This window comes from Elaeis guineensis, chromosome 16, assembly GCF_000442705.2.
Source record: "Elaeis guineensis isolate ETL-2024a chromosome 16, EG11, whole genome shotgun sequence".
NCBI classification, from domain to species: Eukaryota; Viridiplantae; Streptophyta; class Magnoliopsida; order Arecales; family Arecaceae; genus Elaeis; species Elaeis guineensis.
The window spans coordinates 36,599,678-36,671,766 of record NC_026008.2 but is presented as its reverse complement, the minus strand read 5'-3'; the positions used below and the strand labels follow the sequence as shown (position 1 = coordinate 36,671,766).

The following is a 72,089-nucleotide window of genomic DNA, read 5'->3' as shown; positions in this document are numbered from 1 at the left end:
GAATCCTAATTAAATTAGAACTTGACAATAAATCTCAACAATATATAACCTTCATAAAATTTATTAAATTCAATATTTTAATTGCTACTCACACAAAAGGGTAATGGTTATTTCTTCTTTTTTTTTTTTTATCACATGCATGCATGTGTGCTTTGTTCTAATAATTAAATAAGAACAAGAAAAATTTAGTATCAGGGGATAAAGGCGTGACTAATTAAATCTTGATTTGTACCGTTTATTTGCTATGGTTTTCATTCATCTTAGGGCAGCCTTGCCATTCCATTCTAGCTTCGGGCATTGTGGAATCTTTTAACAAAGTGGGGTCCAACAGTAACACCGCATCGAGCTGATAAAACCGTCCCAACGGTCATGTATACAAAATTACTATTACAAGTGATTCAAGTTGGCAAGAGAGGAAGCCTCACAACTCACCAATCAACGCATAAACTATGAAGGAGAAATGCCACCTACCACTATTGTTCTTCTCATCCTCTCTATTCCTTGGACTACAACAAGAAGAAGGATATCCTCATGAAAATACTGTGCACCTTATGGCCCTATGAGTCGCAATATTTATGGTCACCCGTGCATTACATGCAAGATCAAATGCGGTTGCTAAAGTTAGAAGCTAGCATTATTCTATTGCAAAACTCTAGCATGATTCTAATGACACCCTTAAGATCATATATCATGTGTAGCCCAAAATTGTTTTTGATTAGAAAAGAACATGTGATTACAAAACATTTGTAAAACTCTTCCTTTTGTGACCCAAAATTTTATGGACTACTAAATTTTTGTAACTAACTATCATTAGGCTAGAAGATTTGGTAATATTAATTGCTTCGTTGATTCACTATAATAGATATAAAATAAGCGACATCATCTATTTTGATATGAAAATTAAAATATATATATTTTTTATTTTAATATATGTAAGATTAAGTAAACTTTTATATATAGGTTAAAAGATGATATTTAATTATAAGCATGGATTGTGTTTATTAGTTGTTGCTCTTGTTGTTATATAAAATATTGATGAGTTGTTGTTGAAAATACCATGTTATAATGGCCGTAGTACTTTTACAATATATCTTTCATTGTATCTCATTAATTATATGTGTTTACAGCTCGTGGAGATGCATTGAAAGTGTTACAATCGCCAGTGCAACACTAAAACGTTCGTTATCTATAAACATAAATTTTTGTATTGTGTGTAGCAAATAACAACTCTCTTTTTATTATAGATAATGCCTAAGTTGGGCAGAGCCCTGAATTCAATTCTAGATAAGTTCCTCCTTTGGTTGTATCTCATCTTAAAGGAGTCTTGAAGGAAATATGGTGCATCATTGTCACTAACTCAAAACTAGAGTAAAATATATTTGCTACTTCAAAACTAGAGTTTTTTTTTGTGTGTAGCTTGGACATGCTATTCCACTTACACACGAGAAGAAGAAGAACCAATCTTACTTAATACCTCATGCTCTGTTGTTGTCCTCCCTTGTAACAAATAATGTTCCCCTTCTTATACAGTGAAAATTTTGTTACCTTTTTGTTTTTTACCAGCTTGCTATATATGATGAATTTGGAGATTTAACAATATTATTATGGTCAAAAACTCATGGCTTGACACATGAGGTATTGTTCACTCTGATCTATGAGTCTCACGATTTTGTTCTTTAAAAAGCATCTCATATAGAAAGAATGGTCTTCTCTTGTATAAAGCAGAGTCCTTTTTGACTCACAATCAATGTGGAACTAATGAAGCTCCCCACTCTACACTACAATAATTATATATATAGCTCCGATATGAATTTCAGAGCACATCATTTAATCAATAATAGTAATCATAGATCTCAAAATTAACAGCGTATAGCGGCAGGAAGAAAACAACTCAACATGAAAGGAATCGGTTCAACCATACGTGAGATACATGTAATTACTTGAGATTAATTCTACTGTCAGGGTGTTCAGTCATTATTACTTGTATAGCTTCTAATAATGAAATAGAAGAGCATCTAAAACTCAATATCTAGTTTCTAGTCCCCGTATCCTTTTCATTTAGAAAGTGGTGAACAGATAGGTAGAAAAAGTATATAGAAGGCTACGACCTAATCTAAAGCGCCATCCTGAGCTTGTCTTTATAGGTGTAACACCCAACTATTATGGCTTGACTCACATTTATCAAATGTGCTTGTGTGATGTGATTATTAGACTTTCTTTCACGATGGAATACATTCCAATGTCGTTGTCTCATTGTCAATTCCCAAGATATTTACTTTTCCAAATTCTTAATCACATAATCATCAGTTCAACAAGTGATAGTGTTCCTTATGATTAACTGATTCAAGCTTTAAAAAAATTAGAGACTTTTTTCTTGGTGATTGCATATTTTTTAAGAGATAAAAACTTATGAAATTAAACAAAACTAGAAATATCAATTTTGTGATTAAGCAGCAATAATCTTTGGAAATGTAGGGATTATGTGAAGTGAATCATAGGAAAATATTAATATATTCATGTACACATAATATAATGTTGGAATCATTGATGAAATTTGTCAAGCATGCATTATGGAGCCTAACAATGGTGGTACCAAATTGGTTTCATAAAAATGAGAATATTCTTCCCTCCTTTTTTCCCTTCTCTTACTTTCATTAGGTGGGCACTTTATTTACAAGCATCAGGTATTGAGGAATCATTGTCATATGAACCAAATTCCTCAGTCTAGAAAAGCAAATAAACAAGTCATAATAGGCAAAATAGGCTGACATACATTACTACCCTACACCATCTACACTATATGGCTGTTGTGTACCACACCAATCACACATATCTTTCCTCAGTGATTAGCATGATGCACGATCATATCGGTGCATGCAGCATAGGATATAATTTTCCGTTAATTAGGCCATGAATGGTTTGATGGCTGATCACATACTCGAATTAATTTAGAAATTGTTCCTCACTTGGATGCTTGTGTGCATGACACTATGTGAAGCGCATGCACATGATTGAATATCCTGAGCATCGGACTGCATGTACATCATGTAATACATGATGGGCCAGACTGCATGCTTATTTTAATGTAGTTTGTAACGTGGTTCACACACACACACATTCATGGCTTCCCAATTATTACTGAACTTTGAGGCTGGGAAATATCTGTGGGTCAGCCATGCGAGGAAAAGAAACGTGGGTTGTACGCAGCATGCGTGAGTGCAGCACACACCAAAATGTCCTCAACCATGAGCTAACGCACACTAAAAGACATGACCTCTATTAACACATTGTCAAGAAATCATTACATCTCCACCAATCACAGCTTTCCTTGTTGTTATATATGGTTATTTTTTCAGGACAATTTTAAGAGCTGAGGTGAGACAAGAGAGGGGACGTAATACTTATGTCAGCCACACGAAATGGAAGGATGTATCCATTCACGAGAAGGTAAAGGGTTGGAGTTCTAATGATGGTGATTAACCTAAAAATGTAAGAATTTGAGATAAAAAGTAATAAAAGATGCTCAGAAGCCAGGGATCATGAGTGCGTGATGGGAAACATTTTCCTTTTTATTTCTAAGATTATTAATAAATTATATAAATAATATAAATAATTTTAAAAATATTAAAAATATATGTATGGATGAATATGATGACCATACCGATCAATCGAAGGTAAGATGTAGCTCATGCTATTCTTAAACAGGCTGTCTGCATGCGTGTATGACTCTTAAATTAGTTTGAATGGTCAAATTAAGAGATTCGATATGATAATTTTATGTTTTCTCTCGATATTTGGCATCACAATCATAAATTGTCAATGAAGGTGATGTTATCATTTAATTACCTTATGAATAATTTGCGACATGTCAATTTTAGACTACTCAGCAACTATCTTCACTGGCCTTTTATTCATTCATATCTTTGCTGAGAAACCTTATGAATTTATATATTTTATAAAACAAAATCTTATAATTTTATTCTGAGAAGTTTTCAAATATAACTGAGAAACAAAAAGATACAGAAAATCTATCATGCAGTGCAAAAGAAAGCCAATAACATCATGGATTACCATGCATGAGAGGACCACTTGCTAAGGGACAAGGTTGATAACAAATAAAAAAAAAAACATGCAGAGTAAAATAATTCTCAAAGGGGGCAGAAAGGCGATAGTAGTTTAAGTGGAAAAAATAAAGGGTGAGGGTGGGGGAGACAGCGGTCCCATGCGGCCTAGTCTCCTTTAATACCCGTTTTAATGGGGATTAGTTGGGAATAGAGGACCACTTGTCTTCCCCCCACCTCGGTCGGCGCCAGCCCCTATATTCAGAATATAATTCTACTGGTAGGAGAGGAGTAGCAGTGATATATACAAATCTCCAAAATCCCAATCCATCTCTGTCCTCTTGTGAAAGAAAGAGGAGGGCCACCAGAAGCCCATCTGAGAAAAGATTTTAAGTGTGGAAGAGAAGAGAGACAGAGGGAGCACGGAGAGAAAGAGAAAGGGAAAGGGAAAAAAGAAAAAGAAAAGAGAGAAAAAAAAAAAACTCATTTTGGAGGAGTTGGGATTCTAGCCAATCCCAGTTCAGCCACCCTTTCCACCAAAGAGAAAGGAAAGAACAATTTATTGAAGTCGGGCAGTGATAAGTGTGAAAGAAGAGAGAAAAGAGGGGGGTAGCCTCCTTAAGTTAGAAGGACCAAGATCTCTTTCCCAGCTTTTTCTTTTTTTCTTTTCTTTTGTTTCTTTTGCTTTCCTTTGGTTCTCCTTTTACTTCCTCGGGAAGTAGAGCTCATCCCAAGGTCTCTCCTTCGCCTTTCTAAAGCCACTACTTATAGGGTTCACTACATGGTTGTTTTTTCGCTTGTAAAGGTGCACTATATGGTTGTTTTTTTTAAATATATATAAGGTTCCCTATACGGTTGCTCTCCTCTCTCTCTCTCTCTCTGGGGAATCCATTGAAAGGAGGCCTTCTTCTATATCTTTGTGGCTGTGATCAATCCTAGAGCTTTTATATGATGGCCCATGAGTCCCACTATGCTGAATTCTACGCCGGCGGCCACCCGGCGATACAAAGCTTCGAGCCCAACCACGACCTCTTCGGCCCCCAAGGAGGGATGGAGATGTTGGGACCCCCTTCCAAGCACCCAAGCTCCAACCTTGGGAGAGGTTTCATCCCCCCAGGCTTCCTTGAGGCATCGAACAAGAACTTTATGTTCTCGACGGAGGCGGCGGCACCGACAAGCCCATGGCAGGTAGATGACTCCTCTTTGAGGTCTCTGTTTCCCTGCCAAGGGGCCGAGCAGCCCGGTGGGAGGCTATTACTCTCTCTCTTCAACCCGAAGCCCTCCGACGCCATCGGTGTTCCCCAGTCCTTCCATCAGAGTGATTCCAGGGATGTATTGCTTTCAAGAGCAGAAAGTTCTCATCAGCAGCAGGTGTTCATGCAGGAAGGGAGGGTTTTTAATTCACAGCAGCCCTTTCAGCTGAAGAATTCCAAGTACTTGATCCCAGCTAAGGAGCTTTTGAATGAATTCTGTAGTTTAGGAGGAGAGATCAGCTCAAAAAAGAGGTCCCAGAAGGCAAGCCAAGGGGAAGAAGGTGGGCCTTCTTCTTCCTCTTCTTCTCTGTGGAACCAGTCCCTAAACTCCATGGACCTCTTGGAGCTCCAGAGGAGGAAGGCTAAGCTGCTTTCCATGCTAGAAGAGGTCAGGAATAATTACATACTGATCATTTTTCTTCTTATTCTTCTTCCATCTTATTGGAGTGTTTTTTTTTTTTATTTTCAAAAAAAAAAAAAATCCTATCAGTGGGAATCCCAATTGATTGGTTTGGAAGCTCGAATCTGGGGCTCAATTATGTAGGACTGCAGAACTACCATTTGTGTGGTTCTGAGCCTGGGGTAGGGACAGATTGGCAGTTTTGGGCTTTACTATTTACTTTTGGAAGCCTCTATTCTCTTACTTTCTCGTAGCCAACTAGCCCCACCATTCTTCCATCTGCCTTTTTTAATGGAACCCACCACCTTTCCCTCTTCTTTTTTCCATTATAATAATAATTACAATTATTCTTGTAACTTCTAATTGCTATTATTATTACCATCATTACTACTATAATTATTGTTGATATTATTTTTTACTACTAATAGTGCCAAACCTAGCATATGCCAAGTCATTTGATGCATAAACCTATGGCTACCATGCAAAGTTAAAAAGGAGAAGAAAAAAGCACATGGCTAATTACATTCCAACCGAGATCATATGCATGGTCTCATCGCAATATTCTAATTACTCCCATATCCTTCTGTTGTTCTTAGATTATTACTATATGTAACATGATACTTATTTGTACAACATATATATCATATATATGTATAGGATAACATATACCATATATCATATATATCATATATAGCAGTAGTGGTTGTAGAATTTGTGATAACATTTTTCAGAAATGCATTCACTCAGGTGGATAGGGGATACAGAAAATACTGCAAGCAGATGAGGGTGGTGGTGTCATCTTTTGAGGCCGTGGCCGGGGAAGGAGCAGCCACAGTCTATTCGAGGTTGGCTTCCAAGGCAATGTCGAGGCACTTTCGATGCCTGAGAGATGGAATTGTCGGTCAGATACGAGCGATGAAGAAGGCGATCGGAGAGAAGGACAGCATCGCACTGGGGACTACAAGAGGTGAGACGCCAAGGCTCAAGCTGCTCGACCAGTGCCTGCGACAGGAGAAGGCGTTTCAGCAGGCAGGGATGATGGAGAGCCACCCTTGGCGACCCCAGAGAGGCCTTCCAGAGCGTTCTGTTACCATTCTTCGAGCTTGGCTCTTCGAGCATTTCCTTCACCCGTAACTCTCTCTATCATGAATTATGAAAAAAAAACTATGCCTGGATTTAGCTTACCATACTGCAGATTATTGAATGATGTGCCTCTTAGGTCCTATTTGCTAACTTTACAGTCAACAATTTTGATTTGGTCTTGGACTAAATCTAGAAAAGAAGTTGAGGCAGGAGGACTACATATGTTAACCTTAGCATTTTGTGGGATGAATTGGTTCAAGCTATAGTTCTTTTTTCGTTTTTTTTTTTTTTCCTTCTGTGCACATGAATAAAACTATAAGACTTCATTTAGTGGAATTGACCGTGAGTAATATGTTGGGTAATTGTGTCAACTAATCAAATCCAGAAATTTGATCAAAACTTTATTTTAACAACATTGGCTGCAATTGCTACGTACTGTGGCTTTATGCAATGTTTTTGAGTATATGGTAAGAAAAATAATGTTTTTGGTATTTAATGTCCCTCAAGATATTGGAATACCAATCTAATTAATTAGGGTTATCCATGGCAGTGGTTTCCAGGCCATCACAATGTTTGAATTTTGTATGGGTGATTTTGTTATAAGAAACGTAGAAACCAATAAGGCTAGCTTCCATGCATGGATGGATGCCAGTGCTGACTATTGCTCCTTCCAGCTGTCTCTGGTCAGCTGCTCTTTGTTTCTTTAGCATGGCATGGTAGTTTCCCTTGTATTGGTTTGTAATAAACAAGGAGAGACCCAGACCATGACACTGAAAAGAGAACAAAAAAAATAAAATAAAAATAAAAATAGAGTTGTTATCATTCAGGTTTACTCATACTTCATCTGATTTCTTCTATTTCCAGTGTTGGATTTAAGAATTGCACTTGATACAGGTATCCCAGCGATGTCGATAAACACATCTTAGCCCGGCAAACCGGACTCTCGAGAAGCCAGGTATTTCAATTTCATTACATCTTTCCTCATACCCATCAGAAATATATCCTTCATTCATTCCCCTGTTTTATATTTTCAAATTAGTTGTATTGATTACCTTTGTCTAATATACAGATATGGCTATGTTTGTATGTTCTTAGTTCATTCAATATCTGGAATCATTCAAATTTATAAATTATCAAACTATATTATCACTATATGGATTGCACCCAGGTCTCCAATTGGTTTATAAATGCAAGGGTGAGGCTTTGGAAGCCAATGATAGAGGAGATGTACTCCCAAGAGATGAATGAACACAACAACCAGTCCTCCCATGCAGCAACTTCACATGAAGATAACACCAACCGTAACCCTAACCATAACTTCAGCCTTAATCAGAAGCCAGCACCAGGGCAGCTGCTCAATGACTCCGATTCGCTCTCATCGATCATCAACAGCAGCCACCACAGCGATGAAAAAGCTACAATAAATGTCAAAACTTCCCAAGATCACAATCCAGAGCATCAGGTTCCCAGGACTGAGAGCTTCGGTGCCGTCGGCCGGGACATCTCCTCCTACAGCAGCTGTGGCAATCAAAACTTGCGCAGCGGCGTGTCCTTAACACTGGGCCTTCAGCAGAACAGTGGGGTAGGCATGAGCCTATCATTCTCACCTGCCTCTCAGCATTCTCTCCTCTTCTCCAGAGAACATATGGACGATGGCCAACAGGTGCAGTTCAGCATTTTAGATGGGGAGGCACGGAGCCTTCCCTACAGGAACATGATGGGAGCTCAGCTGCTGCATGACTTGGCAGGATAGAGGATAAAGAAGGCATGCCATCTGCATGGTTAGAATAGAAACATACTGGCTCTAGTAAGTAGATAAGCTACACCTTTTTGTATATTGTTTTGCCTGGTAGGATAAATAATTTTGTCCTTTGTAATTGTTTCTCCCTGCTATTATATTTGAATCCTATATTAAATAGTGACATTATGCAAATGGTGGGGGAGGTGTCACTTGTAAGTACAAGTAAATATATATTTATGCATATAAAACTTCTTTCAGTCAAAAAATAATCATACAACTACTACATTCAATAATCAAACGCCTCTCTCTCTCTCTATCCCTCTCTCTCTCTCTCTCTCTGTCTATTATCTATCTATCTATCTATCTCTTTATCCAAAATGTTTGTTGCATACGTACACATATGCACTTGTGTATGTGTGCATGCAATAAAACAGGTAAGGTTTATTGAAGTCATTCAAATGACATGGGCCAAAGGCCTTAATTTTGTTGGTATTAGTTATTCTTATTTATTTGATTTTATTCGATATGCATATAATGCACCAAATAAATGACTAATTAAAAGATCATCTTGGCTTAGTTTCTTGGGGACAAAGAATGATATTTGGACAATTTTCCCTTTATGTATAAATACTTCTAATTACTGCACCTAGGATGAGTATTATAGCTCTTCAGTAGGCTAATATAAAATAAGGACAGAGCTGAAAATGAGTTCCTGCACTACAAAGAACTTCACAATTATGTAAATATGCCTCAAAAAAATTATGTAAATACTTCATCATCTGTTTCCAGTAATTTTTTTTGAGGAACGAGATGCACAAAGTTTCTTATATCTCACGTATGCATGTATTGGCCAAATTATATATGCATGTTCTCTTCTTTTATGGCATTTCCTTTGAGGCATTAATATGATTTTTTAAAGGCCTTGTCCATCAGTAGTGAAATGGATATCATTTTGTGAGGAAAAGCACAAGCCCTACTTATGAAATTTCAAAGCAGCAACGTAACTAGGAGGATCAGACTCTGACATATGAGCGTATATGGAATAAATTTGTGACTTGATTAAATTAATCAATATCATGGAATAGTTGATTAATTTCATGGAATTAATTGCTGATGATAAATTGAAGTTATTTTGTGATTCTAGTCATGCATTTTATGGTTGTAAATAATTCTTATGTGGATGCTCAGAGACTGATTGCAATACCATTGATGCTAAAGGGGAAACCCTTACCACATCATACGCTTATCATGCATTTCTGAAGACTATCTTTGAAATTGCTGTTGAATTTAATAATTATAATTATATAAAGATATTTCTATCTGCTGAACATCAATTTAATTCCGGGAATATAACATCTGGAAATTAAAGCTGCGTTAGCTAGTTTGATCAAAATTAATAGGCGATTTAGCTTGCAAGGAAGTCAAGATAGAAATTTAATATCTGGACAATATATCAAGCAACAATGGACTTCGATGAAATGTGTGTCATCAATAAACCATGTTTGTAAATGAAAATTTAGTGAGATTCTACTTGACCTAGAGAAAATAGCATTCCCAGTGGCCTCATTCATGCCTCAGATTTTCTACTAAAATGCATTTTTTGCCGCGCCTATAAATATGGGCATTTGCTATACTTTCAGTGGCATTAGCTCAAAATTCCAGAAATAGACTATTGACATCATATTTAAGTGTGGCTAACACTTTCTACCAAAAAAAAAAAAAAATAGTGTGGCTAACACTATTACCAAGTGCCGCAATTGGAGCTTTAGTGGCACTTGCAAATGCCCATAATAATTAAACTTTTAGTAACATTTGTGTAAATGATACTGATTAATTACTAACAACATCTACGGCTCGCACATACAAAGATATTGTAATTAGTATCTGCAACATTTTTTTTGGATTTTAGCTGCATTGACAAATGCTAAAGGCTATTTTTGTTGTTATGATATAAAATCTCTTGTCATTCCATGTGAATTAACCTTTGATTATTATTCAAATCAAGAAACTTAAAATCAGAATGGTTTGAAGTTTAATTAATTATGAGAATTATGGTGATTTTTATCCAAAAGGTATGGATCGTAGAATATCTCATTTGATTCATCCAATTATCCCATATAAATCATACTTGATGCACCATTGAATCACTCGAGCGAGGTGACATGGACGCTCAATATCTAGCATGCATCAATAAATGCCTAAAATATTAGCTTAAATTCAAGATTTTGTGGGTTCCATTTGATGTTCTCCAGAGATTTCTTCAGCTATATCGTAGTAGCAACAAAAATATATCTCATATGTGCTTATCTGCACAGGAGATTATTTGGATGCTCTAAATCATATATTTAATAAACTTAGCTTCTTTCATCTCCTAATATGTTCATGGGGCAATCAAAAGATGCTTGGCCAGAAAAGCCATTTGTTGGACTTTGTATTACTACTAATACTATAAAATGCTGCCACTTTTATATATATATAAAAAGCAGAAAATAAAAGGTCATAGAGATTTCATGTTTGCCATAAAAGTTTTTTCTCGGGAGAAAAAAGAGAAAAACTTCTTGCCTTGAAAGCAAGGCTAAAACCCAACCAAGTATCTAATTTATGTTGCATTCAGATCTTTCCCATACTAAAAACGCAACTCCTTCACAAAATTTAATATTTATGGCTGTCAAAATACTTTTTGTTCTTCTCAGGAAGAAAATTCTCTTGTTTTAAATCATCTGCAAGTCATAAATGGAATGAAAACTAGGGATGTATGTATACATACCGATTATTGGCACTACTTTCATGACTTACATGGGTAAGATTTTTCATTTCAGGCAATGGACAAATATTTTGTTCCAGTAAGGAGCTACCATGATGATGAAGAATAGTTACAACTCAATTCTTGTCAAGCTTGACTCAATTCAGACTAAGCAGCCAAGTTTGAACAAGGGTATACATGGGTATTTGGGCAGGGTTAGGCCTAAAAGCCTGAAGTTGGAGCTCAGGCCCAACCCGTACAACAAAGACATAGTGTTCCTGGCCTAAGCCCAATCCAAGGTAAGACAGTTCTCAGGACCGGCCAGCCCCAAATCTGGGATTAAAAGAAATTCTTTGTGCACTGCCCGCGGTGTAGAAAATCTGATATGGAGTGCATTGCTTCATCTTATTGGATCATATAGTTGCTATTTTTCAACGCACATTTAATATCCGCAGTTTTACTTTTTCGTTCGAAATTTTGAATGACAAAAATGCCCTTCTTAAAAATTATGACACTCCTTCTTAAAAATTATGACACCCTTTCACAAAATTTATAATACCCCATTCCTTTCAAAAGAATTATGATATCCCTTCATAAAATTATGATACCCCTTTATAAAAATTATAATACCCTCCCTTACAGAATTATGACACCCTTTCACAAAAATTATGATATCCCTTTCCTTTCGAAGGTAGGTATCATAATTTTTAAAAAAGAGTGTCATAATTTTTAAGAAGGGATGTTATAATTTTTTTCAAAAAAAAAAGATGTCATCATTTTTTTTAAGAGGTGTCATAATTTTGGTGAAGAAGTATCGTAACTAAAAGACAGATATTTTTATCATATAAATTTTTAAACAAAAAAGATGATCTATAAATATTAAATATATATTAAAAAGTAATAATTATGTGAACTAATTAGATAAAATAGTGTGCTCTATGTTAGATTTTTTGTACCATCCACGGTGCACAAAAAATTTCTCCCGGGACTAAATCCTGTTTTTAGGCCAGTTTCGTTGTAAGGCCCAGGAATTTACACCAGACATGGTTCTTTGGGCTGCTCAGGTTGAGGCTCACTAACAGGCCTGAGTCAAGGTCATATTGTCTTTGCTAAGTGACCCTCTTTTTTGAGGCGCTAATAAATAATTTAAAAATAATATTTTTTTTTAAGAAAATATTATTCTCCCACATCGGTTAGTTGATATATATTTCTTTGAGATTATAGTTGATATATTTCACTCTCTCTGTCCTTTCGAGAAATATATTGACAATTTTATCAACAGAATGGATTAAAATGCAAAAATCAATTCTGAAAAGCTTATATGAAGTGAATACTTTTCACTAATCAATTTGTTTAACTTGATCCAACCAGTTGTGAGTTGGGGTGGGTTACTTATTTAATAAAATGATTAGATTTTGATTTAAACTTTTGATCTGTTTAATAAATAGTTTGAATTCAGATTAACAAATTTCTAACCTAATCTGTATCCAATCTATTCCATATGGATCTGACCTGACCGAATTGGAACCCTTGCAAACTTTATCCAACAAAACCCCCATTTGGGTGGTTCTGTGGGATTAATATGAATCTAATTTGATATAGTTCATGGTTGGAAAATATCAACTTGAGTTCATATTCCTGAGCGACATTAGAGGAATATTAGGCCCAATCTAATTTTTTATACTCAGGCTTTTCCAACCCTCTCCACCTTTACTATAATATCCATGTATGTATGTGTGCGCACGCGTGCACACACATATACATACGTATGTATGTATACTATATAGTGTGCACGTGTGTGTGTATATATATATATATATATATGTAGCCAGGTTAAAATCAAGTTAATCGGATTTAGATTCCGATCCGATCAGATCAAAACTTTATAATAGAAGACCTACATCAATGATCTAAATCATTAAATGTAATTTACTACTTTAAAATTGTTTACACACAAAAAATCATATGATTTGAAGATCCCTAGCCTATACATCGAGTAGTCAAAAATTGGACAGTCTAAATAAAATTGAATTAAATATATTTTTTGATTATTTGATATATAGATTAGAAATCTTTAAATTATATAATTTTTTGTATGTAAATAATTTTGAGATAATAAATCACATTCTATGATTTGGATCATTGATGTAGGACTCTCATTGTCTAGTTTTGATCTAACTGGATCTGAGCCCAAATCCAATCGACCTTACTCAAATCTGTCCCTATATATATATATATATATATATAAAAGAGAGGACTTTCAATCCAAACCAACATAATCCCGGCCAAACTAATCATGCAAACTAATGGTAGCATGGTATCAAAGTTATGTTTGGAATTAAAAGTTTTTGCTAAACTTGGGTTCAAGTGTGGGTGACATGGAGTTACGTTTATGCATTTTGTTGTTCAGATTGGTCTTCAATTGGCCCTTAACCCAGTCCTATCTTCCCAAGTTCATTTACAAAAGCACTCCTGTACAACATTACCATGCAACTGCTATATTGATCAAACAATCTGGCAAATTGGGACCAGTCATCAATTGGGAGAGGATTTCACACAGGAATAGAGATCTCAAGGCAGGGCTGCTACCGTGGACTCAGGGCTAGGGTGCAATAACGGTCAATTGTGAACCTCTCTAATTTCTATTTCCATTCATTTCATGACACTTTGATGGGTTGGTCTCCATTCAAGTGATCCACTATTCAAGAGAAATTATACTTTATATCAAGTGCCCCACGACAGCAGTCCACCATAAGAACAAACTGAGATAAAGCCAGGTGGGGCAGCAATCCGAGATGAATGCATAATACATGAAGTCTATAGAAACTGATACATGTAATTGGTGGTGTATGTTGAAGAGCACTACCATATGGTGCATATGATGTAGGACATAATTTCTCCCTATTTGATCTTTTGACTTTGAAGTAGGAGTGGGATCCACTCAAATTCATTGGTGAACGGAGTAGACAATGAGTAATTGAAAGGATAGAGCTGGGCCAAAACAATAATGGTGAAGAATTTGAGCTCTAATTTTAGAATGAAGAAATAAGAGAGTGCGAAAAAATAATGGTAGCAAGATTTCAATAATTTTATTTTTCTAAATCAAAATGATAATAATATATGCATGTATCAGTACCATATAAGGTTTATTTGTAAGTAAACTATCAACTACTATAATCACCAAAGTTGATTGTCGCAAGGGAAAGTAATGAAGGATACCCTAAAAAAGGGTTATATTCTTTAGAATGTTGTTCTTCAAATTTAAAAAAAAAAAAAAATAATTGGCAAAAAGTTTTGGGTTTAAAATATATTACTTTACTAATAGAAACAATAAAAATGTAAAATAGTAGCCACCATCCTTATTTTAAACTATCGTTACTATAAAATCATGGCCAAATAGCAAGCATCATTCAAAATAATATATACCTGCATAATTAGGCTATTCAACATACCCAACAGCTCAAGCTTAGCTTGAGAAAAGCTCAAATCAAACTCGATAAGAGCTCAGAGGATTCCAGCTTGAGCTAGAAAGATAGACTTAAAAAATAAGCTAAGCTCAAAATGACCTAGTTTGATTAGGCTAGGCTTAATAAAGCTTGAATGTATTTATTTTATATATGCTATATTATATAGAAAATGAAACCTTGTTTGGAGATTTTAGACAATGAATTTTATTTATTTCTTTGAACCAATTAGATATTAGTTCAGTTTTGAACTATGCTTGATATCAAGCTTGAATCAAGCTATAATTCTGGCATGAATCATGCTTGATTTAACCTAGAATTGATTTTAGCTCAATTAAGCTTATGTTTGGCTCAATTTGAAATTAAACTTAAATCGTGATCAAAATAATGATAAATAAATTAAGTTTGATCACAAAATACAAGCTTAAAATTAATTTCAAATCAAATTTAACCAGATCGAGTTGCCTCCTTTGCACCCTTCTACATTACACATTAGGAGGACACCAAAAAATATTGTAATGACCATTAATATAGGGATCACCATCTTAAATCTCAAATTGTACCCTAATGTTATATGGAAAAATAGTAAGAAGTGAAGTGATCAGAATCTATCATTTTCACTTAGTGAGTGAAACATCCTTAGCCTTCCCATGAGGCCCCATCTATTGACTAGAAAAGAAGAAAAATAATTAACTTTGTTGTGATCTGATACCAAACCCTACTTTAGATTTTAACAGACATTGGAGAACAAAGGAGATAGACCGCTCATCCAAAGTCACATCCTCTGGGCTCTGAAGCTAGAAATGAATGAGACCAAGCAATAGACTGACATAAAAAGGACTGCTAGCCCCCTCCCTTCGGCTGTTAGGGCATAGAAGAAGTGACAAAGCTAGCCAAGGACCCCATCACCTTGCACCAAAAGGCCCCAGATTCATGTCTATTTGCCCATGCCCGCCCCCCAACGGCGTCTACTTTTATCGCCGGCTCTCCCCTGTTTTCCCCATACCATCGTGTCTCTTTTGGCAGTACTTTTTATTTTTATTTTTATTTTTTTTAAAAAAAATATAAAAATATCTATATGATTAATTATTTAAAAATAAATATGTCAATAAAAATGGAGACGATGATAATAATAGTAAAAGAGATAGTAATATTGATGGCTCTATTACCGATACGGCAGAGGTAGTGACAATAATGATAATAATGAGGTGGAGATGATGACGACGACGATGATGATGGTGGTAAAAAATCAATAATATGGTGAAGAAGATAGGTAGCAGCAATATTATAGTGGGCATAACAATGACATTGACGATGGCGGTAGTAATGATGGTGATTGAGATGGCAATGATAGCAGTAATGGTATGGAAGCAGTGACGATGTGGCAGTACAACACGGGCCATGGCAAAGGCATCAACGATAGTAATAGTGTCGGTGGTGATAAAATCATAAATTTTTTGTTCATAAAAAATAATGAAAATAAATATTTTTTATTTTTTAAAAAATAAAAAAATAATTTTAAAATATAAAAATAATATCAAAATATATATTTTATTTTTATTTTTATAATTTTATTTTAAAATAAAAATCATGATATAAAAAAGTGCCAAACAGGCATCATTAATATATTTTTATTATTAATATTATTTTTATCAATGGGCAGCTAGTTGCGATTCATGCATCCTAAGGTAACCAAAGGGCATTATGTCACAATACGTGTATTTTTTGAGTTTGGGCTATCATTCTGTGTATCTTTCATCCTTTGGACAATTCATCCTCTTGAAAGGAAGATGCAATCTAGATAGCAATCCTAAGCCACTAGTTTCAACCATGTCTACAATGCCTATATGCATGAAGACACGCGGGTGACAAATGTATTACCTCTTGTTGCAAGCCTACTACCAAATCATTTGATTGATATTAAAATGGTATATGAACCAATTGCCATATGGAGAGGAAGGTTAAGAACCCAACAAGATAATACTGATGCCAGGGCAAACAAGATAATGGCTTATAATTGTTCTTGTCACCGATGAACTTAGAATCGAGTAAATTTGATCAAATTGGTGGATTTTGCTACGGTGCTCCAAAAGATAGTTTAGTCTTTTTATAACTGATCTATTTTTGACCGTTAGATTAAAGATGGATGACTTGAATTTTTTCATTAGCAATTAGTTAGAGCACCAGATGTGCATGATTGGTGTGGTAAATGCCTCAAAGATTAGGGTTAAATTGAATGCCATTTTTTTTCCAAAAGCCTTCTCGCTATCCCTCCTCTCTCAAATCATGATTTTTTGATGGGGTGGGTGGTGGAGTTGGAGAAGACCGAAAGAGGAAGACTTTATTGAAAAAAATATCTCGAGGTTCGGTCCATAATAAACCTAAAACGAGGTCCAGGACAATGAACGAAATCCAACGAGCCCAAGAACAGTCCAAACAGAATTCAGACGGAGGAGATACATGCAGGAGAAGGTCAGGAGCAGTAAGTATGGCCCACAGGCTATCGAAGGGGCCCACAGGCCAGTAGTAGGTGAAGCCCAGGCCCAATGCATGAGGGCCGACTGTGTGGGCGCGTGCGAGCATGACCCAGCTCAGGCCTGACTGTGAGCACGGGCGTGCGTCCCACCTTCTCACGCGGTTCACATGCGATCGTGGATCGGGGGCATTTCCCACCCCATTTCACACGATCTACGTGGACCAGAGGAGCGTTTTTCCTCGATTTCCTATGGTTCATGGGATTTTTTATGGACCGGTATGTGATCAAACAGTCATCTTCATTTGCAGGCTTGATCGGATGCTTGGAAGGCCTGATCGAGAGCGAGAACAGGCTACAAGTGCACGATCACACGACTGAGAGGCTTGTGGTGCTAATCGGATGGTCCAGATACATCTGGAATCCGATCAGAAGTGTTTCTTCGATATGGTTTGGATTTTGGGGCTCTTTAAAAATCCTGTGGGCAAACAGAGGGGGTTCGCATGGTGGTTTGGCAGAGAGTTAGTGCAGCCGAGAGCCCTATAACAGATCTTAGAGAAGATGCTGACAGGGAGCAGAAGTAGGGGTTCGAGCAAACTGTCAGATAGGGTCTTCTTAGGTTCTAGTAAGTGCTTTGTAAGGATAGCTTCTAATTAAGAGAGAGATTACATATAAGGGTTGAAAGTATGAAGATCTTCTCTTGTACTTATTCTTTTCTCATAGTGAAGCTTTGCATATCCCGTGAAGGTAAGTCTTGGGCTGATCCACGTACTTAATTATTTTCTCTTATTTTATATTTTTTCTCTTCTTTCTTTCTCTTGTAGTATCTACACATGATCGAGTATAATGCGAGTAGTATCGAAAAGATCCTGTGATAGTGGTGTCCTGACCAGACCCCCTAACAACTGATATCAGAGCTCAAACGGAATCAGTGCACGAGGTTGTTCAGATCGTGATGGTATTGATTGAGATTGAAGATGGAGAAGACAAGTTCAATCAAGGTGGAGATCAATCGATTTGATAGAAAGAGCAATTTCTCTCTCTGACAGTTGAGAGTGAAGGACGTACTCATCTAGCAAGAGTTGATCGATGCTCTCTTGTGTGAGGAGATGCCGACTACCATAGAGATAATGGTTTGGAAGCAGCTCCAGATGCAAGCAGTGAGCACACTCTGCTAATACTTGATGGATGATATAGTGATCCATGTGCTTAGCGAGACTTCTCTGACAGTGCTGTGGTCGAAACTAAAGGAGTTGTAACAAAATCTCTCACCAATACTCTCTTTATCTGGAGGTAGTTCTACCAACTGCGGATGATCGAGGAACAGAGTGTATAGAAGCATCTAAGTAACTTTCAGAAGATCCTCACCGACCTCCTCAACATTAGTGAGAAAGTTGAGGAGAAGATCAGGGCATTGGTCTTGCTATCATCACTTCCCCCCTCTTTTGAGTTCTTGATGACTGCTCTTCTAATAGAAAAAAGCATCATCAAGATGGAAGAGGTGATTTCTGTACTTTTTGAGAATGAAGTTCTCAGACAGGAGAGCCGAGCTTTGAGTTCAAATGGTGACTCAGCTCTGTCGGTGATCGGAGGATGTGGTGGCGGAAGATGAAGCGACAGAGGATCGCAACTAGGCAGTCTAAGTCCAAGATACAGCAAGATCAGGTGCTACCAGTGTGATGAGTTGGAGCATCGAGTCAGAGATTGCTTTCAACTCAAGGATCAGACGATAGCTACTATGGCGGTGGCTAGTAGCGACACTGAGATCATTGATGTACTTATGGTCTCAGATGAGGTATCTACTCCTTTCCAACAATGAATCTTAGACTCTACTTATTTCCATCATATTTGTTGTAGAGAGGAGCTGTTTGAGTTTCTAAAAAATAGTGAGGGCACCATTTACTTACCAGATAGATCGAGCTATACGATCAAGAACATTGGGATGGTCAGTGTGGAGACACATGATGGAGTGATGAGGAAATTAGATGAAGTCCGATATATATCTAGCTTTAAGAAAAATCTAATTTTTCTAAGCAGACTGAATTCAAGCAGCTATAGGTGGAGAGCTAATGGAGGAATCCTGAAGGTCATGCATGGTAATAAGGTCGTGATGAAAGGGAAGCAGTATGGAGGACACTATCTCTTGGCAGGGAGCTCAGTGTGAGGTGAAACTCCTAGAGCAGATGGATCGGATACGAGACAGAAGACAAGAAGGATAACAGGCAATGTAGCTAGGTGAAGTTTCTATTGTCGCAGGAGGTTACCCTGAGCAGGTCTCAGATCAGAGTGGACACAATCCATGATAGAGATGGGATCGAGCAGCCTAACTCAACTCTCATATTTGTCTATCCATGAGCAGCAGACATTTATCCTAGGATATGGAGGTGAGAGATGAGCTCTCAGAGTTATTGCGGAGATCGAATATCAAATCGAGATGAAAATTGTTGAGAAAATATCTTGAATTTTGTTCCAAAATAAGTCTAGAACGAGGTCCAAGATGACAAATGAAATCCAATGAGCTCAAGAACAGCCCAAACAGAGTCCAAATGGAGGAGATACGTGCAGGAGGAGGTCAGGAGCAGCAAGTATGGCCCACAAGCCGTTGGAGGGCCCATGGGCCGATAGCAAGCGGAGCCCAGGCCCAGCGCGCACAGGCAAGTGCGCGGGCCGACTGCACGGGTGAGCGTGTGGGCCGACCACATGGGCACGGCCCAGCACAAGTGCGTGCGAGCACGGCCCAGTCAGGCCCGACCATGAGCACGGGCGTGCATCCCACCTTCTCACGCAATCCACGCACGACCGTGGATCGGGGGTGTTTCTCGGCCCATTTCATGCAGTCCACATTGACCAGAGGTGCATTTTCCCTCAATTTCTCATGGTTCATGGGATTTTTTGTGGATCGGTACACGATCGAACGGTTGTCTTCATCTGCATGCTTGATTGGATGCTTGGGAGGCCTGATCTAAAGCGGTAACGAGCTACAGGTGCACAATCAAGTGGCTGAGAGGGTTGCAGTGCTGATTGGATGGTCCAAACACATTTGGAGTCTGATTGGGGGTATTTCTTCGATGTGGTTTGGATTTTGGGGCTCTTTAAAAACCCTGTGGGCAAACAGAGGGGGTTTGTGTGGTGGTTCAGTAGAGAGTTGGTGCAATTGAGAGACCTATAGCAGATCCTGGAGAAGATGCTGACAGAGAGCAAAAGTAGGAGCTTCGGGCAGACTGTCAGGCTGGGTCTTCTTGAGTCTAGTGAGAGCTTTGTAAAGGTAGCTTCTAGTTGAGAGAGAGATTGTGTATAAAAGTTGAGAGTGTGAGGATCTCCTTTTGTACTTATTCTTTTCTCATAGTGAAGCTTTGTATGCTCCGTGGAGGTAAATCTTGGATTGATCTATGTATTTGATTGTTTTATCTTGTCTTGTATTTTTTCTCTTCTTTCTTTCTTTTGCGGTATATACATGTGATCGAGTGCAACGCAAATAATATCGAAAAAATCCTATGATGGTAGTGTCTTGACTAGACCCCCCAACACAGTTGGGGGGTGTGCATCGAGAGGGCAAAGGAAGAGGGGCGAGGTAGCGATGTCATTAGGGCAGAGCAAATAATCGAAACCTGAAGAAATCCATCCAATCCGATCCAATAGATATCGGCTTTGATCGGTTGAAAGATATAAATCGGATGGAATTGGGTTGGTTTTTGTAAAAAATCGATTATTTACGGTCAAATTCGGTTCCTACATTTTTAACTCGTATGAAACCGAACCCAACCGATGGAGTATTTCATAAACTCATTTTTATTTTGGGACGGTATCATTTAGACTTCAAAATTTTATTCTAAAAAACACCGCATCACGCATTTGGATTCACGGGAATATTAACGTTGAATTGTTGATGGAAGCACATCAATTTGAAATAATTCTAAAATAAAAGCTTTTAGATGTAGTTACTTTTAGGTGACTAAATCTTCTCTTTTTTAATTTTATTTTGTACAGATTCAAAAATAAGTCCAAAATTTGTAACTTATAAGGTTTAGAATTTTTTTGCATTAAATTGATAAAAAAATAAAGTAAATAAGTTTAAGTGGGCCAACATTGGATTGAAAATCAATTTTGGATCAACATTGAAGCTCATATTGATACAACCCATCCAAACCTGCTACAAACCGTTCACTGTAGTTTCAAACTATTTACGCATGATAAATGATCGGTAACGGGTTGAATTTTTTTTAACCTGATTGGGTTTGGTCGGATGAAATTTTTCTCTCAATCTGATCGAATCCAACCTATACTCAGCCCTAGGTGTCGTCACCAAAGGCGGAGAAAGAGGAGAGGGAGGAGGAGGAGGAGAGAGCAGTGTGCACCGAGGAAGGAAGAGAAGGAGCAAGGCGTCGGGGTCATCACCAAGGGCGGAGGAAGAGGAGAGGGAGGAGAAGGAGGAGGGGGGTGTGCACTGAGGGTGGAGGAGGAGGAGCGGGCCGATGGGGTTGTCACCAAGGGCGGAAGAAGGGGAGCTTGGGTTTTTGCCGAAGACGGAGGAAGAGGAGAAGAAAGAGGGCAGCGTGTAGCGGTGAGCAAGTGAGCAGCGGAAAGGTGAGCGAAGGAGGAAGGGGGCGGCGGGCCCGAGCAGAGACGGTTGGACTGTAGGAAGATGAGCGACAGAGGCAGAGGAGGGAGGTGGTGGGCCCAAGTATTGGAAGGGGAAGAGGGTGAGGAGGGAGGTGGTGGGCCCAAGTATTGGAAGGGGAAGAGGGTGAGGAAGCGAGCGACGGTGGTGGGAGGCGAGTAGTGGTGGGGCGGCAAGCACCAATGGGGGTTGCGACGGCACGCCCAAGCAGTGGAAAGGTAGGTGGAGGAGGAAGAAGATGAGGATAGCATGCAGTGGCGTGGAGGGGGTGAGAGAAAGAGGAGAAGGATAGTGAGCGGTGTGTAGCGATGGGGAGGCAGACGGGAGGAGGTGAGAGGAGGAGAAAGATGTGGCGCAGTGTGCAGCAGCGGGGGAGACGGGTGGGAGGAGAAGCTAAAGAAGAAGATAAAGGATGATAAAAAATAATAAAATATTAATTTTTTTAAAAAAATAAAGTATAAAAAAAGATAATAATGTAATACCTTAAATATCTTTCATAATAAAAAAATTATTAAAATAATATTATAGTAAAACTTCAAATTGATTTATATTCACAAACAAGTTCTCTCTACTTTTGCAATCTGGTAATAGTTCTCTCCTTCAATTAGTAAACAGGGGGCAGTGTCTCACTCCATTACTCTTTTCGTATGCCACACAGGGATACTCTATTGTTGGTTATTATACAGATAGGTTTACTTGGCTACATTTTGTGCACTTTCTGTGCCCCTTTCTTTTTATAATGGAGAGCTTCACCTTGGTTTTTTGTTCCAAACGAACTGACCCATCAATGAGAAATTTTATTCTATACGGCATGCACTACATAGATATGTACCCCATGAATAACAGTCGCCCGTTCTGGTGAACCAAAATGAGCGTTTGATGAATGAAGCATATAAAAATAAGCCACTGTGATTGGCAGCATATACGGCCATATGATGCACGTTGTGCAAAATATAATTGCTCCTGTTGGATCGATCATATGATCATATCCTGGAATTTGGTACCCAAGCAGCATTAAAGACAAGGGAGACAATCTGCTCGTGACCAAGGGAAAGACACACGAGAATGCTAGCTCTCGGTCCAGGCCACAATAGACCTGGAAGGACCACACTAAGACCAACTCTCCCTTCCCTCTTTTTTCATTTTTTTTGGGTAGCATCTCTCCCTTCTACCATACTTGCCTCTCCCTTTAACATGGGCACCGTACAAGTGGTCATGGACGGCTAATCCCCCCCCTACGCTTTATAATTCCATCATTCCATCTCCCCTATGCAAGTAGTGGTTATTATGGATGCATCTCAATGGTTCGGATCTAAGCAGAGAATGAATGTACCTGATATATGTTAACATCCTTTATTCCTCCGAACATTAATGTTTTGAGAACTATTTTTTATTGTTCGAGTATAAAGGCACAAGTATTTGAAAACGCCAAAATCTGGTGTAGGTTCATGAATGCTAAGGTGGAGAGAACATTATACTAGAGGATAATGAGATCTTTTCTTGAAACCTTTGGATTAGTGTCTCAAACATATATAGGGAAGGAAATAGTTGGACAGATTGGTAGCTGAAACAAGTACTAGGAGGGGATCTTCTGCATCTTGGGACCCATATTCTTATGGAGATTATTCACGTAATTATAAGACTTTTATATGATTTTGAAACTACCCATTATATAACATTATGCTTCTAACTTGCAAGAGTAATGCAAATTAGGGTTGCCTGATAAGTGGTCATACTCCTTTGCTTAGAATCAAAAGTTTTAGATTATAGTTGCATGGTGCATTTCCAAGGATTTGAATTGGAGTAACCATAGAGCAAAATATTTTCCATCTCTTCTAAAATAATAAGCTAAAAAAATACAGGACTGTAGTTCAGCTAAGTCTCATCCAACCTGAACCTGACCCTACTAGATATATCAAATAGATGCATCAAATTTAGACCTCAATTATAGATCCAAAACCCATGCTGATCCAGCATAAGCTGCACTGAAAACCCTAACCAAGCCACTTAATTCACACTTGCTTCTCTCTTTCAAAACCTGGATCTATGACTACAGGACTATAATTCCAGGTTGGGCTTGAACCATGCAGGACAAAACACAACATTATTGTGTACCAGACCATAAACTTTTGGCCTGCCCTTGTCCCACATACTTGTAGCTTTCCTCAGGTGGGGTTAGGCCTGCAGGACTGGGTTTCTCCAAAGTCACGTATTGGACAAATTCCATCGCAAAAGGTCAGCTCAGGCTCAGGTCACTGCATACTTAATGCCCTAGCCTGGCTCTCGTACGAGCCAGGGTGCAACTTACTCGTTAGCCGAGGTAAGGGGAACGTGAAATCCAGATCATGTTGACATGGTTTTGTCGTTAGCTTCCTCAGGATGGGAGGTCTAACCACCGGCCAACTGCTGTCATGGTGTCGTTTAATCAAATATAATTTGGTTTCTTCCACCATAAAACAAATGCATAATTCTCGTATACTCTATTCGGAAATGTGGGCAATGTCTTGTTACTGGGGAGAAGATGATTTTTTTTTTTTTGTGGTTGTAGATTGGGTGGTCACATGGGATCATAACTTATGCCTCTAGATGTCATCACAGAGGGACCGATGATTGAGTACCTTAATCAAGATGCTTGTACGAATGATTATAGGCTTTAGATGCATGAGCACGTACGATCGATCTGGATACTAGGATGCAACCAACGATAGATACAAAAAAGATTGTATAAAAATATTATTATCATCATCATAGGTAAAATGGTGCAATTACATGATTCTCTTATAAATACAATCAATAGTATCAGAATACATCGGATCCCGTAGATGAGCGGCACCACTCTGATAGGCTCTTAGATATTGAGCTCATGTGATTCACCATATTATTCATAAATATATCTTTTTATTAATTTTTTTCTTAATTAAACTTTACTCAATGTAGTGGCCTCTTAGCATTTCACTTTCACATTAGCTTGTAGGCTAAATTCTGAAATAGCTCCACAAATCTCCAAGCCATTCATGCCTTGTCATGAACACTTCTTGAGCAACAAATGGGATTTCAAAACCATGACTTGGGCTCAGCCTCATCAATTAATTCTTTATTAAGGAGCAAGGACTGTGAAAGCTTCAGGGACTCTTTTCCGTATAAATCTTTCAAAATTTATAATTCTTATTTAAGTTTTAATTGCACACTAACCTAAAATATGAGCTCATAGATTTTTACCAAACTGTACATAATCATAAATTCCACCTTGAAAAGTCCAGCATCTTGGGAAAGGGACATAATTTTTCCATCATCCGTCTCCATGCTATCATTAATTCTTCGTTTCACCTCAACCCCATAGGGAGGTATGCTTGGATTCTGTCGCTCGTAGCGTCTTTATCCCGCGATCGCATACGTCTCTCTCCACCCCGACACACTTCAATGTCACACTTCCTCCAGCTTGAACGCTTGCGCGCTAGAAGATGGGACGTGTCTACAAATCAAAGCTATGGACAAATTCCATTGGGAATGTCTTAGATTTTAATGTTAGCTCCAAAGTCCCCACAACATTTTGCATGACAAGAACCTTGGACCCTCACCCTGCAATGACGGGTTCAGGTTGTATCCTTCGCGACATCAACTATCGGATTATGTTTTGCACCACTTCTAAACCATTCCAACCTCTTCCATCTACCGCATAGATTATGAAATTGATATTGTGTTTTGAAAATTGTATAAAATATGATCCAATGATTGACATCATGAAAGAAGATCGATCATTCTTTCATATGAAATATCCAGCTCAAATCCTACAATGATGCTAGAAAAACAGTAATTTCTTGGATCTGCCATCGACAATATCCTTGGTAAATATTCTATTTATCCATATTCCGCACAACATTTGAACTATGGAGCTTATTGGGCGATGATAAAAAAATCAAGTAAATAGAATGGCCTGCATGGAATGCAATGCACCTACATAGAAATTTGCATGCATGAATACAGAATAAGATATCATCCTCACTGCAGCACCTATGTACCGCCCCCATCTCACACAGAAAAATCCAGCCACTAAAATATAAGGATAACCATGGACCAACCCTCTGTATGCATCATCACATAGCCCCCCCAGCAAGCAAGGAACAATCTAAGCCTCCCAACCCCACAAGAAGAAAATGCCAAACCACCGGCTGCTTTCAGACACAGAAGGACAGAACGAGTGGAGAGAGAGAGAGTTGGGGGAGGGAGAGAGAGATTGTCGCATCTCAACCCTTTGAGCTGTAGTTGCTGTAGCTCTCGTTTGCTTGATTAAAAGGAAGCCAAGTGCAGCAATATACAAAGTGTGACGTGCACCAAGAAAGGCCTAGAGATCCCTCAAACTCAAGCTCAAGCTCAAGCTCTTTTCCCTTCCTCCTTCCCTGTATCTCTCTCTCTCCACCCTTTTTTCTACCTCTAAAGAGACTTCTGGCTTTGGTTCTGAAATGGGATTCCCCATGGGCTACTCTGAGCTCCCAAAGCTCTTCCTCCAACTGCTCTACCTCCTGGGCCACCTGAGGCACCTCATCTCCTGGGCCTTCAACTCCCTCGGCCTCGACGGCCTCGACTCCGAAGCCCAACGGCCAGAAACCACCCACCACCACCTACAGTCCAATTCAGTGGCGGCGGAGCTGATCCAAAAGATCCTGCCGGTGCAACGGTTCGATGACTTGCTTCTAAATCAAGGTGGCAGCCGGCGATTGCCGGAGAGTTGCGCGGTATGCCTCTGTGAGTTCGAGGGGGATGCGGAGGTGCGGCGGCTGAGCAACTGCCGGCACGTCTTCCACCGGTGCTGCCTAGACCGCTGGGCGGAGCACGACCAGTGCACCTGCCCCCTTTGCCGGGCTCCGCTTGTCGCCGAGGAGTTTCTGGATGAATTCGGCAATTGAAATGACGACTTCCCCACTGAGTACTCCTCCTTTTCCCCGCTGCCGGCGCCTGTACTTGTTCCTCTTCAATATTCTTCCGCATAGTAGTAGTTTAAGTGAAAGAAGAGAATGAAGGAATGGACTAGCAGTGTATATAATAGAAGAAAGTAGTGAAAATCCAAAGGAGAAAGCAGTTAGAGAGGAAAAAGGAAGAGACTGGTTGCTTTCCTTTTCCTTCTCTTATTCTTTTTCCTCTCTACATGGACTACTGGGAAATGGATTTGATTGGATTGTATTTGATTCGGAGAATTTTGCATTTAAGATCTGCTCAGAGTAATCCGAAATCCTTGGAGAGGATGGTCTGGTTTGATTTGTTGGGGCTCGAAGGGTCTGTTCTCAATTTGGAAGGTGTGTACTTCCATGGTTAGACAGAAGAAGGCTGAAAACAGGGAGAAGAGAAGAAAAAGTCATGGTTTTTTCTTTCTGTTTTTGTATTCTTGCACTTCTTTCCATCTTGTTTCCTCACTTGTTCTTAAAAACCTTTCTGTTGACTGCTTGTTGGATTCTGACTTTGCTTGTGACATTGAGAATGGTTTGCTCTTTTTTGCTAAGAAGGTTTTGTTTAATTTTGTCTTTCTGAGGAAAAGGTGAGTAGGTTATACCAAACTTTTATTTACCCTGTCACCAAAAGAAAAAGCCAAACAAAAAACTTTTATTTACCCAGGTTTTCCTTTTAAAAGTTCCTTCCTCAATTTAGAAGGAATAACTAAGATGGACCTGATGCAGAGGATTGTTGTAGCACATTCTTTTGTTTTTCACATTCTTGTACAGTAGAAAAAAATATAGTAAATCCACGACTTCCTATTACCTAGTGAGGAAGATCAGTACTGTTTTTATTAAGGTCTGGCCCCTCCAAACTCAGGAAGAAAAATCAATCAGATAAACAATATTTGAAATTGTTGGTAAAATTTTAGAGCTTTTGGGAGCAAAGATTCATTGTTTTCAAAAAGAAGTGAAAATAGAAGCAAGGAATAGCATAAAGTTCGTGCAAATGCCATCTTCAACATCCAACATCCATCTCCAACTGGAATTTCACATATATCTGGCGAAATAAAAGCACAAGAACAACATCCATGCCAAAGGCCCCCCAAGGTATTCCCCCTCCTGAAAGAAAGGCATTTTGCTTGATTCAATCTGAGATGAGCTTCATGCTCAACTTAATGCTTAAGTACAATAGTTTTTTCTTGTATTCTTCAAAGACACGTCAATCAAGTAGGACGCAAGTGCTATTGATGAAACACCGCTGCTAAAGAGGATCATCAACAAATGTAGCAGCAGTTAAAACTCCAAAACTGATCACAGGGTGAGAGAATCTGTCAGAGTAAAATGATGATTCCTTCAAAATATATTATATTACTAGCTTATATATTATATTACTAGCTTAAAATCATGTGTTGCATGGTATATGATTATTTTTTTAAATAATATTTTTATAAATTAAAATTTTAATATAATATAAAAGACATCATAGATGATATCAAATATTCTAAATCAAAATATAAACTCAGACACATATATCTTTTTGTCTGATTCAAGGTTTGCAGCATATTAAGGTCCCCTCATCTTCAACACTCTATGGGAGCTAGACAATTCAAAAGGAGCTAGGCATCCTATATTTACTGGTGGGCAGTAGATGAATTGATTTACTATTCGGTTTAAATTTTAAAGAACTGAAGTTAGGAAATAGGTATTTATAGTGAGTTAAACCGTTCACTATTTATCATAAGCAATTGCAAAGTTCATGAGAAGTCCATAATCAGCTATTACTATGCCATGATGACTTCGTTTAAAATCATCAAAAAGCTATGAAAAATATAATCAAATATGCAAAAAAAAAAAATTGTTTGAGTAGAAAGAAACAAAAGATTGAAGGGTTAAAAACTATTTTACATCAAAAGTTTTAAATTCTCTCAACAATCCTCGATCAATATTAATTCCATCATCCCATAAATCAAGGATCGAAAGTATATATTATCTCTTTTTCATTCCTCTCCTAAAAGAATCATAAAATGATGAAATTATGTTTTGTAAAGAACTGAGTGCAGATGTTAAAAAGTGTGGCGGATATTTTATCAGATTCGAAAGCAAGCAATCTATGGTCATCGTAACAAATGTCAATTCCTAACAATCCCTTCTTCTAAAACGAAAGGCCGCCAAATAAACTCAAAATATCTAAGGTCATTTTCATAATTCACTATTTTTTTCTTTTTTTAATCTTTTTCGACATCATCGGATCCTGATGCGATCAAGCAAATGGTCTCCGATCACTTCTCCATCGAGAATGCTGTACGAAACTTGAAGTAGGCACGCCCGACGGAAGGAGAGACGGTGATGGGATTCATTTTCGATCAAAAGAGCGGTGGAATCCTAAACCCTACCTGGCTCCTCCTCCACCAATGCCAGCGATTGCTTGGGCCAACTGGTGCCGCAGCTCTGCCACGGACCATGGAAGCCGCGGGTGGACTCGGGGGCGCTGTCAGGGTGGAGCACGATGCTTGAAGGTCTGCACCAGCAAGCATTCGGTGGACAAAGGACTCCTCCATCTAGTTGAGGAAGGATGAGTGGCTTTTCTCCATCCAAGGACCACCGAGACCGTCCATCATCGACTTGAGGTCCATCGATCAAACGATAGAGAAAGATGGAGCTCAGAAAAATGACATGCGATGGCCTCAGTTCCTTTTGATCCACTTCCGCGAACACTTACGACGACAGAGAGGGAGAGGCCGTTGATGATGATGGGCGACGGTCGTCGCTGCCGACGCACGACGGCCGACACGTCGAGCCCAGGTAGTACTCCGACGATGATGTGCGATGGCCCAAGCTCCTATGATCCACTTCCGCCCATGCAATTTTCTGGACATGTGGTATCCAAAAGGCCCAGCAAGATTGTACCCCTGCTGCCGGCACCGTCCAGAAAGATGACCGTCGCCAACATCAATTGCTCTTTCACCGCCCGTGAGCCCAACCCTAAGAAGCCCCCTACCTTCCCACTCTCCGCCACCGTCCGTCCGGCATAACCATCTGGGAGGATTCTCCAAAGGCAAAACCCTCCCCCCTCCTCTGCACGAAGAGCCTGAAAATGTCGTTATCTCTAACAATGCTGCTGACCTCACCTAGGACTCGACCACACCCTCATTGCTGGAGGAATTGGAGGGGGAAAGGTCACATGCGGAGTTTATCGATCACGTGCAAGGCGAAGGATGCGGAGAGTGGCGAGAGCGGAGAGATAGAGCTGGCGGTGGTGGTGGGGGGCCTGGTGGCGAACCCGATGATCAAAGTATCTCTATTCATGCTGAGGACGATTGGTTGCAGCCTCCCTCCAGATCTCGAGGGATCGATTGGGGTGGCGGAGAAAGTGAGCTACCTGGTGGTGGGCGGCATCGTAGCGTGATCTCTCTACACCAAAGTCCGGACGGAGTCTGACCTCCTGACGGGGCCCTACAGTTTGCTCGGGGCCGTGGAGGGCCTCTCCTATCTCACCGTTCTTGTCGCGGAGTTCTTGGGCAACACCTTTGCATAAAAAAAAATGTGTTTTTAGCGATGCATCATGTAGTTTTTTAGCCACGTGTCGAACAGAGGATGCCTTAATGCGACTGCTCTATATATATATATATATATATATAATAGATTAGAAAAATAATGCAAATAATAGCACAAGTATTGCAGATAAACTAGCTCATGAGTTGAAATGCATAGTAGTGTCAAGGATATGTAAACATAGGCAGCGTATATTATCTACAGAAAGCAAAAAAATTGATGCATTGTTTTTATATTCAGAAATGCAATATTTCTAGATAAACTATAATTGTGCTCAAGTTCCCAGAGATGCTTGGTCTAAGTTGGTCCCAGTCTGATTGACCCATTAACAAATAATTTGTTGTTGAGTCAGTTAAATCATCAGCTCAAATGAATTCTTTCTATGCACATATGGGGTCCAGACCACAAACCCAAATTTGGACCGAGTCAAGGCCAGATATTTGTAGGCAACATATGAACCTGGTGCAAACCCTAACAAACGGCCTCCCAAGCCACCATCATCCCTACGAAGCCAAATTTGATCCGAGTCCGGGCCAGATATTTGTAAGCTACATTTCGACCTGGTGTAAACCCTAACCAATGGCCTACCAGGTCAGAGAGTCACGAAGGAGTAGATATGGCAAAAAGAGAGCACAAAGCAGTAACCTTCAAGTCACATTGAAGGCATATCTTCTAGAGTAATTTTTTGTGCACCGCACAGCGCGGGCCGGGCAGCGGCGTGAGAAAAAAAAAAAAATTTTTTTGTCCGATCCGGTGCGTGAGCCAATCACCGCATGCCGCCTATAAAAAATTTCTCTATCTTCTAAGCCAGATGGGCTCCAGAAGGTCGATCACACTATGTAGACCAAAAGTGGTGAAGAGCCAGCTTGCTTCCCAAACACTTACCGTAGATTCCTAAAGATTATCCAAAATATATATAATAAATGCATAAATGGAGGCTAAAGGATGGGAGCAGTGACATGCAAAACAAATAGAAAGCATGAAAGGAGTAGCTGATTCGAAGTCTATTAGCCGTACAATGGAATGCTACTCTAAATAGGTTCCAATCATCTACAAACTCAATGACTACCTCAAAACAAAGGATAGAATCCAAATGATGTCACCAACCTGCAGAGGAATTGCTTCAAGAGCTAAATATCAGCAACCAAGAGGTACCGTAAGATATGCACCACGTGTGGCTGCCGTGGTCAACAAGAAAAATGCTTAATCTCCCCAAAAACCTCCGTGAAATATGCTTTCTTGTTCTTTTCCTCCTCACATATCAATGCAGCACAATAACCTCATCCACCAAAAGAACTTTATGCCACACTGTGCCTTCATATCATTCTAGAAATTCTGAAATGACTCAGTTTATCTGATGTACATGCAAATCTATGTTCAAGAATTTGGGTTAGCATCTCCGATGCTGCTGCATGTCTAAGCATCAGGCCTTATCATATCTGAGAAGTTCTTTTTATGGAGCTTCATTGAAGTGTCATTCCAATCTGTGTTTAAGTACCGGGTGCAAGTATTTAGGCTAAATTTGTGTGTCCAGGTAACGTAGCTAAAATCATAATGAATGTGCTGAAAGCCAAGCCTAATCTATGTAGAACACATCCTGTGTATCCTTAATATTTTTTACATTGCTAGATGAATTATTAAATAATATTATCAGATACCATAGATCGCAACTTACTTGCCATCAACATGCCTTTTTTAAGCCTAAGCGCTGTTGCGGCCAATCCCCCGTCGTCCGATCGTCGGTATCGTGCACCTGCAAAAAAAGTCCTCACAGATCAGAGATGCCTCCGATGAAGACCCTCCGACGGTCAAGTCAGAGAGGAGACTAGGCAACAGTAGAAAATCAAGAGCTCAGCGGGGGAGAGAGAAAGAGAGTCCAAGAGCTTAGACGCGCTTCTCGAAACTTAGAACTTAAGACTTACCAAGACTGTTGCCTTACCCCATTTTACAGTAGAACGCGGTATGGTCCCGCCATTAATGATGCAGACAACAAGAGTGTTGTCAAATCGTCAGGGACTGTCAAATCGCCGTGGACTGTCAAATCGCCGTGGGCTGTCAAGTCACTGGGATTAATCCGTATCCTTGGCAGGACAATGCCCCAGGGCGGCCGTGCCGCATGTCCTTGACAGGACAACTGCCCATAGCGATCGTACGGCGTTTGGGTGGTCTGGCCGACTATATATCGGTATTCGACTGCCGAGACGTCGGGTGATGACCCAGGGACACCATCGGCGGGTCTGGTGCCTAGCGAAAGTCGAACGTCGGCTGCCACCCCCGATGGTGGGTCGGTGATTTGGGCTCGGTCGCTTGGCCGGTCGAAAAACAGTATGGGTCTGTTCGGCCGATGTACCTTCGATCGAATATCATCGAAGGTCATTGTCGGCAGTCATCGTCAGAGTCATCGTCGGAATCGTCCATCGATTCGATCGGCAGAGTCGGGCGACGGTTAGATCGGTCTGAGGGTAAGTCGGCGTACAGGGGTCGGTCAGTATATCCCAACAGTTGCCCCCCCACTCCTGAGTCGGATGGCGTATTGGCCAACGCTTCTACGTGGGCGACGACTTCGGACGAAAGGAGTGGTTTCCCATCACGTCATGCTCCGACTTTGACGATCGTACCAACGAGAGATCCGATGTCGGACGACTCCTTGGGAATGCAAATCACCATCTTCTTGGGAGCAGAAACCGTCGTCTCCTTGGGAACACGAACCATCGTCTCCTTGGGAACACGAACCGCTGTCGGTTAACGAATTTCGAGATGCAGTTTTTCCGCCACGTGTCAGGGGGCCATTGGGCCGGAGCTGTTCACGTAGATGGAGGCGATGTAGCTCGATCTGGTGGTAGGTGCATCGAACCGTCGGATCGGGGAAGGGCCCAGGCACTGCCACATGTCGGCATCCAGGGAGCCCTCGTCCGGTGCGCTTTCATCTCGACCGTTGAAGGGCCTTATATATATGCGGCTACTTACATCCAAAATTTCACTTTTGCTGCAAATCTGCTCCTGGCACTGAGGCTCTGTCGAGTTGTCCCCCAGTCCCAGGTAGTTGTCTTCATGCTCTCTGTTCGAAAGCTCTTCTCGAAGTTTTTCTTGTCTGTTCTTATCTTTTTGCACCCTTCCTCCGGTGCCATTTTCTTTTTGTTCTCCTTTCTAGGGCGAGCGTCATGGCTAGAACCTCTCCTCGAGGAAGTCAGTCGGGGAACCCGACTGACGATTTCCGATCGACCCCGAAGGTGGAGGTTTCTTCACTTTCGGGGGCGAACGTCGAATGACTCAGGGAGCAGTACAGTATCCCAGAGTAGTTCGAGCTTTTTGCCCCTGGGGCTGAGGGTCGGGTTAACAACCCGCCTCTGGGCCAGGTGGCCTTTTATGTCGAGGACCTTCGGGCAGGTCTTCATTTTACGATTTCGGAGTTCGTCCGGAACGTCTTAGATTACTACGAGCTTTGTCTGGCGCAACTGGTACCGAACTCAGTCCGATTGATAATCAGTTTTGCATTGTTGTGTCGGCTTTTGCCGATCTTTCCTCGTATTTCTCTCTTCCAGATGTTCTTCGTCCTCCGACCCCACCCGAAGGCCCGAGGGTGGTGGTTCTTCAATCCCCAGAAGGGTCTTTCGTTCATCACTTGTCTTCCATCGTCAACCCATGGGTGGAAGAACCAATTTTTCTTTGCTTTCTCTTCGCTACCTTGGGGGTTCCCTTCCCACAGGGGTGACCCTCGGACCCAGCCGAACGAAAACAGTCGGGTGGAGGATGGAGACCGAGAAGACTCTCACCGACTGAAGGATGTGTCGGTGCCGAAGCAGAGGGAGCTCGTCACCGAGCAAGCTCTGTACGATGCCGGTCTGAATTCGGTTCCTCATTTAGGTACATCTCGATTCATCGGTCATTTTTTTTTGTCTTTTTTTATCTGTCTTTGGACTCGTGCTGACCCTTTGTTGAAATTGTAGGGATGCCGCCAAGAGTGAGGCTGACCGACGTCGACATTCGGCAACATACGGCGAGGAAGAGACCAGCGCCCGGGGTCGGACCATCGCGGCCTCCCAAGAGGCCTCAGATATCATCGCCGACCGACTTTGCGACGGCGACAGCGCAGCCTGATGCCGAATGTGCATCGGGCTACGAGCCGATCATCGCTCTGTCGGTGCAGGCGGTGCCACCTAGGGCACTGTCCAAGGAAGGGGCGGTTGAGGGGGCTACCGAAGGAGCGTCGGCTCCCCCACCCACGGAAGAGGTTCGGACCGAAGCACGTGAGCCCGAACAACCTGCAGCGGTGGCCGTCGCGGCCTCGAGAGGGACCCAATCGAGCTCGAGCTTCCTGTCTCTCTCTGATTTTCGAGCCTGGGTGGCCGAACGAGGGAAGGCTCCGATGGCACCGGGCGGCGACACAAGGTCGGCCAGCCACGCCGCATCACCCGACGTTCAGCTTCCCGAAGGATCATCGGCCCTGGCCAACCATGATTTGGCTAGGAGGTTGTGCCAGGCAACCATTCTCCCGACCGACCGGGAGATCATGAAGAGTCAGTTGGTGACCGACATCCTTTCTTCCTTTTACCCGACTATGATCCAGGTGAGCTCCTCTTCTTCCTCTTTCCTCTTCATTATTATTTTCTATCAGTTCAGTTTTCTGACAACCAGCCTCCTATCTGCAGCTGATCTACAATATGTCCGAGCTGGAGGTCGGGTATCGGAGGTTCGGTGACTTCCGGGCAGCCTAAAAGAAAAGGGCTGAGATCACCGAGGCTGAGAAGGCGATGCTGGTCGACCAACTGAAGTTATCGGTTGACCGTGAGGCTAGGCTCGAGGAGGAGATCTCCTGGCTCACCAACGGCCTAGCCGCGTCAGAGGCCGAACTTCAGTCAGCCCGCAAGCAGATCCGATGTAAGACCTGCTCCGTTCACCGACTGCGACGGGAGCGGGACGACTGTGTCAGAGAGCTCGAGGTCGAGCGCGAACAACTTCGCGTTAGTCTGGAGAACCTGGCTAAGGCCGAGGAGAACTTGTCTTCCGCCCAAGCCGACACCGACATAGCAAAGGCGGAGGTGGAGTCAGCCAAGGAGGCACTGAATCGGGCGCTGGAGGACTTTCGTGGCTCGGACGAGTACTGGGAGGAGCTCTTTGAGAGTGGCTTTGCCTCCTATCGGGTGGGGTACGAGGATGCCCGAGATGCGATTCAGAGTCTGCACCCGAAGCTCGACTTGAGTGGCATCGTCCCTCCAGGGTCGGAGGATCGAGCCGCAGAGGAAGAGGCCGACCCACTACCGACGGAACGAGTTGCTGAGGATGAGGTGGCTCCAACCCCTGGTCCCTCCCCGACCCGAGCGGGCACGTCGGTTGCTCCCGAACTTCACCCGGTGCAAGAAGTCGAATCCGACGAATAGTCGAAATATCTGCCTGTTATCTTCATATTTTTGCTTTCTATTTAGTCTTTGATATCTGTAATCGAGCTTTGTCCCAATTTTATAATTGAGTTTTGACCCAATTTTGTAATCGGGCTTCGGCCTAATTTTAACTTAGCAAAATCAAAGACTTTTCATACTTTTTCCCACATGTGGTTGAATGTGTTTGATCGTCCGAACCATCTCTAAGTGCATAGGTCGTAGCTCCGACATATCCCACTAGGACATTCGGTAGGGTCTAGCATCCGCCGCCCGAACCTTGGTTGGGCGTGTACGTCAGGCCGAGTGTCGATCGATTGACGAACGTAGCCCGTTGGCACGATCATTCTATAGTGTCAGATAGTTGAGTAGTGTCCGACGTATTCAGATAGGATAATGATGAAGAGTCGAATATCTGTTGTCCGGCCCTTGGTCGGATGTGCACGTCGGAATGCATGATAAACAGTGGCAAGCTGAATATCCTTCAACCGGTCGTGACCAAGTCGGTTTGTCGCAAGTCGAATACCCATTGCCCAGACCTTGGTCGGGCGGGCATGTCGCGACGCATGATAAACAGTGGCAAGCCAAATATCTTTCGATCGATCGTAACCAAGTCGATATGTCGTAAGTCGAATACCCTTTGCTCGGACCTTGGTCGGACGGGTACGTCATGGCTGTCTTGGCATTTTGCCCTTCTCAGTCAAAGCTAAGTGGGCAAGTTAGCCAGCCGCGTTGGTCGAAGCCCTTTGCCTTTAGAGGCGAAGGCCGTTGGTTTGGCGATCGAGCCGTAGGCTTGGCTTAGATTCGGTGATCGAGTCGTAGATTCGACGTAAAGTCATAGATTTCCAATGAGACGTTGGGACCAAGTCGGGACGTCGAGGCCCGTATTTTTTTACGGGCCGACCTTCGACGGGGAGCCAAACTTTGTAAACTTTGGAGTTCTGAAATTGTATTGTATTTCAAGCAAGAAGGGCATACAGAGTTCATTGGTAATACAATTTTAGGTTGTCAGCATTTCAGGTCCGGAGAATGGCCGTCCCTTCCAGGGTTTCAAGTTGGTAGGCACCCGACCTGCAGGTGTCTGCAGTCTTGTAGGGTCCTTCCCAGTTTGGAGACAGTTTTTCTTGATCCAGAGGCTTCAAGACTTCTGCCTTCCTCAAAATCAGGTCTCCGGATCTGAAAGATTTTGGCCTAACTTTAGCATTGTAGTATCGGACCACTCTCTGTCGGTAGGAAGCCATGCGGAGTTGAGCCTCGTGTCGGAGCTCGGGTAGGAGGTCCAAGTCAGCTCTTCGACACTCGGAGTTGTCCGGTTCACAGTATTGCTCAACTCTAGTCGATGGTAGTCCGATCTCTAGTGGGATTATTTCCTCCATCCCATAGACCACGTTAAAAGGAGATTCTCCGGTCGGGGCCCGGGGCGTCGTTCGGTATGCCCACAGGATCGAATGCAACTCTTCGACCCAGAGGCCTCTGGCTTCATTCAGTCGAGTCTTCAACCCATGCAGAATGGTTTGGTTGGTTACTTCGATTTCTCCGTTGGACTGTGGATGGTCGATCGAGGTCAGTCTGTGCGTGATATGAAATCTCGCACAAAACTTTCTGAAGTCATTGTTGTCGAACTGTCGCCCATTGTCGGTGATGATGGTGTGCGGCAGTCCGAACCTAAAGATGATGGACTTCTGGACAAAGTCTTCCATCTTACGCTCGATAATTTACGCCAGAGGTTCGGCCTCCACTCGATGAAGTAGTCGATCGCGACAACTATAAACTTTCTTTGGTTAGATGTCGGAGGGAAAGAGCGAGTATATCGATCCCCCATTGGGCGAAGGGCCATGGGGCGACAATGGCCGTTAGTTGGTTGGCGGGCCGGTGTTGTAAGTTAGCGTACTTCTGATATGGCTCGCATCTCCGAACCAAGTCAGCTGCATCTTTTTTCATGGTGGGCCAGTAGTAACCTTACCGTAGGACTTTGTAGGCCAAAGATTTGCCCCCCAGGTGACTCCCGCAGATCCCTTCATGCACCTCCCTGAGTGCGTAGTCCGCATCCATCGGTCCCAGGCATCGTAGCAAGGGAAGGGAGAACGACCTTTTGTAGAGTCGCCCGTCCATCATTACATACTGGGAGGCCACCCATCGGAGTCGCTTAGCTTCCACGGGATCTTCGGGGCTGGTTCCATCAGTCAGGTACTAAACGATTGGATCCAACCAGCTTGGCTCGGTCGTCAGTTGTAGTACCTCCTCAGTCCTATCGATGCTCGGTTGCTCGAGACTCTCCACAAGTGTCCGACCCAAAGTGCCGTAGATAGATGTCGCGAGCCTGAAGAGTGCGTCGGCTCGAGCATTCTCTGACCTGGGAATGTGGGAGATCTCGAAATACTTGAGGTGTGCCATGAGATCTCTCACCTTCTGGAGATATTTCGCCATGGTCGGGTCCTGCGCTTCGAATTCGCCCTTGACTTGCCCCACAATCAGTTGAAAATCGGAGAAGACTCTAAGGCTGTCGATCCCGAGCTCCTTCACCACTCTCAAGCCAGCGAGAAGCGTTTCATACTCAGCTTGATTATTGGAAGCTTTGAAGTTGAATCGGAGGGCATACTCGATAACCACTCCCTCCGAGTTGGTGAGCAGGAACCCAGCCCCGCTCCCTTGGGTATTGGAAGCTCCATCTATGTGTAACACCCAGATTGTCCCGGGGTCAAATTCAGAAGTCGCAGCTTCTTTGGAGCTCCCGTCTTCTGATATTTGGTCGGCTGTCGGGCATTCTGCAATAAAGTCGGCCAGGACTTGAACTTTCAAAGCAGGTCGCGGTCGGTACTGGATGTCGAACTTGCTCAACCTCACTGCCCATTTTGTCAATCATCCTGATGTGTTGGGATGGTGGAGGATCGCCCTCAGGGGCTCGTCAGTGAGGACCACGATGGCGTGTGCTTGAAAATACGGACGGAGTCGTTGCGCAGATATGAGCAGGGCAAATATCATCTTCTTCGCCCTCGAGTACCGAGTTTCGGCCCCATGGAGCACTTTGCTGGTATAGTATATGGCTGGTGAATTTGGCTCTTGTTCTCCCGGATGAGTACCGAACTAACAGCCTCTGGAGCGGTGGCAAAATAAAGGTACAATATTTCTCCGATCTCTCGCTTTACAAGCAGGGGCGGAGAGGCCAGATACTTTTTCAAATCTTCAAAGGCTTGCCGGCACTCATATGGCCAATAGAAGTCCTTTGTCTACCTCAGGGTTTTGAAGAACGGGAGGCATCTCTCAGTCAATCGAGAGATGAATCGGCTGAGCGCGATGATCTTTCCATTGAGCTGCTATACCTCTTTTTTGGTGTTCGGGTGCCGCATGTCGATGATCGCCTTCATCTTCTCAGGGTTGGCCTCGATTCTATACTGGGAAATGAGAAACCTGAGAAACTTCTCCGAAGCTACCCCGAAGATGCACTTAGTCAGATTTAGCTTCATCCGATGTCGTCGGAGAGTGCGGAAGGTTTCTTTCAAGTCTTGGACATGATTTGAAGCCTGTGCGCTCTTCACCAGCATGTCGTCCACGTACACCTCCATGTTGCACCTGATTTGGTCTTTAAAGACCTTATTGACGAGGCGTTGGTAGGTGGCCCTAGCATTCTTCAGACCGAAGGACAACACTTTGTAGCAGTAGAGGCCCTTGGCGGTCATGAAGGCCGTATGCTCTTCGTCCTCGGGCACCATCCAGATCTGGTTATACCCGACGAAGGCATCCATGAAGCTGAGCAGTCGATAATCGGACGTCGCATCCACCAGTTGGTCGATCTTCGATAGGAGAAAGCTATCTTTCGGGCAGGCCTGATTCAAGTCGGTGTAGTTGATGCAGATCCTCCACTTTTCATTGGCTTTCTTCACCATGACGATATTTGCGAGCCAGTCGGGATATGTGGTTTCTCTGATGAAGCCCACCTCGAGTAGCTTGTCCACTTTCTCGTCGATGGCCTTCTGTCTTTCGGAGGCGAAAGTCTGTTTCTTTTGTCTCACCGACTTCGCGCCAGGGGCGATGTTGAGTCGGTGAGTCATTATTTCTGGAGATATGCCGAACATATCCGCTGTCGACCAAGCGAATACGTCGGCGTTAGCTTTCAACAGCTCTATCAGCTGCCATCGCTCTGGGTCGGACAACTGCGACCCGACCCAGACGACCTGTTTAGGATTCTCGATCATCAGGATGGAAACCAGCTGTTCAGCCGGTTCACCCCGCTCCTCCTCTTTCCATTGGTCCATCTTGTCGACCGTTAGGGAGTCTTTTGATTCATTGCTTTGAGTAGAGATTTGGAAGCACTGCCGGATGAGTTGTTGATCCCCGTGCATTTTTTCGGCTCCATTTTTAGTCGGAAACCAGACCAGCAAGTGGTATATCGAGACTATCGTCCTGAGGGCGTTTAGTCCGGATCTTCTAAGTATGGTGTTGTAGGCCGAAGGTACTTGGACGATCGTGAACGTCATGTGGGCAGTGCTTTGTCTCGGTTCGGTCCCAGCTATCATGGGAAGAGTAATTTCTCCTTCCACCGCGACGGCTTCTCCGACGAAACCCACTAGGGGCGTAGAGACTCTCCTGAGTCGGTCGGTCGACAGTCGCATTCGAGAAAAGATCGAGTAAAACAAAACATTAGTGGAACTTCCATTATCAACAAAAACTCTTTTTACATCATAGTTCACTATCGTCATCGAGACAACAACAGCGTCATTATGGAGAGTTTGGATTCTCCGAGCATCCTCATCTGTGAAGATGATTACATTGTCTTGGTGCGACCTCTTCATCGACTCCTCTCCAGCAGTCGTCCCCCGATCCAGTCGTTTGGACATCATGTTAATGACTCCAGCGGTAGATTGGTTATTCATCGCCTCTTCAGTTGGTTGGGGTCGTTGGTCGGAAATAGGTCGAGCCGGTGGGTCCTTTCAGTATTTTTTGAGATATCCTCATCATATGAGGGCCTCTATTTCATCCTTGAGTTGGATGCATTGCTCGATGGTGTGACCATGGCTCCGATGGAACCGACAGTACCTTCTCCAATCGAGGCCCTTTGCCTTCAGAGGCGGGGGCCGTCGCAGGTATTCCACTCCTTCGATCTCCATCAGGATCTGCGCATGAGGAGCAGAGAGAGGAGTGTAGGAGTCATACCTGTGATGCGTTGGTCTCGAACTCCGACATCGGGGCGATCTCGGGCTCTGTCGTTGGGGCGAGACCTGTTTATCGATCGGGGGTCTGCTGGGTTCAGCAGCAGCCCGACTTTTCTTTCGCTTCTCCTTCTGGCCCGCACCTTCAATCAGGCACCGGTCGGAAGCTCCTTCATCCGTGCGCATGTATTTATATGCGCGCTCCAGCAATTTAGCATACGTCCGGGGGAGGGTCTTGTCCAAGGAATATGTGAATCGGGACCCCCTTAGCCCCCTCTTCATGGCCGAGATTGTCATGTCTTCATTGAGGTCCCGGATCTCAAGTGTGGCCGCATTGAATCGGACCATAAAATATCGGAGCATCTCGTTTTCTCCCTATTTGAGAGAGAAAAGACTGTTCGAGGTTCGCGGTGACTTCTGGCTGGTGCTGAAGTGGGCCACGAAAGAATGCTCGAGCTGTCCGAAGGAGTGGATACTCCCTGAGCGGAGGTCGGAGTACCAAGCTCTGGTAGCTTTACGGAGCGTGGCGGGAAAGCCGATGCAAAGGAGGGCATCGATTGCCCCCTGAATCGTCATGAGAGCCTTGTAGCTCTTCAGATGGTCAACTGGGTCGATGGAGCCATCGTAAGGCTCCACATGAAGCATCTTGAACCGACTAGGGATCGATTCGTTGAGAACAAATCGGGAGAGAGGTTGGGTGGTCTAGAAGTCGACGTCGTTCGAAGACTTCTGACCATCCACTTGGAGTTGGGCGAGCCGACGGTCGATTTCTTCAAATTTACGTTCGTAGTCGTCCAACCGTCGGTGTTGGAAAATCCCAGGGATCGAACCTCCCAACGAACTTGAGAGTGAGGCGGACGGTGTCTGTGGCTGCTTCTCCTTCCTGGCCCACTTCAGCTGGGAAGGAGAAGGATGCCGAGATCGGTGGGTGTCGCACCGTGGCCGCCTCGTCCCTTCTCGGTGGGAGTGCTGAGACGGCTGCTCTTGTGGAGGAGACGGAAGTTGACACGGACGTCGGCGGCTACTTCTGGATGGCAGAGGATGCGCCGTCGGTTGTTCTGCCGGCGGTTGCAGCAACTGAGTCGGTTGCTGTTGGAGGTTTTTGACCGCGTCTGTCAGAATGATCATCTGCCGCATGATCGCCGTAATTTGCGCCTTCGTGGTTACCACCGGGTGCGGAGAGCTGGGCTCCGCCATGGATGGTGAAGGAGGGGCCTCTTTCCGGTGGGAAGAGTGCCTCGCCGACCCGGTAGCTCTCGATCGCTGAGCCCTGATTTTTGTCATCTCGAGAGGTTTCTTCAAGCTCTGTGGAGCTCGTTGGCTTACCTCTGTCGAACTTTTCCTACCTAGCGTACCAAATCTGTTGCGGCCAATCTCTCCGTCGTCCGATCGTCGGTGTCGCGCACCTGCAAGAAAAGTCCTCACAGATCGGAGATGCCTCCGGCGGGGATCCTCCGACGGTCAAGTCAGAGAGGAGACTAGGCAACAGTGAAAAATCAGGGGCTCAGCGGGGGAGAGAGAAAGAGAGTCCAAGAGCTTAGACGTGCTTCTCGAAACTTAGAACTTAGGACTTACCAAGATTTTTGCCTTACTTCATTTTATAGTAGAACACGGTATGGTCCCGCCATTAATGATGCAGACAACTAGGGAGTTGTCAAATCACCGTGGGCTGTCAAGTCGCTGGGATTAATCCATGTCTTTGACAGGACAATACCCCAGGACGGCCGTGCCGTATGTCCTTGATAGGATAACTGCCCATAGCGGTCGTACGGTGTTTGGATGGTCTGGCCGACTATATGTCGGTATTCGACTGCCGAGACGTCGGGTGATGACCTGGGACACCATCGGCGGGTCTGGTGCCTAGCGGAAGTCGAACGTTGGCTGCCACCCCCAATAGTGGGTCGGTGATTTGGGCTCGGCCGCTTGGCCGGTCAGAAAACACTATGGGTCTGTTCGGCCGACATACCTTCGGTCGGATATCGTCGAAGGCCATTGCCGGCAGTCATCGTCGGAGTCGTCGTCGGAATCGTCCATCGGTTCGGTCGGCAGAGTCGGGCGACGGTCGGATCGGTCCGAGGGTAAGTCGGCGTATAGAGGTCGGTCGGTATATCCCAACAAGCGCCAAATGGTCACATGCAACAAATTCAGGGTGGCTCAATGTTACAGTATACTGAGATATTAATACAACAATGTCATTATAAAGTCAAAAGAGATCTATAAAATGGAATCCTGCAACATATATATATATATATATATATATATATATATATATATATATATATATATATATATATATATATATATATATATATATATATATATATATATATATATATATATATAGTATTTTGTTTTAATCTGAGACAAAACAAAATACACATCTCAGTAATCTAAAGTTAACATTGAAAGAACAGTATGAAATTATGGCCAAAAATATGGGATGCATCAAGTCTAAATATAGAGTTAATGCTTTCTTGCATGTTTCCAATCTCACCTGCGTCAAAGATACTTGGGAAGGTCAGAAATGTTATAGCCAGCAATATGATTGAAATATATCTGCTGAGGGCCACTTTAATTCCATTTTCTCTGCAGGGAACAAAATAGAGAATTGAAAAGAGTCTCTGAGCCATTGTTAACAAAAATGAAAATTTCTTTCAGACATTTGATTCAAGGATATTACAGCTGCTGCACAAACTTCTTCCCTAGATCAAGATTATGCAAACAAGATGATCCAGCTTATCCAAGTTAAGATGGTGCGTTGCTAAACTCTGCATTTTAGAGGACCAAACAGCTAAATTCTTGAAGATTAGTAAATTGGACTAGTAGCAATCTTTACATAGACCAGATTTCTCTGAAAAAACCTACTGAAGCCCTTCTGCATAATCTTGGATCATTCAAATCGTGGTGCATTGCTTAGAAAAACCTTTAAAAGCAGAATTATTGATGATCTTCTATCTGTATTTTTAAGTAAAAGAGAATGGACAAAGGCTGGATCACTAGTATAAAGCTAAATCATTATGGGAGAACTTTTGTAGCAAATTATTCCATTTAAGTTTGGTAAATAAAGGTGAAATGGGGCTTGTCTCAGGATTCACGCCTCTCTGCTTAGCACCCAGAGGTTCTGGATTTGATTCTTGGGTGATGCATTCCAGAACATTAGGATCCGAATAATTATAATGTCGATGGGCCTCTCTCTCTAAAAAAAAAAAAAAAAGGTACTGGAAAATCAAGATTTCAGTGGTAATGCTCGAAAAATACTCAAAAACATCAAAATCACTAAGAACATGCATCCAATGATGCTTTGAAAATCCACAAGAATCTACCAAGTTGGAATCTACACATGTGGATGTGGTTCCATGTCAAAGAAAAATTCCAGGCACCAGAAAACCTCACTGTTACAAAATTGCAGCGCAGCATTATAAGATAGAATCCAGCGGAAACTTTTCTTCGAGAATAAAATCAGCAGAACCTAAATAAACCATTTGCACAAAAAGCTTCATCTCAATAAGCAAACATTTTTAGACAAATAAGAAGATATCTGATGATTGCAATCAACCAAATATTCAACAAAATGTTCCAAGAAAATTCAAGTCACACATTCCCGAGGGTTACTTTCTATTTTTTTCATCATAAACATTATTTTGCATGAACCTTGCTCAATTTATGTCAATAAATATGTTCAAGTAGGTTTCGAAAGTGTGAAGCAAACTGAAGCATACTGTTAACCAAATAGTTAAACTTGACACTGCAAATTTCAATAGATTAAAAAAAAGGAGGTAGGATAGTATGCATCACAGAGATAATAGCAATAACCCTTTGCTATCTAAGGGTTATTACATTACCAGCTGTGAAGGTGACCAAATGAGCATTACTCTGTCCTGTTATATGCACTTAATAGGAAAAGTGATCAGATAATGTAAGCTGTCTTTTATTTACAACAAACAACTCAGCAGGGATAATATTGCTAGTTTCAAAGATTCTGTGAAGGGGGGAGATCTAATTCTTCTTTCTCTTTTTCTCTTCTTTTTCCTTTTGTTTGGCAAAATAAAGGGCCAGCCCTAAGTGCTATATTATAGGTGCCCTCCTGTACAGAAGTTCACTCCTGAAAAGAACTCTAGAAGGAAGTCCTGGATCAAAGCATGGCTAGTGCCCGAAGCTGCTACAGCTCCAAGAAACCAATGCTGTTTGCTCTGCCGTAAATGCACACCATCGTCTGTCAAGTGGCACCATCCCTCATCAACTATGTCTTGTAGACAAGGGCAAGAGATGTTGCTGTTATCAAACAATAAACTATTATAGAGGCATTTCAGAAATAAACTATTATAGAGGAGTCTCCTCCCCACAACAATCTTCTAGCGCTGAGTTTAATAAAGGTTAAGTGAACATTTTACCATGCATCTCTTAGCTCTGCTAAGGGAACAGAATGGCACTTGAAAGCAACAAATCCTTCTGGAAAAATGCACCACATACAATCATTGATTATAAAGGCCCCTTTTATGGTTTGAAGGGAGCCATTAAAATCAATCTTCCAAATGTCTGGGGATGAAGTGTAATCAAGGAAGTCCTTGAGAAAATACCATTTATGGCCTAAACCCACTGGAGCCTAAGAAGGGGAGGTTGTATGACAATTCCTTGCTCCTTTGCCCCCTCACATGAGGAATAATATATAATTTCCATTTATTTATACTAACAAATAATAATTGCACAGTGTAACGGTTGCTTTCATGTCTGGCCTCCACTTCTAACAATTTTGGTAAATGATGCAACTTATTCTCCACGATTCACGTTTATCAACATGGTTGCTCTACAACTAACTGACCAATAATCATTAATCTTTTCAGCTTAAAATACAGTTTTTGTGTTCGACACTAGCTCTGAGACTGCTTCAGCCCCTTCGGTCCATTTTCACATATTGTGGTTCATCATAGCTAAGTTCTAAGCTTTCTACCTGCTTATCACCGAACTCTCTTTCTTCAATCTATAATCCTACTTGGTGAAATTTATCGTGGCAGAACTTTCCCCCGTTAGCAACGATTGCATAATTCTAGCCTACTCTAGTTTCATCAAATCTAATCTATAAGATGTTTGCTCTTGGCCACTAGTTAGATTATTGAGATGGGATGTAAATACCAACTATATGTTGTCAATTTGGAGATTTGTTTAAACCTAATCTTTTTTTTTTTTTTCAATTCAAGTCAAGATTCACTACCTCGTGTTTTACAAGTGGCAAATACATGGAAAGAATGATAATTTTAGCAAGTAATTTTTTTACTATACTATCAAATAAGGTACAATTAATATATATTATTTTATTTTAATCTACTAGTTGAATTATAAAACCAATCCAAACTTTGTTACTGCTCTATATTCCACTTGTAACATGGAAAAAGAAACAATGTCCAAACTAAAAAAGAAACCATGTCCAAACTATCTCCAAAACTAACTATATATATGCATACACATATACATAAATATATACATACAAATGTTTGTTTATACATGTGTACATACATACATATATACATTGGTGTATCCATTTTTTTTTATAGAATATTTTTGGTGATTTTTTCCTATTGAGCCTCTCTTTGCATCAATGGGACATAATTTCAAGGAAAATTACATTAGATATATTTCTAATAATTATTTAAACCCTTGCCTTTCTCAAAAATTATTTTTATAAAAGTGAAACTTTGAAAGCTTTTACCTTTTACTCGGTGCAAGTCGAAAAAGATTCTAACAACCTTTAACATCATTTTTTTCTTCACATTATTGAGTTCTCAAGTATCATATCACCTGAGTTCTATTTGTATTACAGCTAAAATTTTCACAAAATTGATGAACAATCTATATATCAATTAAAATCAAAGAATCTACCTTTCCAAGCAAGTTTAAAGGATAAATATATATATATTTTTTTTACAAGAATGCTAGATCTATACGCACAAGCAACACTGGTTGCACTATAGATGCAAGATTATGAGGGATCATGCAGCAGGATACATGACTTTCACTTGCAAATTGTGAATATTTAGCACTTCTATTGACCACATAAATTTTTGGCTCCTCAACCCAATCTCTTCGTTGCCGTTGGGTTATGTGATCTTCAAGTTCAAAGTCATTTGAGGATCTCTCAATTAATTGGAAGCTGAGAAGAGACTATTTTAAGGGGCTCTTGAAAGCCCTGTAGATGAAGCTACACTCCAATTGCAACTTGAGTCGCAAGGGCTCGATTCCCCTTATTTGAATGGAAGATGATGGGAGGGAAAAAAAAAAATAAAGATGAGAGGGAAGGGTGCAAGAATGACAGCGGCCAGGGAGAGATCAAGGCTAGGGGGTTGAGGCTTCGTCTGGTTGGTGCCGACGCTTCTTTCGGTAGTCACCGGCGATGAGGGAGGAGGGGACTGGGAGGAAGCCACGATCCGGAGGGGGCGGGGGGCTCTTCTACTGGACCAAGTTAGAAGACGGAGAAAGGGCTAGGAGAGTTAGGGCTCGCGACGAGGACCTGGGACAGCCTCTTCCAATAGCCACCGACGACGACAGAGGAGGAGATCGAGAGGAGGGCATGACAGATAGTGGGGGTGCAGCTGCTTGCTCTGCCCTTGGATTTCTCGGTTGTCTTCTGAAAACCACGAATGATGAGAGCGGATCGTGAGTAGGGGGGCTCAGCTGCTCGACCAAGCTAGAAGACGGAGAAGGGCCCGAGAGAGATCGATGCTGGGAGTCGTGATCTTGGACCGGTTGGCATCGGCCTCTTCGATCTAGAAATCGGCGACAATGAGGGAGGAGGGGATCAGGAAGAGGGCATTGTAGAGGACCTCAAGGAGGAGAGGACTCGAAGGTATGAAAGAGTCGAAGATAGGAGGAGAGAGGGTGCGCTTGGGGTCCAAAGCTCGTGTTGTAACAAAAGCCCGTAGGGTGACCTGGTGTCGTGGTCTCGAGTCTCCCAATCGGTGGGCTGGTTCGTTTCGTAACTGGCACCTGCAGTATTGCTTCATCTGCAGCGCGCCAAACAGCCAACCTCTCTCTCCCTCTCCAAATCGTTCTTTTATTTGATTTGTGGCATCACCACCGGGTAATCGGGGGTGGGATATGCTCCCAAAACGCACACCTTCGCTAACCCTAAGCGTTCTCCTTTCCAACGGCCATCTCGGCCTTCTCTCTGTCGGATGCCTGGAACGCTGGAAACCTCGTGCCTTCTCCTTACATTATAAGAACTCTCTGTCGGCCCCGGCGAGATCCCAGTTCTGGGGTTTCGAAACCAAGAAGTCGTCGCGTTGATCAGGGTTTTATTTCTCTGCTCGATCGAAGCGTCGGCAACTCCCGGGGATTGTCGGTCATGGCGTCCTTCCGGCCGTTCCCCCCTCCTCCTCCCCCCCAGTCCTCCTTTCCTCCGCCGCCGCCCTCGCAGGCGCCCGCGCAGAACCAGAATCTCCTCCCTCCTCCCGTTCCCATGCAGCCTCCGATCGGCCACCGCCAGCCCTACCCCCGGCAACGCAGCTTCCTCCCCGCCGCCACCGCCGGCGCTGCTGCCCCTCCGCCCAATTACGGCCGGATCCCCCCCAACCACAGCTTCTCCGCCACCTTCAATCCCCAGAGAAATCAGCAGCAGGCTCCGCCTCCTCGGCAGCCTTATCAGCCGCAGCAGCAGCAGCAGCAGTACCCCTACGGCCCCCCCTTTCCTCCGGCGCCGCCGCTGCCATCCTCCTCGTACCCTCCGCCGCCGCCTCCTCAGCCGCAGCCCTCTATGTATTACCCTTCCTCTCAGTACACTTCTCAGTATAATCCTCCAGCCCAGCCGCCCCCTCTTCCCCCTCCGCCGCCATCCTCTCCTCCCCCGGATCCTTCCCTCCCTCCCCCGCCACCTCCCCCCGTCCCCCTCCATCCGTCCCACCCCCTCCCCCTCCTCCTTCCTCTCACTCGACCCAATCCATGCCCGCTAAAGAGGCCCCTCATCCCGGGCGTCAGCCGAAGCCCTCCATCCCACTCAAACAGCAGAAGCCCCCTTTGGGGTCCTCGGTGGCAGCACTTCCAGCAGGGAGGGATGCGGCCCAGCCGGGGGCCCCAAATGGGTCCTCTGGCAGGGTGGAGACGGAGGAGGAAAGGAGGGAGAGGGAGAGGAAGAGGAAGGAGTATGAGAAGCAGAAGATGGATAACAAGCGGCAGCATATGCTGAAGCACTCACAGGCCACCGTGCTGCAGAAGACGCAAATGCTGGCATCGGGCAATGCAAGGCCGCATGGCTCGATGGCAGGGTCGCGCATTGCAGAGCGCCGGACAACCCTGTTCTTGGGTGGGGAGAGGATTGAAAATCGGCTGAAGAAGCCGACTACATTCCTCTGCAAGATGAAGTGAGTTGCTTTCTTTTGTTTGGTTTTGGAAAAGATGAAGTTTGTAGATTTGCATATAGTACCGTGTTTCTTGTCTTATGTGTTTAGGATTATTTTTCTTATGAATTTTTAATTAATTGTTTTTACTCTGTATAAGTTATTAGTGAAGTAATCAGTGCTGGCAGAACTATTCTCTCGTGAGTTATGACCTTCCCTTGATAGGTGTCAATCTGTAATTGGGTGAACTGACAGATGGAAAGAGAAAAAAGTTTTTTTAATCTTTTAGACATTGCATTGGATAAGTTGAGGAAATTGTTCCAGATTATTTCAACATAAATATGCCTCTCTTTTTGATTTTTAGTGCCATATTTCATAATCAGAATTTGGAAGTTGATATATGGGTTAGAGTCACAATATTTAAACTGCAATGGAAAGTTCAGGACCTTCCAAGATTGTAACTTAGATTTGATCCTTCAAAAAATTTTTTATTCATTTTCAGGTGACACCCTAGTGGGCTGCTGTGAGATTAATGACAATGACGAGATGACCTAGATACTAAACTGGAAGGTCCACATTATGCTGGTCGAGTACTATTGGTGTGTATACCAAGATATTGCTAATGTGATTCTATGACTTTCTTGAAGTTGGTTTACCTTTTTTCCATGGTGTATTATTTAAAAGCTCTAGTTCAAGCAACTGAAGCTTTTGTGACTGAGTTTTCATCCCTATATTGTTGGGCATCTTGAAGCCTGACAATTCCATAGTGTTTTATGGAGGGCCTCCAAGTGGAATTCCTAAAGTTTGGCCTAAGCTTTATTACATCGAGACTCTAAAAGTTGTTTGGGTAGCAGAAGCAGTGAAACCAGGTGATGGGATGTGCTGATCTGTGCTGTACACCATATGGCACAGCTGCATGCCCAGGTGTGCAAGCTGGGGTAAAGTGGTACTTGTGCATGGCAGTGGGTACAATGTGTTGGCATGGGACTGCACATCACCTACGGCACCAGTGTCAGATCAAAATGGCACGCATGCTGTAAATCCTTATAACAAAAGATGTAGAAGGGGAAAATGAAGGATGGATGAAGATTATTCTCTATAGGTGCAAAATATTAAAGATACAAAAGGATAGTCATTGGATTCGAGCTCTCATGTTTACTCTTCTCCTTCATTTATACTTACCAATTCCAAAGAAATTTGAAATAGACTTGCACAGGGTCCATCATATTTACTATTTTTTACTTATGAATGACTAGAGTACAGAAATATCCCACCTCCAGTTATTTACTTGTCTAGGGCATGCTCCAGTGGTGTTACCATACAAATATTTTTCTTGAGTGCACGACATTAATCTTGGTGAAAATATAGCTGAAGTGGTCCAAAGACATTTGCAAAATTGAAGTGTTGCATAGCATTAATGGTCATTCTTCTTCTTCTTTTTTTTTTTTTTTCAATTGCAGGTTTAGGAATGAGTTGCCAGATCCAACTGGACAACCGAAGTTATTAGCTGTGAATACTGATAAAGACAGGTAAATATAGAACTTTCAGGACCCTAATGAACCATTGCTACATATTGTTTTTCATGCCAAAATCTCTCTCTCCCTCTCCCTCCCTTCAACAACCCACCCACCCACCCCACCACACCCCCCCCCCCCCCGCGCTCTTTCCTCTATATGTTCATTCATCATCATCATCATCAATTATTTTTCTTCAACCATGCATCAGATCAGCTATTTCCTTTGTGATGAATAATTATAATCTTTAGATCTTTTCAAATATAGAATTTGGTGTCTTTCCTCTTTTCAGTTTTTGTGGCTAGGGAGAGTCCTGCACTCTTTCATTTTCTCATTCTGATTAAATGTAGCATCATCATAGACTGTTCAAAGTCTGCATAGCTTTTCTTATATTGACTTGGAAACTTTTTGTTCATCTTATCAGCTGAGGATCTGGAGTTTGGGGCATTACTCCCTTTTCTAATGTTTACTTTTATAAACAATATGTTTACATTGTTTTCTTGGCACTATCATATCCTTGGTGAGTGTAATCTATGGATGTTGGCACTAGTATATAAACAATTGTAATTACCAATATCAGTCAATGATTGGATGAAATTTTACAACTTTATTGTGAATCAAATACTACTTGAAATGCATAAATAAAATTTCTCTAGTCCCTTGTTCAATGAATTTGTTTGATCAATGTGAGGTATCATTTTCTCCCGTGCACAGATGCCAATTTGGTGCACCTTATACCTTGCTCGCTAAGGTCGCAAAGGTCTAATTAAATTTTGTTATTTATTGAACTTTTTGAGTTTTATTTTCATATAAATTGGTACTATATCGAGTCTTAAGAGTCTTTCATTTAACTCTTTAACGAGTACATTATGTGCTTGTTATTTTCTTGTATTTGAGGATGGACTTCTGGGGCTACTTTTCTGCTTTTATGTCCTGTAGTGAGTATGATTATCATCTAAAGGTTCTATTTTAATCTAGGCTGCACTAGAAAATTTTTAAATCATTAGGATTGTGATTTGGGAAAAAAAAAACTGATAGACTTTTTGAAAGATGCTACAATCTCAAGCCTTCATTGTTGCGTTATCCCATGTGATTTTCGGTCTATCTCTACCCCTCTTTTTTTTCTACATGTATGAAACCACTTCTTTGTATTGTGCATCCCTTGGCCTACATTGTATGAATTTGTAATTTTCTCAGTTTTTCTACAATTGAGGCTATGTCTACCTTTTTACACATGACTTCATTTCTTATTCTATCTTTTTTCTTATATTACCGCATAACCACCTTAGTATGCTCATTTCAGCCACACATGTCTTACACATATGCTATTTTCTAGCAGCCCAACATTCTGTACCATAAAGCATTGATGGTTGTATGGTTGCCCTATAAATTTTTTTCTTTAATTTAGTATGTATGTATGTATGTATGTATGTATGTATGTATACATATGTATGTATGTATGTATGTATGTATGTACACACACACACATACATACATACGTACATACATACCTACCTACCTACCTATCCACCCACAGGTCAGTTCTGTTTGAATTGATCTTTTCTAAACTAAAACCAAAATCAAACCAAATTTTGAAAAAACCAATCCAAACTGAGTTGAAATTAACAGTTTGGGTCAATTTTGCAGTGTGATTGGTTTCCTTGCACGCCCTTGCTGCTTAATATGAAACTCTTAGATTCTGATGCCCTCCTCTAAAATTCCAACTCATGGATAGCTTCAATCTTAATTTCATCCACAAAGAATATATCAGCTATAAATAGAATGCACCAAGGAATATTATCCTGAATATGCTTGTTAAACTTATCTATAACTAGCACAAAAAGGTAAGGATTTAGAGTAGATCCTTAGTATAAACCCATTGTGATTGGAAACATATGTATTACCATCAATAGTTCTCTCCTCCATTGTACATATCGTTAATCACATTAATTTAACTAAAGAAAACTCCTTTTTTTCCAACAACCACCATAAGACTTTTCTAGAGACTATTACATGCTTTCTCTATATTTTTCTATTAACCTCTGAAGGAGTAAAATAGCTTCCATATTCGACCTTCTTAGAATAAAATCAAATTGGTTCTCTAATATTTTGTGTTACACCTCAATCTATCCTCAGTGATTCTCTCTTAAAGATTCATAGTATAGTTCATGAGTATAATACAATGGTTGTTAAAATAATTTTGAATATCATATTTGTGCTTATAAATTGGTATTATAATGCTCTGCCTATAATTATCAGGCATTTTCTTGGTCTTTAAAATCTAACTGAACAAATTAGCCAATCAAGTTACTCCTACATAAGGATGGCAATGCTTCACTTGTTTAACCCACTTAACATGATTCAATTTGTTGGAGGTCGGGGGTCACCTACTTAATAAAATGGTCAAGTTTAGGTTTGGATTTTTGACCCATTTATCAAACAGGTCTGGTTTGAGTTGACAGATCTTTGACCTAACTTGTATTCGACCTGCCCCAGATCTAGTCCGACCTGACATGATTGCGACCCCTATTCCCATGTCACCTAAACAGTTCCAAACCTCAATAAGAATTTCATTACCTACTTGAACATTTGATCACCACTTTTATCTCAGATACTCCAATTCTGTGTATACCTTAACCACTAAGGAGGAGGATTGCATTTATTATATAATTGTGAGTGGTTTTGGAGTTCACTGCCGGAGCAGTTGTTTTTTACTTGCTTATAGTATGTGATGTATGTCTGCATGGTTGCTTCTTGTATTCTTTAAAATTGACATATCTATTGCAGAAATGAAGTGGGTTTTGTATTATAACTACTTTAGTATACAGTTTAGCTGATCATTCTCTATGTTTTAATTTTTTTAGATATTTGATGTTGCTGCAGATATACCAAATATACGATCACATCATTAGAAAAAATGCACAAGCCCAGACTCTATGTTGAGCAAGATCTTGGGATACCTCTTGACCTACTTGATATTAGTGTATACAAGTAAGAGATCTAGCAATAACTTCACACTGGAACTTTAATTCCTTTTACAATGTTTTAGTTTCTTATTTGCATACTTACATTATTCTCCAGTCCTCCCGGTGTACGCCCTCCCCTTGCATCAGAAGATCAAGAGTTATTGCGTGATGATGGGGTAGCAACACCTATCAAACAAGAAGGTATAAAGAAGAAAGACCGGCCTACAGATAAAGGTGTTTCGTGGTTGGTCAAGACTCAATACATTTCTCCACTGAGCACAGATTCGACTAAACTTGTAGGTGTTATTGCTACATAGTGAAGGAATTATATGCTTTAGGTTCATTTTCAGTTTTGCTGCAGCTATGCACATGGTTGCTAATTCAATATGCATTGGCAATTCTAGTCTTTAACTGAAAAGCAAGCCAAGGAAATGCGGGAAAACAGAGAAGGAAGGAATGCTTTCTTGGAGAATCTTAACAACAGGTACACAAATCTATATCTATTGTTAACATGTTTCTTTAATGAAAGATTTTACTGTAATTAAGAAATTTGACATTTATTTTTGATAATTGCTTGAATTATCTATGTATCAGGGAAAAGCAAATACAGGCCATTGAAGAATCTTTCAAGGCAGCCCAGTTATCTCCTATCCATCAAACTAATCCTAAATTACAGGCTGTGGAGATTCTGCCTTTGTTACCTGATTTTGATCGGTATATTTCGCAAGTTATTGATAGTTATGTTCTTTATCATCATTATACACTTATGTTTTAGTAGATTCACCTGATAGATTGACTGTGTACATTGGGTTTATGGTTGCCCATCTGAGCATGTTATTATCTATTTATTTTGTCTACTCTAAATAAATAGAAGAGGGTGCTTCAGTCGCTTCAATTCTGGCAGGAGTAATAGTTAAAACAAAAAAAATCCTATGGATATCATGGGAGATCTTATATTCTGTTCTCAGTATTGCTATAATCTTCATTATCTATATTACAACTGTTGAGGTTGAACAAGCAAATTGAAACTTCTATGCTGCTTAGTTCTTTCACTCTTGCATTTTTTTTTTTGGTAGAAGTTGGAGCAATCTTGGAGCAGTCCTGTTCTTTCCACTATCACAAAAGAAACATTTGTTGCCTGGGTGCCAGACATATTTGTAGGGTGCCAGGCTATCATTCTGTGATGGATACAAGATCAATCTAGAAAAATATTCTGACAAACAGATTAAATCTTTGATGTTCCATTTTATTACTTGAAAGATGCACTAGTATAAGTAATGTTCCTCCATAAAGTGAGCAAACTTTTCTTTTTCAAGAACAAGCTTTAAGTAAACAGCAAGATTATTTTGTAGTTTATTTATTTAAATTCTGTGCATCTGTGTTTATTTGTATTCTGTGTCCAAAATGACTTTTTGTGTGACAAAAAGGTGTGGAATAATAAGTTTGCTAGATGATTTGACTGATCTAATTATGGGATCAGTTCATATTGGGATTCATTTTAGTTATGTTTGTACAGTTCCTTGTTGATCACTAACTTAGTTGACAACAATTTGCTGTACTAGGTATGACGATCGGTTTGTTATGCTAACCTTTGATGGAGATCCAACAGCTGATGCAGAGCAATACAACAAGTTAGACAGATCTATTTGTGATGAGCATGAATCACAGGTGAATCGTCTTCAAAATGGGCTCACATGTGTGTGTGTGTATTCACGTCTTGTAATTATGCATCTTTCTTTATGTTTGACACTAGATATTTGATAAGTCATACTTTATTTGGCTCTTATACTTACCTTTTTTTTGGCTTACCATTCCCTTCTAGATGGATGCAATTTCCTATGTCGGACCTTGCCTTCTTCCTAGGGGTGAAAGTTGATCGAATAATATCCGTTCGAATCCATTTTTGCATCCAAATCTATCTAGATATAAATAGAAATTTGAGCATCCAACTAATATCTATAGCCATATCCATATTTGTCAAAGAAAAATGGATATGGATATGGATAGGCAACTACCCGATCCGTATCCGAATATCCAATTTTATTTGTAACTATATTTCATTTTATATTGCACTCATTGACTTTTATTAACTTGATTTATCGTCCATTTAGTAATATTTTTGATTCTGTCATCATAAAGTTTAATTATCTAGCTTATATACGTACTTCTAGTATCTAATTTGTATTTGTATCCATTTAAAATAAAAATAGATATAAATTTTTGCATCTAACTAACATTCGTATCCATTTCTATTTTTATCAAACAAAATAATTTGGAATATGTATATACTAGTATCCAATCCGGCTTTAGCACTACAATTCTTCCCAATCTATCTAGACTCATTGTATGGAAATTTGGTAGTTACTCCTCAATTGAATGAGTAAAAAAATCAAAATTGCATAACCAAGAAAGTAAGTCTCTGCCTCCTGACTGCCCTAAGTTTTATGCTTGGCCCCTTTCCTACTAAGGATGCCTTGAGCTAGGATTTCAATACCAATCAGAGAGTTGACACAAGGTTGCGAGCTGGTCTGAAGACTCTGAACACATTTTATCTTCAACTAATTGTACCGTGAACATTAAAGCAGACTCCACATAGATGGGATTAGTCTGCTGATTGAAGTTGGTTATATCAAATTGTTTTTGTAGAACTATTTTTTTCCCAGTAACAAATTAATTTTACTTTGCATTTTGTATTATTTCTTATTGTACAAACTCCCTATATTGATGGATCAGATACTAGAAAATCTTCCCTTATTGCATTGTGGTGGCTGCTTTGTATGCAATTTGGATTCATCCTGTTACTCCATCTTATGTGTTCTCTGTGCTTCCATCATATTAATTGTGTTTTATCATTTTGCAAGTGAAATCTTATGCATCTTACTTGTTGTGTGCTGCTAACATAGAAACATCTTTTTTATTTCTTTTGCAAAATAGAAGCAGGGTGCTTCTTTATATGTTTCTGATGGTAATTTGACTTCGCTATTTTCAAAAAATGGACTTGGTTGTCAGTGGTCCCAGTTTACTGCAATATTAATTAGCTGTAGTTCTTTATGTCAAAAGATTCTTCTTTCTGTCAATGGGGGCAAATGTTGTCAGTGTTTGGTGTGTATTCCATGGGTAAAGTAATGCAGTCATGACATTATTCTTGCATCGTCATTTTGTTTAATTCTTTACTTGCTCCACTCTCAGTGCATGTTATGCTCCTTCACAGGCTATAGTGAAGAGTTTTGTAGTAAATGGTTCAGATCCTACAAGACCAGAGAAGTTTTTGGCATACATGGTTCCTGCACCTGATGAGGTATTGTGTTACTGTTGTTCCCACGCTTAATACCTATCATGAAGCAGAGTTGGAAAGCTTGCTGTTTCATTTTGTGATAGTTCGAAATACTAGCGTATTATCGTGCAGAATTATATATTATTGAAATTCAGCACTTATTCTTATCATTTTTCTGCATACATGTGCATAATGACAGTGTTCCTCTGGCTTATTTTTGGCAGCTGTCAAAGGATATGTACGATGAAAATGAAGAAATATCATACTCCTGGGTTAGAGAGTATCATTGGGATGTAAGTAGCTTGTATGCCATCATATATTCCTTCTTCTTCTTCTTCTTCTTCTTTTCTAATGCACATACAGGAATTTTGGGTTTACATTTGTTTTTCCATACGTGGAAGCACTAATTGGAAAAAAATGACATGCTGAACTTGACTTTTTTTTTTCTTTTCTTTTATGGTTATAGGTAAGGGGTGATGATGCTCATGACCCGGCAACTTACGTCGTTACTTTTGACAACAAAACTGCACGATATTTGGTAATATTAGTTTTTTTCATTATGTTACTGGGGGGTGATATGGTGGTCTTGATGTATGATAAATCTTGTTATGCAGCCTCTACCCACAAGGCTTGTTTTACAAAAGAAGAGGGCAAAAGAAGGAAGGTTTGGAGATGAGATTGAGCATTTCCCTGTGCCCTCAAGGGTGACTGTGAGGAGGAGATCAGCTGTTGCTATTGGAGAATTGAAGGAATCTGGAGAAATATCTGTGAAAAAAGTATGGTATTTCACCTTTCAAATTCAGATAAATTGCACTTCTCGCCAAATCTGTTAAATTTGCACCTATTTAGAATTTGTCATTGCAGAATGATGTGTCAAAAACTTCATAGTGAATTATCAGTGCTAGGCATTTCTTTCTAGGAAGATATGAAAATTGAAACTCGTATGGTTTCGAGCTAAGGTTAATATTAGTTCTGCACTTTGCATTTTGCCGTTTGTCCTGCAGCTAATATATCATTTTGGCATGTCATGGTTGTAGATATGTTATTAGCTTGGGTACTAAGTGATAGATATGACAACTCTGGTTAAAGTGACACATGGGCATGTGAATGTTACAAGTCAGTACATAAGTATATCAATATATAAATCTTAGGTACTGGTTTATGATTTCGTAGGACCACTTTTCATCTGGCTCTTTGGCCTATTTGTGCCTCCAAGATGAAGTGGGCTCTATACATCAAAAGATGTCATCTTCTCCCTTCATCTATACTCTGAGTTTAGGGGCCTTTTGGAGGCTTTCTTGTTGGTAGCATGAGCTTATGTCACTTGGACCCTCCATTTTAAGCTTTCTACAAGTGTTGATGCTTTTGGTCACTTTGACACAGCACAACATGACATGCTAGGCACTCCACTTTGGCTGAAGTTAGCAGAAAGTGTTCAATAGTTGGTACTTTTTCTGGGTGTCATGCAGGGGACTTGTAGTTTTAAGCACTGGACATTTTCCGTGAAGCATGCTGAAGGTTTTCTAGACACTTCAAGGCTGAGCTGAAGCATCCTTATTTTTTCAGTACGAAATTATCAAGTGTATGGACACTTCAGGCAGAGTGTCTTTATATTTCTAATATAAAGTGATCAAGCATATGGACATTTTATGTGCCATTATATTTTTAATATTACGTTATCACAATCATATGAACACTTTAAACAAAATATTGTTATGTTTAAAAATAAATATATCATAGTTAGTTATCAATTTAAGTATCTTAACGCACCTTAACTAGCTTTAAAGAAACCTATTAAATTTGCAAACTCATGATTACACCATTGAATTTATTTGTTAGATATCATCTATAATTCTAGGTTTTTCTCTTTTTTCAAATAGGCCTCAAAGCACACAAACATGTGTGCTTACATATTTATGTAGTGTGTGTATGCATGTATGGATTTGTGCATGTATGTCTCTTCATGTGTATGTGTATGTATACATGGATGTATGTATGTGTGCATGCATGTATATGCCATGTCTCCATGCCTAGGTTTTTAGAGGCAGCCATATGCGACAATTGAGGACACTTAGACACTCAGCATAAGTCTCTAGGTAACCCTACTTAAATTGTGACCAGCAGGGTAGAATCAACAGATCTTCTTCCTACCTGCCAACTGGCCATATGCAGATGTCACACGAGCCCCCCTCTTCTACTTTAAGAATTTGGTGCCTACTTCTGGATGACCGATATCATGTTGACAGCTGGTTGTAAAATCGATTTAATCCTTCCCTGGAGCCCTTTCAATATCAGTTTATGCTTTATAGACTATTGGCAACACCATATTTTATGCTTGGGTGGTGATGATAGTGTTTGTTTATGATTTTCTCCAGTGTTACACAGGAAGCGCATACATTATGCATCATGGAAGTACATTGTGCTGGACGAAGAACATGAATCACGCATGATACATGCATCATCCATGATACACGTGTCTTGCTTGATGCATGCTTATTCATGTATACATCCATTCTTGCATGCACACACCCATACGGATGCAACAAACAACTGAGTGAATATGAATATGTGCATATGCATTCTTGTAGGTGCTGTTTACAGGCATGTTTGGGTACCTGAGTATTATTTGCACGTCTTTGCTTATACAGACATCGATATAGGGACATTTCTACTTATACATCTGTCAGTCTTGTGTGATAGAGGAAGGGAGGAGGACTTGGCTTGGGGTGAGTGTGAACATGCATATGAAATCTATTTACATGGAATTTACTATATCAACGTACCACTTTGTGTCCCTCCTTTTCTCCATTGGAACTTTACTAATAGAATGTTAAACTTGGTCTCATCATTTTAGTCACTTTTAAATGGAAACTCTGCTCTTCATAGATAATCATTTTTGGGAATACAGACATTATCTGCCACCACTCTGGTTTGAACCTGAGGCCTCTCACTTAGAGAGATGGGTACCAACCTCTTCAAGATAATCAAAGAAGAAAATTTTCACACTACTGTTCACTTATTCCCCAACAGTCTATCCACCTTTTTGCTTATCTCTTCACCACCAAATTATAGGGATCTTAGCTTCCTACTCAAAAACTTCCAATCCACTAAAATACCTGGGCTTCTTCAAAACTAATTAGTACCAGTAAGTTTCATGTAAATGCTAGATAAAACTTTGGAGCTTTCTTCTTTGTTTTTCTTGGACCGATTCATTAATGTTTGCAAGGCTTTTTAGGTATGGTCACCCAATTTCATATGCCACGTATGCCTACATGGGTTCCTGCTGGGATTCTAGACCTTTTCTCCATTTTATTTCTTCTCTCTTCTATCATGTTATTGAGCACACATGCCTTGTTGGGTTATTTTTAAGAAATCAGAGCCTGGTGTTTCACATTCCTTGCTAGGCGTTTGCATTGTAACTGGAGAGAAAAAAATATAAAAATATAGCTGATAAATAGAAACAAAGGCAAAACAAAAAGTCTATTTTATAACACTTTCTTGCTCTATCTTCCAGTCCCCAAAGTCAAGGTGTGAGCACTTTATTGTCACCATATCTGAACTCAGATTGTTTGATATTCTGCTGTCTGTACTTAAGCAAGGACCCTTGGTGCACTGCTGTGGGCTGTAATTAGGCAACATCAGTCTGATTTCTATTTGATAATATCATCATCCCCGTATAGTCTGTGTCATAACCTCACAATCTAAAGAAGTGGTCATGATGGCATGTACTTCTACAACTACCTGCTACATGCCCAGTGTACTCGTAGAATATTTTTGGCATCCAAGTGCAAAAGTGGTGATAGAAGAGGAGAGTTTTTGGGATGCATAGTGCTGATAATTGTTGAAGCCACATATCTGTGTATGCAGTCTCTCTCTCTCTCTCTCTCTCTCTCTCTCTCTCTCTCGCTTGCTCACCCTGGTGGAAAGGGGGAGGGAGGTTTTCAACATTGTCAACCTTTGTGAAATAAAACTCTTATTGATCAATCTACTGAACAATCACACTAAGAGTGGTATTTACAGATTGTGATGACATCTGTAATTGAGGTGCTCGGAGATGTAACTAGGTGTATTTCCATCTGGCTTCGTGTACAAGACCCTTCGAACTGTTAAACATTTGTTCATGTGGTAGCCTTAATTTTTTTTTATAAAAAAAAATACAAGTTAATTTTCATAGTTTGACCACATGCACTTTAAAAGTTTGCAGTGTATAAAACAATTTTATTAAGGATATTTAAAAGGCTGATTTTATCAATTATATCCTTGGGGATAATTTTTTTCCCATTTAATACCAGCTAAGTGCCACTGATTTTGAATCCTTCATTTTTTTTCTTGTTCTTTTATCTTTTTCTGAGGAGTACATTGTTTCTTCATCCATTGCTGCTGCCATTCTAGTTACTTCATTGATTCACTGAGCATGCCAAGAAACAAAAGTTATTAGAAGTAAAATAAAATGTTAGTGTCTTTATATATATTTTTTTTTCACGTTGATGATTCATATTACAATTATCTCCATTTGTGTTCAATATGTCTCTTGACATTTTTCAGGATCAGATAGATATTATGAGTTCAAAGCGAGGAAGGTTTTCAAGGGATGATGACTTTGAAAGACAGCATCAACTTGCACAAATGGATGATGTGGATCAGTTCAGCGGGGAGGAAGACATGTCTGATTAGTTACTAGCAACGAACCATCTCATGTAAAGAATATTTATATGTCAAGAGATGCATGGTAATGGACTATTGTTAATCCAGGCGGAGATACAGAGGCACATCCAACCACCATAGATGTTAGCTGAGGTGGTAGTGTTTCTCCATATGTTTGTTCCAATTATCAGGCATGTGCTTACAAGTGATGGTTGGCCTTTTTGGTAATAAATGAAACTTGATTTAAAATGTTGCAGGTATTTGCAATTGTATCGCTACATGTTGAATTTATTCGTCATGATAGGTCCTATTCTTTTTTCACTTGGTTTCATGTAAATGGAATGAACTTTTAGAGCCCTTTAGGTGTTTTTTTCTTAATCACCAGCTGGTCCTCGCATGGAGAATCTCCTTCAATTTTTACAGAATTCTTTACCTTTAATGAGTTAAGGTCTACCTACTACTGTTAATTACCATGTCTGTGAATCTGTTCCGCCACCACATTTGCTACCCAGATACTGCTTAAGGAGTAGGAATTCTAATATAGGTAAACATTTCTTAATGTAAAAGGCAATAAGTTCTCTTTTTTTAAAGAAAATAATGAAATGCTGTTTAATTGGCAAATAAATCTATTTGACTCAAGATACCAATGAATAGTTTTCTAGTTGTTCAACTTCTCCAAGGGATAGTGAATTAGTTGTTTAATGTGTAAAGCCCTGAAAAAAATGATTCTGTTATTCTCATAATATATCATATTTAATGTCAATGATTTTTTTTTTAATAACAATTGTTAGTTAATGAGTTATTATTTTTCCTTAAAGCTTTTTAATTAATGGTAGCAATTTATGGCTACTGATACTTTTTAAATTAGCTGGCCAGATGAGTGAAACAATTAGTTGGGGGATTGTTTTTCCTGACCCTACCGAGAATTAGAATTTTAGTTGGGAGAATCCTTTCATGTTATTTTGCTCTCCCATTTCATAGCTTCCCTTGAGTTTTGCAGCCCCTTCAGCTTGTGATTGCACAGGGTGGCATTTCATGCAGTTATCTGAAGAATGCATGGTGACAGGGTGCTGTTCTATATGATACCTTCTAGAGCAATGGAACTTGCTATGGGTGCATATTGTTAACCAGGCATCTAGATATGTGTTAAAGAAGGTCCAACCCCATAAGCACTACTATGCTACTGTCTCAGTTATCTTGTGATGTCTTAATGTTTATTTTCTTGTGTAGAAAACTAAGCAGGAGTCTTAACTCAGGTGGACTTACCATTCATTTTTTTAAAATGATACTTCTATCCATTTACCATTTCTGTTTCAATTAGATTCCACAAGCACTGCAGAAAAAGCCAAAAAAAAAAAAAAATCTTGAAGGAGCACTGTTATTGCAGTTCCTCGCTGAAGGTTTTGCCTCTTTCAGGTGAAACACTCTTAAGATGCAGAGCCAAGAACTGTTCTTTTTCAATCTACCAGGCACTTGATTGGTGTTACGGATAACTCATGTGGTCCTAAATTCCTCAGCATCAGATGTCAGTAGTAAGTACAGTTGTGGTGGTTGAATTTTCCCGTCTTCAACTGTATCCTCTGTATATGACGATTTTCTAGTTATCTATTGTTTCTTTTCTCTGTCTTTTTTGTTTTATTACAAAATAATCACTTATTTCAAAAACAAACAAATTCTTTACATTTTGTAACATTAGATGCGAGTAGTTCTTGGCTGTCTTGGTCTTTAATGTGTTGTGTTTTGTGACATTAGATGCAGGTAACCCTTGTGTGTCTTGGATTAAAGTGGCACAGGTGCAAGTCTTGGCAATCCCTTTTAAAAGATTATGTTAGAGATGATGTTTATACTTATGGTTACCAACAATTTTTGATTCCTGTGCAAATCATTTAAATGTGGCCGTAGGCCTTCTTGTTTAGGTTTTTCATTGTACACCTGTGTTAATTATCCTATATGCTAACATGTTAGATGTTTCTTAAACTTAATGGGCATTGCTAACAAGTTGCTTTAACATGTAGTATAGCCATAATTTTGGATAAAAATTGTTATCCTTACCTTTCATGAACTTGGAAAGGTGAAAGATTTCCTACTCTCATCGGATTATATTCAATGTATATTAATTTGAAAATACTTTTGCACTTGTCCGTATGGAGAAACTGGACAAGAATTCTTCAGATAAATGAGTGAAAGATGTTATATTGAAGATGATAATGAGGTTGGTTGGCTCAACATGTGAACATAATGTGGTAGTTATCAGCAACAATATATTTAAATGGTCAACTATTCTTGGTGAAGTCTTTCATCATAGAAATGCATTCTTCATTACTTTTATGTTGAAGAGGCTTGTCTGTATGTCAAGCATGAACTCTTGATTCATGGTTAAGATGTGATATGTGATTGACTAAAAACCAAGGTTTTTCAGTACCAAACATCATATTGGCAGTCCATTGGTACACTCCTTACCAAGTGTCGGTATAGTACATACCTAAGTACTAGCACTCAGTATGGTGGGAGTATGGAGTCTCGGTACCCTATCCATATTGTACACCATGTGCATGGCGGTATAGTCTGCACCTCAAAAGTGTCATATCTACAAGCAAGTTTGTCAACTTTTGATCTATTAGCGTCATGTTGTATCACATATGTTCAGTGGATTAGGCAATTACATTTTCAAGCAAGACAACAAGGTAGATAGGATTTTGAAATTTTCATTCTTTTGATATATATGTTTTTGTGTATCAACTTGAATGCTAATGTTAATGAAGGGTTGAGAGGTTTAAAACAAGTTTTAAAGTTTTGCACATACACACAGCACATGCACATGTACACGACATTATATTGCATATGATAAGCAGACTAGACAGTTACATTTTCAAGCAGCTCAACAAGGTAGATAAGATTTTGAACTTTTCATTTTGTTGAATGTTTATCCATAATGGTTTGAAAGGTAACGAATGATTGCTAGGTTCCAAATGAGTTGTAAAGTTCCGCACACGTATAATATATTCAACCTGTTGGTGATTTCTTTAGTTTTTTTGGATTATTCATCAAGTTTCCCTAAACCTCGCACAGCTCAATGAAAACTCATGCTTGTATAAGCTTTATGCAATTTTTGCACATGATATACCGTTTTCATGATAATGAATTATTCTGGAACATTGCTATTATTTATCATTGGGATGTTCTTAATGATATCAATAATTTTCAATTTGTTAATGTTTTCCTAATTGTCAAACATATTACCATGTCTCTGACAGGCAAAAAACTATCTTCACTATCCTACTTTCTGTAGCATGACTAAACTGTCCTCTTCAATCTAATCGTTAAATTTTAGAGCTCTTTTAACCTCTGAATGATCCAATGATCCAATTCAGAGGAGAGAGTTGAATGATTTTTATAAGAATGAAGAGGCAAATGTTCTGTCGAGTCTGTGAACAGTAAATGGGCTAATTCTTGAACTGGGTAACCTAGTCTGAACAGGGGAAAAAGAAAAACCTGCAAGGGCAAGGGAGAAAACTGAAATTACATTGAAAATTCATTTATTTTTGAGTCTTTATATATGATCTTACCAGTATGTACCTGGATTATGACAACTTGAATCTTAGGAAACTAGACATGTCCAAATGATCATTTAATTAAAGTTATCCTAAGCTTTAAACTGAGCATATGACTAAAGAAATTATAGCAATATAATGATATCCCTTGCCCTATCACAACACTTTCCAGTCATCATAACTTGATCTTGACACTGTTGGTTTCTCTAACACATGAATACATGTCTTCTTGTTGGTTGAATCTCCACCTGTAATTGTTGGAATGCTATGTCTGTACTTAAATCTGAAAATAAATGCATTAATGAAAATCAAAGATTAAACTTACAGGCATTTGAGTCTAATCATAGTAGTTGGGTTTCCTAATGCGGAACTCATCTTTAATCTAGCATAGTTTCATGTTTCTATACTCAATTGCAAGGTTATAAATCCTGTGGGACAGGATTGTTCTGGTTTTCCCATAAAATGGGATGCACTGCCATCCTGTCGCGTCCCGACACTTGGGATAGAGAATGTCTCAAGACGTCCTGATCGGGATGCTGGGATGCTATCGGGACGGTCCTGTCCCGACACATGGGATGGTACCCCGTTTCAGTATCCCACGGGACGTCTCGTTGGGACCTGAATCCATGCTCAATCGAAATGTGTCTAGTGACCTCTTAGGTTGTGATTGAAGAATACTGCTCCATTGTTTGGTTGTGGATGCATCCTATCATGAAGATGAGCATTTCTGTTGGAACCTTGAGTCATGGATAATTGATCATGGAACTTGATCACCATTATCTTCACATCAATGACCAGATTCAATGGTATTTTCTTTTGCGCATCATTGTCATTAAATCCTCAGCATGTAATGATTGAGTATGATGGTTGATGCGCTGTTGATGAATAATTAAACACATCATTCTTGAACCTCAGATCTTTGACCACTAGATTTTTGTATGGTTGATCTTCAATAATATCATCCGTTCTGTATCCCCTGTATATGTGAAAGCCAGCAATTTCTTGAATTGCATCATTAGATCATCTGTCTGCTTCACCAAGCTGGTGATATTATGATCGACATGGTCCAACCGTTCATTGTGTTGTTGAAGCTTTTCATCATGTCTTGCATCTGTACTCTGTCAGCATGCTAATGAAGAATATGATCTGATTCTCACATTATTGATCTTCTAAATCTGATATGATTTCATTGTGTTAGATTTGATAACCAGATTCACAATGGCGAGATCTATTTTTTTGCAATCAGGGTTGAGTATAAAGAAAGGGGAAATGTTGAATCAATTTCATGATCAAATTGAACTTTCAATCATTTTCGATCTCTCAAAGAATGATCTTACTGTTGCATATAAATGCGTGATAAATTGAACCATGAGGATCAGAATCTTAATTCGAATTATTGATTTAACTAACCTAATTGTAGCCTTTAAACTAATTTTATATCTAAAGAAAACAGTAAAGGCATTTATTCCCCTGATTCTGTTAGAACACTAGCACATCATCAGAACTTGGTGCTAACATAATTTTTGTTGCTTATAACTCATCTGACAAGGCATTTAGTTCAGTCATCTGAAACTATATACAGCGTGAGCTAAAATAATTGATTTGATGTCAAAAGGCAGTCTTCTTTTTTTAAAAAAAATAGAATAGAGGAATTTGACATCAATTTCATTGTGTGAAGCTGACGGAATGTCAATGCATCTCCTAAGGAGTCAAACTTATGAACCACAATGTCAAACTTTAGGATGAAATAGTGGGAAGGTGTTGTTAGGAATTCTGCTTAATTACAAAATTTGGTCAATGAAAAAAATAATTACTTTGAGCATGCACATCATTCATACTTCATAGACTATCTTCACTAAAAGATGAATTGAGTGAATCACTATAGTAGTTCAAGGGGCAGGGTCCTTTTCTTAAATAAATATAAATCAAATGTTGGATTTTACTTGCACTAATATTTTGCACTTGCAACGCATGTGTGAGAGATTTGAAACAGATAGCCTCATGACTCTTGGCTCTTAAAGTAGGGAAAAAAAAGGGTTGCAGGAGTCCAAAGGGGGTTGAGTCGAACTCAGGGGGTGGAGAGACACCCTGGAATTTGCGTTATAATGATAGAGATAGTAATATTCTTGAGTTGCATTTGCATAAATTACCTTGCCTATAAAAGGGTAGTTATATGAATAAATTAGCATAACAAAGTAACTGATGCATAGACAATTATCTATTACTTAATATCTTGCATGAGTGATATGGATTACAACAGCATACATCTGGCAGTATTCACTGCAACCTTTATTTTGAAGTTTAAAAACAAGGAGATCTGATAGCTTGTTAATCAAATTTGAGGTCTTTTAATTTTTAATTTTTGTAGTAAACATTTTTATTCACTCTTAAACAGGATATATCAGAACCATACAAAGTTAGGTGTTGTCTGTGCCACTGGTACAATTTCACACGGTTCATGGTTCACTCTTAAACAGGGTATATCAGACAACCATACAGAGGTGAGGTGGTCTGTTATTTACAGTTTTGCATGGTATACAATCGCTCTCCACCACGATGATTAAGGCTTGATTAGCAAGCCAATTGAAGTGTTATGTTGCAGTCTATTGGGATTTGTGTCACTCTTGGGATCTAGCATCTGAAAACATCTTATACTAATTGTTCATTGAAGCTTTATGCAAGCAATATATGTATCACCTACATGATTGGCTTTTATAAGCTCGATTTGCTTAAATGGTTTTTATGTCCCAACTTTAGGGCTTTGATATGTCTATAGTTTTCTAAGCCAGCTTAGTGTTATTGTTATATATGATGATATGATGGAACTTATACAGAAATGTGGTGCTTGCTTAATATTTAGAGCCAAATAATCACATTTGATGAGATAATTGTGGAAGAATCCTTCTGAGAACTGTTTGTTTTCATAAATGTGCAGGGTATCATGATGCAATGACTGGAGGTCAGTGGTCTAGTGGTGGACTTGCCACTATCAAACCCAGATTCCAGAAACATCAGACCTGGAAGCCTGGGATAACTAAGGCAGCGATATTTTTCAGAGATAGGACAGATATGCTTTTCTCTGCAAAATTTGTTGAATAAGAGATTCACGTTACCATAGGAGGGACTATTTATATCACAGTGCATTTACTATGTTATTCGCTCTTGTGGTTCGAATTGAAATTACATTAATACATAATTGTTAACTACTGACTATATGATTATTTTTCATTTTTGTAGATAAAATATCTTTGGTTTTATTGATGAAAAAAATGAATTCCAGCTAAAGTTTCTAGCGTCTTCTTTTCTGGTTTTTGTATGAGCAACATGTAGAGGGCCAGAGGCCATATGAGAGTCTATAATACTTTTTTGTGGGTTAAATCCTCTTTAACTTCAGCTGAAATCTGGCCTCTTGAATTGCCTTGCTACTATTAATCAAACCCAGATGACAGAAACAGCAGACATGGAAGTCTGGAATAATTGAGGTAGTGGTATTTTTCAGAGTTAGGGTAGATTTGCTTTTCTTTACAAAATTTGTTGAACCAGAGATTCACATTACTATAGGAGGGACTGTTCACATCACAATGCATTTAATATGTTATTCACTTGTGCAAATTGATATTACATTAGTACGTAATCGTTAACTACCACTTTGCATGATTATTTTCCATTTTAATGGATAAATTATCCTTGGTTCTAATTGATGAAAAAGTGAATTTCCAGCTAAAGTTTCTAGTGTGTGCGCACACAAGTTTTTTCCCCCACAGTGAATGAGCGCACTGGCCATGCGAGAGTCTAATGTTTGACATTTTGTGGGTTGAATCCTCTAAAATTTGGCCTTGCAAATGTTAAATGTTTTCTTATTTAGTCAGCTTTGTAAGATCTTTAATTCAGATCTATCAATAACTCTCCAAGAGTTGCTCTAGATGTATAAGTCTCTCCCCAAAGAAAATATTTTAAGGTTGAAGCTACTGCTTGGAACAACGTGCAAGGAGATAGATGCAATTGTGAAGGTAAACAGTTACATATGACAGACTTGGGTTTTTGCAAGCTCTTCATCAGGATAGTGTGAAGGAAAATGCTTCATTTCCCCCAAAACCTCCCCAGCACTTGTTCATCTCATGGTCTGTCTTGGGCTGTTAGGAACAAAGTTTTACATTTTGATCCCTAATAAATCACTGACCCACCATATTTGGTGCTAAAAAATCACATTTACACCTGGTACAGGATATTATTAGGTAAACATAGCAGCATCCTAGTGTTAAACATCAGCCCAGCTGAAAATGCTGGATTGATTGTTGTAACTCACTAAGATAAATGCTAGTTTGATTGTTGTGACTTGCTAAAAAATGCCTCTTTTCATTGTTAGGTAGGATAAATCAAGTAGAATCTTTTTCATGCACAATTTGTCATTGATCCGTGTTCCATAATACATAAAGAAAATTCCACTCTGTAGGGTTAACTAACGTCACAGAGATTAGGTGGAAAGTGGTCGGTTAACTAACATCGGCGAGATCAAGTGGAAAGTGGTCTGTCTTTTGGAATCTCTGGGCTGGTTCTACGTCACTCCTTGCTTTTCTAAAATGCTAAATCGTTCTGTTTGTATTATTAAGCTTTCTGTGTACTTCATGATTTCTTTCATCTTTTCATCAATGTGGTAACGGTGGCTGCAAGAGCACGCACCCCAATATCTCCTATTTGGTGATCTCATCCTGGTTGGCATGACTAAATCTGACCCTGGATAGCATGGCTGAAGACATAACAGGAACCGATCTGTTCGCATCTCCTGCCTGGTTCTGCGTTCTTGAACGGGCTTAAGATGAATTGCGGATTTATCAGCAAAGCAAATTGGAAATTTTCTTCTAAACTGCATGGTTCTGGTTCAGCTATGCCGAGTCAGGACTATCATGTTGTAAAACTGGCCTCAAATATTTGGAACACCGGCTCAAGCTGTTGTGTTGGGTCTATGGATTATGGGCAGATTGGTTCGGGGTCCAACCAGCTCACCTGTGCCTGTTAGCTCTTTGGTTAGCAATGGTGCTTTGCCTAAAATGTAGATCTGTGCAATAAAAGGCAATTGTCAAGGCCTTAGACCATTATGATTACACCTAGTTTAAAATGGCCAGCTAGAAATATAGCAAGTTTGGATATGCACTGTTAACTACCGTATGAATGGTGCTATTTGGACCATTAGCTTTACATCTAATGAATTGTAAACTAGCTCTGCATTTAATGATCGTTAATCTGCAATGAAACATGCATTTGATTGTATCATGTATTTTTGGAGTCAGAATTTGTTGCAGTCAACTCCTTATCGTCTGTTGTCGGTGATAAGCACTTACAAAATAGTATCCTCACAGACTGGAGTTGTGTCCGACGGAGATCCTCCGATATTTAAGTCAGAGCGAAAATTGGTGAACAGTAGTAGATTTGAGTATCGAGTGTAGTAGAGCTTCAATCAGAAATGTCTTACCAATATTGTTCTCTTACCCTTCTTTTATAGATGAATGTGATGTAACTGTCGAGCACGTGGTCCTGCTTTTAATTATGGAGTTAGTGGATTGTTAATTTTCAGTAATTATCGTGACACGTGATCGATAACCGTTCATAACGGTTACAGCACGTTGAGTAGAGTGGCCGACTATATGTCGGTTATCTTAGTATGTCGATAAAACGTCCGAGTGACCATCGACTAATAGTTCTGATATATCGACAATCTCAAGTCGGAGATTGTTCTGTTATTGGTCGGTAGTAGTCGAGTGTCAATCAGTTTGTCGATCATGAGTCAGTGTCCGAGCGAGGGGAAGGAGGCGGGAAGGATGGGCGAGGGAAAAGGAAGGAAGCGAGCCGGGAGGCCATGAGAGAGAGAAGACCGACCGCCGATGACCTATTGGCTTTACGTTGGTGCAACGTGGAGGTGACGTTCATCTTCGTCAGCGGGATCACAATAGGTCCAATTATTAAAAAATTATTGATTAGAATGGTTCTATCCTATATATCTGGGATCATTCAATATATCTTTCTGATGAAATTATTTGAAAATTACTTTTTGTTTTACATTCTTAATCAAGATAAGTCTAAGTTTTGGTACAATCAAAAGATCACTAGGAGCTTAAGTTTTAGATATGGGATTAAGAAGAGTTCCTCTTTTTGACTTCTGCTCCAAATCTAGCAATCTTAGAAATCTTTTTAAATTTAGCATAGCGTTGGGCTGTCTACTAGGTTTTTCAACCTTGGGGGGATCTCGAGAAGAGTTCTTGGAATAGTCCGACAAGTATTTCTCGACTATGAAGATTTTGCGGTATTACACCGACAACTTAAAGCATATAAAGATAGTCTAGAGCTGTCTTATGCAACCGACTGAGGAGAATATGAGCCAAAGAATGTTGATAACCTACCGATCAGGAGTTCAATAATTTACCTATCTACTATTTATAATAACTGTTGCGGCCAATCCCCCCATCGCCTGATCGCCGGTGTCGCACACCTGCAAGAAAAATCCTCACTGACCGGAGATGCCTCCGGCGGAGACCCTCCGACGGTCAAGTCAGAGAGGAGACTAGGCAACAGTGGAACTCAGCAAGAGGGAGAGAGAGCTAGAGAGCTCAAGAGCTTAGAGGCACTTACCCTTGCTTGAGAAAGCTTGAGATAGCTTGTTGCCTTACCCTGTTTTATAGTAGAATGCGGTATGGTCCCGCCATAAATGATGCAGAGAGTTGTCAAATCGTCGGGGGCTGTCAAATCGACGTGGGTTGTCAGGTCATCAACCCATGTCCTTAGCAGGATAGTGCCCCACGGCGGTCGTACAGCATGTTCTTGGCAGGAGAACAGCCCATAGCGGTTGTACGGACTGGATGGGCTGGCCAACTATATGTCGGTATTCGGCTGCCGGAACGTCGGGTGATAACCCGGAGACACCGACAGCTGATCTGGTGCCTTGCGGAAGTCGAACGTCGGCTGCCATCCCCGACAGTCAGTCGA

The 72,089-nt window shown here is 40.6% G+C and overlaps 3 protein-coding genes and 1 long non-coding RNA gene across 5 annotated transcripts; 3 read left to right on the top strand and 1 right to left on the bottom strand.

The window, feature by feature from the left end:
* Window positions 1-4,273: 4,273 nt before the first annotated feature.
* LOC105059537 (homeobox protein BEL1 homolog) lies at window positions 4,274-11,729 on the top strand. Of its 2 annotated transcripts, XR_834298.4 has the most exons (5): window positions 4,274-5,702; window positions 6,462-6,844; window positions 7,692-7,752; window positions 7,966-8,604; window positions 11,358-11,729. XR_834298.4 is itself a non-coding variant. In XM_010942864.4 (4 exons), the coding sequence occupies exons 1-4, from the start codon at window positions 5,010-5,012 to the stop codon at window positions 8,548-8,550; spliced, it is 1,722 nt and encodes a 573-aa protein (XP_010941166.1). In that variant the 5' UTR covers window positions 4,275-5,009; the 3' UTR covers window positions 8,551-8,836. The 2 variants fall into 2 exon arrangements, 1 of the variants encoding a protein (XP_010941166.1); XM_010942864.4 differs by lacking the exon at window positions 11,358-11,729 and having other exon boundaries at window positions 4,275-5,702; window positions 7,966-8,836.
* Window positions 11,730-26,148: 14,419 nt separating this feature from the next.
* LOC105059536 (brassinosteroid-responsive RING protein 1) lies at window positions 26,149-27,275 on the top strand. The gene has a single exon (XM_010942863.4). It carries the CDS (start codon window positions 26,297-26,299, stop codon window positions 26,738-26,740), a length of 444 nt encoding a protein of 147 aa, XP_010941165.1. The 5' UTR covers window positions 26,149-26,296; the 3' UTR covers window positions 26,741-27,275.
* Window positions 27,276-27,793: 518 nt separating this feature from the next.
* Window positions 27,794-47,565, bottom strand: LOC140854292 (uncharacterized). Its single transcript, XR_012137406.1, has 3 exons — window positions 47,431-47,565; window positions 43,333-43,424; window positions 27,794-28,071 (listed from the first exon to the last, which is right to left on the bottom strand). It is a non-coding gene; the product is annotated as an uncharacterized lncRNA (long non-coding RNA).
* A 183-nt stretch (window positions 47,566-47,748) lies between these two features.
* On the top strand, window positions 47,749-61,809 carry LOC105059535 (protein PAF1 homolog). The gene is given in 13 exon segments (XM_010942862.4): window positions 47,749-48,709; window positions 48,712-49,186; window positions 50,623-50,691; window positions 53,560-53,667; window positions 53,758-53,938; window positions 54,047-54,126; window positions 54,237-54,356; window positions 55,205-55,310; window positions 56,854-56,940; window positions 57,141-57,209; window positions 57,383-57,454; window positions 57,531-57,692; window positions 61,462-61,809. Coding segments are annotated over 13 exon segments (2,193 nt in total). The 5' UTR covers window positions 47,749-48,174; the 3' UTR covers window positions 61,591-61,809.
* The last annotated feature ends 10,280 nt before the right edge of the window (window positions 61,810-72,089 follow it).

Excerpts from the sequence above, each read along its gene's own strand:
- LOC105059537 (XM_010942864.4), top strand. The coding sequence starts at position 5,010 with ATGATGGCCCATGAGTCCCACTATGCTGAATTCTACGCCGGCGGCCAC. Across the intron at positions 5,703-6,461 it reads TGCTTTCCATGCTAGAAGAG|GTGGATAGGGGATACAGAAA; the intron begins GTCAGGAATAAT and ends GCATTCACTCAG. Across the intron at positions 6,845-7,691 it reads TTCGAGCATTTCCTTCACCC|GTATCCCAGCGATGTCGATA; the intron begins GTAACTCTCTCT and ends CACTTGATACAG.
- LOC105059536 (XM_010942863.4), top strand. The coding sequence starts at position 26,297 with ATGGGATTCCCCATGGGCTACTCTGAGCTCCCAAAGCTCTTCCTCCAA.